This window comes from Lactuca saligna, chromosome 3 (genome assembly GCF_052625555.1).
Source record: "Lactuca saligna cultivar CGN05327 chromosome 3, ASM5262555v1, whole genome shotgun sequence".
NCBI classification, from domain to species: Eukaryota; Viridiplantae; Streptophyta; class Magnoliopsida; order Asterales; family Asteraceae; genus Lactuca; species Lactuca saligna.
In genome coordinates, this window is record NC_136419.1 from 220,866,866 (window position 1) to 220,938,954 (window position 72,089).

The 72,089-nt window shown below is 36.2% G+C and overlaps 2 protein-coding genes across 6 annotated transcripts; one reads left to right on the forward strand and one right to left on the reverse strand.

The window, feature by feature from the left end:
- Nucleotides 1-11,359: 11,359 nt before the first annotated feature.
- On the forward strand, nt 11,360-29,437 carry LOC145034159 (beta-glucosidase 24-like). The gene is made up of 12 exons (XM_078982530.1): nt 11,360-11,487; nt 12,618-12,687; nt 12,774-12,832; nt 17,565-17,640; nt 26,685-26,850; nt 26,926-27,166; nt 27,267-27,388; nt 27,818-28,062; nt 28,588-28,622; nt 28,720-28,828; nt 28,909-29,017; nt 29,101-29,437. The coding sequence occupies exons 1-12, from the start codon at nt 11,389-11,391 to the stop codon at nt 29,390-29,392; spliced, it is 1,623 nt and encodes a 540-aa protein (XP_078838656.1). The 5' UTR covers nt 11,360-11,388; the 3' UTR covers nt 29,393-29,437.
- Nucleotides 29,438-60,859: 31,422 nt separating this feature from the next.
- LOC145037851 (uncharacterized) lies at nt 60,860-65,973 on the reverse strand. Of its 5 annotated transcripts, none has more exons than XM_078986596.1 (4): nt 65,822-65,973; nt 64,358-64,420; nt 62,776-62,840; nt 60,860-62,689 (listed from the first exon to the last, which is right to left on the reverse strand). In XM_078986596.1, exon 4 carries the CDS (start codon nt 62,658-62,660, stop codon nt 60,978-60,980), a length of 1,683 nt encoding a protein of 560 aa, XP_078842722.1. In that variant the 5' UTR covers nt 62,661-62,689; nt 62,776-62,840; nt 64,358-64,420; nt 65,822-65,973; the 3' UTR covers nt 60,860-60,977. The 5 variants fall into 5 exon arrangements, with proteins under 5 accessions (XP_078842722.1, XP_078842725.1, XP_078842724.1 ...); XM_078986599.1 differs by lacking the exon at nt 65,822-65,973 and adding an exon at nt 65,660-65,771; XM_078986598.1 differs by lacking the exon at nt 65,822-65,973 and adding an exon at nt 65,483-65,608.
- Between the last annotated feature and the right edge of the window lie 6,116 nt (nt 65,974-72,089).

Consider the following 72,089-nt stretch of genomic DNA (forward strand, 5'->3'; position numbering starts at 1 on the left):
CTGGATTTTATGATGCAACACCCTTCCTATCCCTTCCTAAGGTCAAAATCTATGATATACTAAGCCGAAAGCACTCGTGCGGACCCAACATTCTACTAAAAGATGCTAAATTCAAGTGAATTATAGATATATGGATCAATTTCACAGTGTAGAAATGTTGGGTTGTCACAGGACTCGACGAGTTGGATCACGAGTCGGTCTAATCATCCCAAGTAGTGACTTAAGGGTTACTCAGCGAGTGGGAAGATGGAGTTGATGAGTTAGTGTTGGGATAGTAGGAGAGGGACTCGGCGAGTCTGTGCCATTACTCCGTGAGTCCAGTCAACTGGAAGTTGACTTGGACCAAGGAGTTGAGCTTGGACCTGGGGTAGGTCAGTCATTTGACCTAAGGGTATTTAGGAGTGACTAATCTATGTTTATGGATTTATAGCCAGAGGATTACCGGTGCAGCAGTCAGTCGTCTAGCAAGCAGATTTTGAACAGCTACTTTTCGAGGTGAGTTACCTTCCAGTAGCGGTGGTTCTACGACCATAATGCCAGCCCACCAGTAGGAGTTGTATGTTAGATGATTGTCTTTGTGATATCATATATGTTTGCTACTACCTGATATGTTATATGTTGGCATGATATGTTATATGTGATAGTAGTAGAGTTCAGTTGTTAGGTCTGAAGGGTAGGTAAGGCACCCCAGATATGTCTGACAGTATGTAATGGTATGTTTGTATGCTGGCATGATATGTTATATGTGATAGGGGTAGTAGGAGGGGAATAGTCCCCAAGTGCGGTTTTTAGAACCGATGGGTAGGTCAACACCCCAGAATAGCGTGACATGGGTAGGTCAGCACCCCATAAGGGCTTGACATGGGTAGGAAGGCACCCCAGAATGGCCGCACGGGTAGGTCGGCACCCCAGAATGGCCGTACCGGGCAGGTCGGACACCCCAGAATGGTCGTACCGGGCATGTCGGACACCCCAGAATTGCCCGGCAGTATGTATGTTATATGATTGTATGGTATATGGTACAATTGGGGAAGTCACTAAGCTTTGTGCTTACAGTTTACAGTTTTGGTTTCAGGTACCTCTTCAGTGAAGGGGAAGGAGCTAGCGCGGTAGTGGCACATCATACACACACTTCCATTTTCCGCATCATGAGATATTCTGGGATTTGTACTCTGACATTATTATGACTTATGTTTTGGGTTCGTAGACACGAAATATGTTTTAAGAAATGATATGGTCGAATGTTGTTTATTTACACATGTTTTACGAAGTGTTTAATTGAAAAATTAAATTTTTCGGACTTGAAAAATTGGGTCGTTACAAGTTGGTATCAGAGCCCTGGTTTGAGGGATTTGGATACACCTTCGGTAGTGTCTGAACTCAAACCGAGGGATTAAAGGATTTTGAAAAAGAAAAAGTTTTCTGAAAAATTAAGTAAAGAGTTTTAAGAAAGAACGAAGTGTGTGATGTGCACGACCAGACGAGCTCAAGTAAGTATTCCCCAAAGTACCCATACAAGTTTATGTTATGTTTATCAGTTTCGGTTGAACATCATGCTAGAATAGGACTAAGGGTCTAGGAGTGATGCCTTATGTGCCTGGTTTATCTGCTCCAGTTTATGTGAATTGCATGCTAGTGTTGAGTAGACAGCAGTAGGATAGCCTATTTAGGTTATGCCTGATAGTATGAGCTTAGCATTGTATACTAGTACAGTTTCTCTCTATAAGAACAGACTTGCTTGAGTAGTTTACATGCATCTGAATGCTGCTTTCTTTGTGCTTCGTGGGACTCTGGGTGATGAGAGTTAGCCATTAGGTGAATACGTCACATAACATGTGGTCAGGGTTGAATAATCTCAGAGTGCTGGTTTGGCCCTATTGCGCAGCTCTTGTCTGAGTCTAACCGTTGTAGGGGACGAGTCTGTTACTCGAAGGATTATTTGAGCCTCATCACATGTGATGGTATTCAGGTAATGGCTAATTGGCATTACAAGGAGGGCTTCAGTATTTGAGGATCGGTTTGGGTAGGGCCATAGATTTTCCCTAGGGTAAGCCTAGGATAAGGATAGCAGTGATCAGCAGTGGTAAAAAGGGATCTGGTGGAGTCAAGGCAGTCCTTGAAGAAGGTATAGATAGATGTGGAAGGTAGTATGGGCCCGTACTACTGAAAGTAGAGGATCCGTACCCAAACTGAGGAAGGCTGAAACAAGACCAAGGAACTTGTAGTAGGTGTGATCCCTCAAGAGATATTAGTATCACTAACAGTTGGTATTATGTATTGCGGAATGGTGGTACTACGTCCGAGACCAGCAGTTGGCAGTTCAGGAGGGGGATCGTGTTCGGGATCAGGTTCTGAGCCAGTAGACAAGAGGCTACGTGAGTTCATCGCGTCAGAAATCACCATAGGCATCCTTGAGTCAACCCCTATCATCTCCGGGTCGATCAAGGAAGGGATAGTTGAGCTGATGGAGGACCGCCTCAGGGCGTTCAGGAGTGACCTGACATCTGGCCAGTCAGGATCTCGCACACTGTCCTTCAAGGAGTTTAGGGGTAGTGGTGCGCTGGATTTTCATGGGGCGAAGGACCCCATAGCTTCCATACGATGGATTGTAGACATCTAGTCTGCACAGTTGACTAGATTCTGCCCCGAGGGGTTGAAGGTGAGATATGCAGTTGGGTGTTTGAGAAACAGAGCTAGAGACTGGTGGGAGTCTGTTGGTGACTCATTGGGAGCCTTGGCTGTTGAGGCTATGGCATGATCGGATTTTGTGACCCGGTTTCGAGCAGAGTTTGCGCCAGCGGTAGAGCTTCAGCAGCTGGCCACCAAGTTTTTGGACATGAGGCAGACTACAAAGACTGTGGCGGAGATCACCGCCAAGTTCTGGGAGAGGGAATTGCTAGTGCCCCAGTATGCGTGAGATGAGGATATGAGGAGGACCCGCTATCATGACATGCTACAAGCTGACATCCGGGAGCATGTTAGTTTTTCAGCTTGCCCTACCCTGGATTCCATGATTGCCAGGGCTAGGAAGAGGGAGATTGATCCGTAGCACATCCGGAAGAGGAAGGCAAAGGAGGGACAAGTTACATGGGATTTTGGGAAGAAGCCCAAGGGATCAGATGCTAGGTCGAAAGGCCAACAGAGCCGAGGCCGCTGCAGGAAATACGGCAGGTCGCATGAGGGGGCATGCAGATTAGGATTGTCGGGCTGCTACAAGTGCGGCAATGCGGGACACTTCAGCAGGGATTGTATTGCCCCTGCACTGGTTATTCAGACATCTGAGTTGCTATGTTTCCACTGCAACCAGAAGGGCCACAAGAAGGCCAACTGCCCCCAGTTGATAGTAGCATTAGCGCCAATGAAGGCGATAGCTCCAGCAACCTTGCGGATCACTGACGGCCAGCAGGATAAGGTAGAGGCTCTGGTGGTGAGGAGTCGGGCATTTCAGCTGACTATCGAGGAGGCACGCGCCGCAGCCGATGTGGTGACAGGTATGATTCTTCCCCTCTGTTTTATTTATTTGTTGTTATGATATTGATATGAGCTCTATGTATATGCGTTTAGGATCGTTCCATGTGAACGGTATCCCAGTTCTGGTGTTGTTTGATTTGAGTGCCACTTGATCGTTTGTTTCTCTTGCTCTTAGCAAGAAGTTTACTGAGTCTTCGGGCATGTTGGATTGCCCTTTAGAGGTAGAGATTGCTGATGATCGATCAATGCGAGCATCCGCAGTGTTCAGGGATTGCGTTCTGAGGTTATTTGAGGAGCGTTACTTGGTAGACTTGGTTCCCATTCCGTTGCATGGTAACAAGGTGATCATAGGCATGGATTGGTTGAGCCCTAATTGGGCGGTGATAGATTGCACACATTAGCTGGTGCGGATCAGGACCCTAATTGGGGGAGAGTTGGTGATCCACGGCGAGAGTCCACAAAGTGGACCCACAGTATGTTCAGCAGTGCTATGGATACCAGGGAGGCGGGTCAGGCGATCGTGAGCGAGGTTCATGTGGTGCAAGACTACGCTGATGTGTTCCCAGAGGAGCTTCCTGGGATACCTCCGGAGCGACAGGCGGAGTTTAGGATCGACATAGTCCCTGGTGCGGCTCCGATAGCCAAGGCACCATATTGGTTGGCTCCTCCTGAGATGCAGGAGTTGTCTACACAGCTGCTGAAGATGTTAGACAAGGGATTCAGTAGACCGAGCAGTTCAACCTGGGGAGCCCCGATTCTGTTTGTGAAAAAGAAGGATAGGTCGCACCGGATGTGTATAGATTACTGGGAGCTGAATAAGGTGATGGTGAAGAACCGTTACCCACTCCCGAGGATTGATGACCTCTTCGACCAACTTCAGGGAGCATCTTGGTTCTCCAAGATTGATCTGCGTTCGGGGTACCATCAGATGAGGGTCAGAGAGAAGGATGTGCAGAAGACCACTTTTTGGATGCGCTATGGCCATTATGAGTTTGTAGTGATGCCGTTTGGGCTCACCAATGCTCCTGCTGCGTTCATGGACCTCATGAGCCTCGTGTGCAGACCGATGCTAGACCAGTCTGTGATAGTTTTCATTGATGACATCTTGGTTTATTCCAAGACATAGGAGGAGCACGAGTGGCATCTGCGAAAGGTTTTGAAGACCCTGAGGAGGGAGACCTTATATGCTAAGTTCTCCAAGTGTGAGTTTTGGTTGCGCGAGGTGCAGTTTCTTGAGCACCTTGTCAACCAGGACGGGATTTCGGTGGATCCAGCCAAGGTAGAGGCCGTGATGAGGTGCGAGGTCCGAAGTCTCCATCTGAGATTCAGAGTTTTCTGGGGTTAGCAGGGTACTATCATAGATTCATCCAAGATTTCTTCAAGATAGTTGTACCCTTGACACGGCTAACGAGGAAGGTCGTAGTCTTCCGATGGGGGCCTAAGCAGCAGGCGGCGTTTGAGACGTTGAGACAAAGATTGTGTGAGGCACCAATCTTAGCCCTGCTAGAGGGCATAGAGGATTTTGTTGTGTACTGCGATGCGTCCATCTCGGGTTTGGGTGCAGTGTTGATGTAGAGAGGGCACGTTATCGCTTACGCGTTGAGGCAGTTGAAGCCTCACAAGGTGAATTACCTAACTCATGATTTGGAGCTGGGGGCTATGGTGCTCGCCCTCAAGATTTGGCATCATTACCTCTATGGGGTTCGTTGTACGATTTACACGGACCACAAGAGCTTGAGGTACCTTATCGATCAGTTGAATCTGAACATTAGACAGCGTCAGTGGCTTGATGTGATGAAGGATTATGATTGTGAGATCCTTTACCATCCGGGGAAAGCCAATGTGGTGGCTGACGCGCTTAGATGTAAGGCAGCGCCGATCTGAGGTATCTGCCTGAGGATGATAGTGGTGACTCCGCTGTTGGAGCGGATTCAGGAGGCTATGAAGGAGGAACATCGGAAGAGTGAGCGGATTGTGGGGCAGGTTTCCTCCTTCGACTATGATAGCCGAGGGTTATTGACTCTTCACTGTAGGGTGTGGGTCCCTTATCATGGAGGCGTGCGTCAGGTTCTGATGGAGGAGGCGCACAAATCCTGGTTCTTCATTCATCCCGGGGCGACGAAGATGTATACGGATCTTCGTCTAGACTATTGGTGACACTACATGAAGCGGGATGTGGCATGGTACGTGGAGCGGTGCTTGACCTGCAGGAAGGTCAAGGCCGAGCATCAGAGACCGCACGACAAGATGCAACCGTTGGATATTCCGATTTGGAAATGGGAAGACACCATGATGGATTTTATTAGCAAGCTTCCCAGGACCGCACGGGGGTGGATTCGATATGGGTCATCGTCGATCGATTGACCAAGAGCGCCCACTTTATCCTAATTCAGGAGAGCATCTCGGCTGAGAAATTGGCCGATATCTATATCCGGGAGGTGGTGGCACGGCATGGATCGATGATTTCGGATAGGGATGTGTGGTTCACATCCAGGTTTTGGAAAAAATTCCACGATGAGTTGGGTACTCGTCTGCATTTCAGCATCGCCTTTCACCTGCAAACAGATGGCCAGAGCGAGCGGACCATCCAGACTCTGGAGGACATGTTGCAGGCATATATTTTAGACTTCGGAGGTAGATGGGATACCTACCTTCCGTTGGTTGAGCTCTCGTATAATAATAGCTATCATGTGAGTATCGACCGTCCTCCCTTCGAGATGTTGTATAGGAGGAGGTGCAGGACCCCGATATGTTGGGGCGAGGTTGGCTAGAGGGTCATGGGGAGCACTGAAGTAGTGCTCAAGACAATAAAGAAGATTCAACAGGTCTGGAGCAGGCTTCAGACTGCTCAGAGTCGGCAGAAACGTTATGCCGATAAGCGCCGATTAGACATGGAGTTCCAGGTCGGGGATATGGTTCTCCTGAAGGTGTCGCCTTGGAAGGGCGTCATCTGATTCAGGAGGCGGGGAAAGTTAGGTCCTAGGTTTATTGGGACATTTAGGCTTGTATCCCGGGTGGGCAAGCTAGCGTACCAGCTGGATCTTCCAGGCGAACTCAGTCAGATCCACAACACTTTGCACGTCTCCCAGCTGAGGAAGTGCCTGGTGGATGAATCAGTGGTGATACCCTTGGAGGACATTCAGGTTGATGACAGGATGAATTACATCAAGCGGCCTGTGGCTATCCTCGACAGGAAGTCGAAGGATCTGAGGAACATGAGAGTGGAGCTGGTGATGGTGCAATGGCAGCACCGGAAGGGCTCGGAATGGATTTGGGAGATGGTGGATGAAATGATGCAGCATTACCCGTAATTGTTCCAGGAATGGGCAGCAGACTTCGAGGACGCAGTGTAAGATAAGTGGGGGAGATTTGTAACACCGGATTCCTGGTACGATTCATGTTGATGTATTTTTCTCATTTTTCCTTGGACTCGTTGAGTTGGAGGCCTGACTCGCCGAGTAGGAGTGATTTTGGCCCGGGATTTAAGTGAGGGACTCGGCGAGTCGGGTCCCAGACTCGGCGAGTCCATGCTGGACGAGTAAAACCCTAACTCAGGTGTTTGCACCCTATTTAAACACTCTAACTCAGCCTCCCTTGTCCCTAGCACTTCCGGAGAGCTGTAAAGTGAAACCCTAGCCCCCCATATTGTTCTTGTGAGTGATTTTTGGTTTGGTGAAGTAAGTTTGGAGCTTAGAAGAAGAAGGAGGAGGTTGAAGAGTGAAAGTAGGGGAAGTAGATCTGAAATCTACACTTTGAGAAGCTTTCATTTAGGTAGAAAAGTTCCTACCTTGATCACTAGTTCATTAGATCCCCCTTTTGTCCCTAATTGATGGTTTTCAAGCCCTAAAACCTCAAACCCCATGTAGTTATGCTCTATGTTCTGAAAGGACTTCAGATTTGTACCTTATGGACACCTTAGAAGTGTAAAGTCTTTGTGGTTGAAGTTATTGAGGTCTCTATTGAGTGTATGACCTCCTAAAGAGCTTGGAATTACCTTTTGGAGCTCTTAGGGCCATGCATGCACGTAAAGTTTGCAACTTTACGTGATAAGCATACCCTAGGAGCTTAGATCTATGGTTTGGAACCATTGCATATCTTAGATTTGGTCTGTATGGGAGGAGGGTTGTAGAGACTCGGTGAGTTCCAAAGTGGACTCGGCGAGTTCTATGAAGATGGTCTTAGACTCGACGAGTTGGATGAACAACTCGGCGAGTCCTTTGAAGATTGCCTAAAACTCGGCGAGTTGTTCTCGGACTCGGCGAGTCGGATCGCGAGTCGGTCTAATCGTCCCAAGTAGTGATTTAAGGGTGACTCAATGAGTGGGAAGAGGGACTTGATGAGTTAGTGTTGGGATAGTATGAGAGGGACTCGTCGAGTCTATGCCATGACTCGGCGAGTCCAGTCAACTGGAAGTTGACTTTGACCAAGGAGTTGACCTTGGACCTGGGGTAGGTAAGTCATTTGACCTAAGGGTATTTAGGAGTGACTAATATATGTTTATGGATTTATAGCCGGAGGATTACCGGTGCAACAGTCAGTCGTGTAGCAAGCAGATTTCCAGCAACTACTTTTCGAGGTGAGTTACCTTCCAGTATCGGTGGGTCTACGGCCATAATGCCGGCCCACCAGTACGAGTTATATGTTAGATGATTGTCTTTGTGATATCATCTAGGTTTTCTACTACCTGATATGTTATATGATGGCATGATATGTTATATGTGATAGTAGTAGAGTTCGGTTGTTAGGACCGAAGGGTAGGTCAGGCACCCCAGATATGTCTGACAGTATGTAATGGTATGTTTGTATGCTGGCATGATATGTTATATGTGATAGGGGTAGTAGGAGGGGTATAGTCCCCAAGTGTGGTTGTTAGGACCGATGGGTAGGTCAAAAACCCATAATAGCCTAAGATGGGTAGGTCAGCACCCTAGAATGGCTTGACACGGGTAGGATGGCACCCCAGAATGGCCGCACAGGTAGGTCGGCACCCCAAAATGACCGTACCGGGCAGGTCGGGCACCCCTGAATTGCCTGGCAGTATGTATGCTATATGATTGTATAGTATGTGGTACTATGTGGGAACTCACTAAGCTTTGTGCTTACAGTTTACAGTTTTGGTTTCGGGTACCTCTTCAGCGAAGGGGAAGGAGCTGGCACAGTAGCGGCATATCATACACACACTTCCGTTTTCCGCATCATGAGATATTCTGGGATTTGTACTCTAACATTATTATGACTTATGTTTTGGGTTTGCAGACACGAAATATGTTTTAAGAAATGATATGGTCGAATGTTGTTTATTTACAAATGTTTTACAAAGTGTTTAATTGAAAAATGAAATTTTTGGACTTGAAAAATTGGGTCGTTACACACATGTGATTCACATATGAATCACATACGGTTCCCATATGAATCACATTCACATATGACATAATATGTAAATGTGATTCATATGTGAATCGCATGTGATTCACATGTGAATCGCATGTGATTCACATGTGAATCGCATGTGATTCACATGTGAATCGCATGTGATTCACATGTGAATCGCATGTGATTCACATGTGAATCGCATGTGATTCACATGTGAATCGCATGTGATTCACATGTGAATCGCATGTGATTCACATGTGAATCGCATGTGATTCACATGTGAATCGCATGTGATTCACATGTGAATCGCATGTGATTTACATGTGAATCGCATGTGATTTACATGTGAATCGCATGTGATTTACATGTGAATCACATATGATTTACATGTGAATCATATGTGATTTACATGTGAATCACATATGATTTACATGTGAATCATATGTGATTTACATGTGAATCACATTTGATTTACATATGAATTATATGTGAATTAAATGTGAATTACATGTGACTCAAATGTGATTTAAATGTGAATCAAATTGATCAATACGTGAATTACATGTGATTAACCTATGAATGTGTGAATATATACGTAATTCATATGTAATTCACATGTGATTTACATGTGAATCATATATCATTCATATATGATTTACATGTGATTAATATGTGAATCACATGAGATTTACATGTGAATCACATATGATCTACATGTGAATCACATGTAATTCACATGTAAATATATGAATCACATCCAAACTAATAACTCTTATCAGTTTTGCCTCTATTATGTAAACCTGAAGAGAAATATTACCTGAAACAGGTGATCTAAGAAGAAGTGGGATAAAGAACCAACTTATATGAGCAAAATAAACATTGGTTCAAGGTTAGGGGGATCTGCATCAAAGCATCAGAATTAGTGAAAATATTGTAGGAGCTCGTTAAATATTAGGGCCCAAAAACATTTGGAACTAGACTACTGTAATATATGATGAAAAACATAATCGATAATGTGAAAACGAGAATGCATGTTAGAGCAAATGTCACTTGATGTATTCCAATTTTCGCAAAGGAATGATCTCCATGTGATGTCACTTCTTCTGAGCTCAAAAGAACCTAAAACCCTCTGAGGCGTTTCATCGAATAGGTGGTGAGCGGAACAAGGAGATCTCCACTCTCGCAAAAATAAGTGGTTTTGATTCAAAATAGTATTCTATGTCAAACAACATTAGAAGAATAGAATTAAACTGAAGTAACTCAGATTAGCAACATTTCAATGTAACAGATCGAAGTCATGAAAACAGATTCAATCATGAAGTGATTGGTGAGACTTACTTGATAATCGATACATAGGTTAGAGCCATATGTGACAGTGTTTGTGTAGTTTGTGGCGGTCAGAGGTGCGATCGAAAAAGAAGGCATTGGCGGTATAAGATCCTCGCCAGATAGAGATGATCCACAAATGCGATTCAACGATTTATTGTTGCAATCGAACATAAAAATGAATGAAGTAGATCTCTTGGATCGTGGATTTGACGTCGTTGATATGCCAGGCGGGGACCATGGATTGGTAGTCGTTGTTGTTTGTCAGAACAGGTAGAGATAGAGGATGGGAGGAAAAGGAAGGCGGTAGATGGAGTGGATCGTCAATCCTTGGTCTGTGTGTTGAATTTGATCCTAAATGTGGCAGTATCCATGGCGGAAATCGGTGGTAGAAAGATCGCATGGAGAGATATTCAACAGAAGGAGGCAGATAATGAAGTCATGAAGAACCTGAGAGACGAGAGAGAGAGAGAGAGAGAGAGAGAGAGAGAGAAACACATGCTTGTGTGTGGGGGGTTTTTTTTTAATTTGTTAAATTGATTATTATGATTGATATTTTTAATTCCTAATTTTCCCTTGTAAATATTTATAAAATGTCTAAGATACCATCGAAACAAGTGATAATTACAATTACGCCGTTATCAATTTAAGCCATTTAAGATTTTTGATCTAACGATCCACCTTTAGTTCTCGAGTTTTTGAGAAACTTTGAGTTCTCAAATGATCCTTCCTATATATATATATATATATATATATATATATATATATATATATATATATATATATATATATATATATATATATATATATATATATATATATATATATATATATATATATATAAACTTACACTTTTCTCAAAATATAACAAAAACATTAAAAAAGTAAACAATCGATGTGAGAGATTTAATATGAAATTAGATATATTTTTACGTTTCTTTATTCATTAAATTATCGATATATCTTATCAATCTTAAAATATAAAAAAAAGTAAACTATCAATCTAAGAGATTTAATATGAAATTAGATATATTTTTACGTTTCTTTATTCATTAAATTATCGATATAGATTATCAATCTTGACCATTAATATGAGACTCGTAGCGGTATAAATATCGGACCACTTGAGCATGAGTATCACATCTCTTCAAATCTATAAATTCAAGTCCTAAAGATTTTCTATTAAGCCAACCTACTACGGTTAGTTGTTTAATTGTGATGACGAGTAAAACGGTGTTAGAGTTTGACCATGACGATATCAAACGCCATGACTTCCCTAAGGATTTCCTCTTTGGAGTAGGATCATCTGCTTACCAGGTGTATATCTGTTCATACACTGACACCCTCATGATCACAAACAAAAAAATCCAATTGATGGTGTTTAGATGTCATATTTTAAGCGTTCATTAAGTCTATAGTTATTATAATTAATATATATATATATATATATATATATATATATATATATATATATATATATATATATATATATATATATATATATAGGTGCACAAAACCCGAATACAATCTGGTTTCGCTTACGTCATCAAAAATCCGATCCGGATCCGGATCCAGTCAAAATCCGATCTGGTTGCAACCAAAATCCAAATCCCACTCCAATTCGATTCGAAACCAGTTTAAACCGATTTTAGTGGGTTTTAATTGGATTTTGGGGCGGATTTGGATCCGACTTTTTGCGAATCCGGTTTACGATCCGGTATAAAATCCGATTTGGAATATAGGATTACGATCCGACTAAAATTCCGGTTTTAAATCCGATCCGATCCGGTTTGGTCAAAGCCGGTTTTGACTAAATCCGGATTCGGATTGGATCCGGTTTTAAATAGTGAACCCGGTTTTTGTGTGCATATATATATATATATATATATATATATATATATATATATATATATATATATATATATATATATATATATATATATATATATATATATATATATATATATATATATATATATATATATAATAAAGAAATGAATATTAGGAATAGTGAACTTGTCATTTTTTTTGATAGAATTGGTCCATGTTCTATTGTTGGGCTTCAAAGTTAGGAATAGTAAATTTGGATGTTTTTTGGCAACTTTGCTTTTCATTCTTTAGCCATTTTAACACTTTTGGTCCTTGGAATCAATACTTTTACACTTTTTAGGAATCTTTTAATATTTAAAGTTTGGCAACAAAACTTTAATGGTTTGACAACTTTGATCCATTTTCTAAAAAGTAGATAACTCTTACCCCTTTTTATTCTTTAGCCATTTTTGACACTTTTGGTCCTTAACTTTTGAATTTTTTCATAAAAACATGAAAAAAACGGTCCGGAACAAAACCCAAACTTTTCATCCTTGCTCTTTCTACATCTCTCATATTTATTGATTCAGAAACAACACTGAAAGCTTCTAGCCCCGCATAACGGGGTAACCTTTCAGATTGAAGGTGGTTGGAGAGCAGACGGCAAAGGGTATAGTATTTGGGATTGCTTCTGTTTGAGACACCCTGGTCCACCCCTCCCTCCCTTCCTTTTTAAAGTTTTGGTGTGTTGTCTTTTTCCCTTGTAATATAAAAATTGAAAATGATTATTGCAGATAAGATTGCAGGAGGTGCAAATGCATGCTATGCTGATGATAATTATTCAAGAATAAAGGTATAGAGTTAAATTAGTATCAATAAGATAATCAAGCATCACCTTTACTATTTTCAATCTTCTTGTTTTTAACTTTTAATAAGATAATTTAGTGTTGTCATTAAGATATCCTGTTTTTGATTTTCGTTCGTCCTTAATATAATATATCTTTATAAGGTATGTTTATAGGAAAAACAAAAATTATGTGAAAAAGAATTAAACTCGTATCTCTTCCGTGTTTTACGATGTACTAGGCGAATGCTCGTACATTGCGCAGAAGCAACTATATAGCTGTCATTTTTACAAATATATATTTTTTTAAATAAAACAATAATGTTGTCAAATTTGATATAATAATTCGTATACTACGTTGATATAATATACTGATTATGTTGAATTATATGATAATATATATATATATATATATATATATATATATATATATATATATATATATATATATATATATATATATATATATATATATTCAAATTGCATAATTTTAATCTTTTGATTGACATCTATCCGCAGGTTACTCATGAATAAAATTAAATATAATATATGGTTTAATGTTATTTATAGTTTTTGTTATTGTTAATTAATTTTTTAAAATTTATTTGTTTAACTTTTTAATTTCTATTATTGTAATTATCTAAAACATCAAACAACTTTTTTTAATTTTAAAGATAACAATATAATCATTTATATACAATTATTTTTAACTGTTGTTATTATAAGTTATTTTAAGCTACTTATTTGAAAATTTTTAACGATTATAAAAATATCCTTATGAAATATTTTAGTTAAATTGATATTACAATTTAATTTTTTCATTTAGCAATATAATTTATCAATTTTAACTATTCACAAAATATTCTTTGAGTTTTTTAATTGGAACTGAAATTTATATCGAAGTTGACCCTGTAATATTATAATTAAATTAAAACTTCAAGTATTTTGTCGAAACTTTTCAAAAGTTGTAGCTTTAAACTGGTAATGGTTTACATACAACAACATATTAAATCTAATAAATTATGTATAATATGTTAAAAGTTAAAGACATAACTTTATAAGTAGAAGTAAAAATATTATTTTAATATTGAAATTTAGTTTATTTATGATTGCACTTTAGGTTTGATACTTATTTAACCTTATTATCCAACTTATAATTATTATCAGAAAGTCACTATAATTTATCAATTTTAACTATTTACAAAACATCTTTTCGGTTGATTAAGTTAAATTAAAATTTATATTTAAGTTGGTCCTATAAGGTTATATTTAAAATAACAATTTTAGTATTTTATACAAATTGTTCAAAAACAATATATTAGACCTAATAAATTAAGTATAATATGTTAAAAGTTAAAGATATAACTTTATAAGTAGAAGAAAATATATATTCTTTTAATATTGAGATTTAGTGTGTGTGTATATATATATATATATATATATATATATATATATATATATATATATATGATTACACTTTAGGTTTTATATTTATTTAACCTTATTAACCAACTTATAATCATTATTAGAAACAAATTGAAAAGTTATAGGAGTTTCAAATGAACGTGGTGAAAGGAAAAATGAATGAGAGTTTCAAATGAATGTGGTGAAAGGAAAAAATGTTTCATTTATAAGTATATAATGATAATGATACTAGGCGAATCCACACGTGTTGCACGAGAGTAGAATAATATAGTTAAAATAATAACTTTTACCAAATTATTATTTAATATTTCTACTTTGAAACAAAATATTAGTACTAAAGAAAACATATAGTTAACATATTAGTTTTGTTAAACATTATAGATTAATTTTTAAGTTATTGTAATCTATACAATTAATTAATAATTTTATAAACCGTTTAAAATTATGTAAATTATATATCAAATGAATGATAATATAACGGGTAAAAAAACATATGAACAAAAATATGAACTGCAACTTTTAGTAACATAAAAATAGAAAAACATCTATTATAACATTTGTATTAAAAAATATATGTACAACGAATAATAAAAAATATGAAAAATAAACATTATAACCTTTAATAACATAAAACCCTAAAACATCTATTATAACATTTATATTAACTCTTCATATTTAAATCACAAATCTCTTCAAATACATTAATGTTTTTATTGAGCAAAACTTTACAACCTTATAAAAGAAACGAAAATAGAAAGTTATTAGTGATTACTAATTAATAATCATAAGTTAAAAACTCAGAGTTGTAAATAATAAATATATATAAATTAAAAAAGTCTTGAGTTGTAGTGTGAGTTGAAAATGAATACGGTACTTGGAAATGTCTTATTATTATTATTATTATTATTATTATTATTATTATTATTATTATTATTATTATTATTATTATTATTATTATTACTACTACTATTAGTATTATTATTATTATTATTATTATTGTTATTATTATTATTATTATTATAGTCTAAATAATTGGTTTTGATGCATCATTTTAATCCCTTCAATTATTAAATATAAAGATATTTAATTATAAATTTATAACATACATATGTGCATATACATGTTAAACAAATCACATAATCTATATATATATATATATATATATATATATATATATATATATATATATATATATATATATATATATATATATATATATATATATATATATTCGTAAATATCATATGTAATTCTTGTTGTAGTAATATGGATAAATTACTTTTATATGAAGAACATATCATGATAAGTCTATCATAGTTACATATCAAATGTTAAAAATTATGTTATCTTTTAAATATTGTATGTTAAATATGTTGTGTAGGATAAGCCAACAAAAAAAATAATAGAAAATAAACATAATCAAAATAGAAAAACTACAATCAAATAAATAAGAGCATTGGATGGTTGAATATATATATATATATATATATATATATATATATATATATATATATATATATATATATATATATATATATATATATATATATATATATATATATATAAGATGTTATATAAACATACATTTAAATCAAAAGAAAAAACTAACATTCGTCAACTTTGCTCAAACGAAAAAACATATATCCATTTTACGAATCTTCTTTCTTCATTTAACACCATTAAACCATAGAAACTTGATGACAATTCTTCACTAACCTGCAATCAAAATATTTTTCTTGAAAAGAAAGAATCAGAAAGATATTCCAAGCAAAACATTGATGTTTGGAGAGTCACATTCAAGATTGAGTAATACACACGAATCATATATAAAGATTAACTGAGAAAGTGAATATAAAGAAAGAATAGAAAAACTTAATTTGTTTTGGTTCAAAGAAAAAATCATATTACAATTACCATCAATGCGACATAACTCATTTCTTCAAATCAATCATATTTGGATCGTGAATGTTTCAACTATATGAAAACTTTTAAATCACGATATCTTCAAATCCTTCTTACATGTAAGGTTTTCTATAACACAAAATATTGGTCTTTTTATAGTAAATTTTTTATTAAATGCTAATTAAACATAATATAAATTATAAAAGTTTTGAGTGCTAAATCATAATTAAGAAAACTTTTGAGTTGCATTAGTTAAAAAATGCGGTTTCAAATTTATGAGATTCAAGAATAAATGCTAGCTTTATAAGTATATATGATATACTCTTTATGCATACTTTAATATCCTTATGTACTATGTAGTTTTCTGTATAAATAGTTTTAAACCCATATATATATATATATATATATATATATATATATATATATATATATATATATATATATATATATATATATATATATATATATAGGGTTAGGTTCATGTGAAACGACCAAATTTTGTAAGACCGTGAGACGTAATCCTAACCACTCATTTATTAGTTAAAACAATAACATTTTTAAAATGCAAAATTATTTGAAAATTTTCGATTTTTTTTCCTATATTATTTTCAGAATATATATTTTCCAAAAATAAATAAATACCAAAAAAATAAAAAATAAATACAAAAAAATAAAATTTTTTTTTACATATTTTAGTAGAATATTTAGAATATTATATATATCTGGCAAATCTAGTAGAATATTCTAAACATTCTAAAAATCATATTAGAATATGTACAGTGTAATATTCTATTAGAATATTTTACATATTTTTCAAAAAAATGGTAATTTTTTTTTATTTATTTTTTATTTTTTTTAGTTAAATAAAGTTCCAGAAATAATAATTAAAAAATGAATTTTTGGATTTTTCCTTTTATTTTGCATTTTAAAATTATTTTTAGATTTGATTTCACGGTCTCACAAAATTAAAATGGTTTCAAATGAACCTATATATATATATATATATATATATATATATATATATATATATATATATATATATATATATATATATATATATATCTGTGTGTGTGGGGGGGGGGGGGGGGGGGGGGGAAAGTGAATATACCCTTAAGGGTATATAAACTTAGGTACTCAAATTCACCAAACTACGTCGTTTTATATCATATATACATTGTAATTGTCAAATATTCTTTTAATTCAACTTTTAACTTGATTTACTTTCACAATTTTTATTAATTTCACATTTATCTTCATGTTGCATAATTTTCATTTTCAGCTATTATATATATATATATATATATATATATATATATATATATATATATATATACACGTTTTATATGAAAATAATATGTGTTTGAATGTAAAAATACGTACTTACATGCAAATTTTTTTTGTACATATTTAATAGGAAGATGTTCAATTGTTGAAGAAAATGGGTGTAAATTCTTATAGGTTTTCTCTTTCATGGTCAAGAATATTACCAGGTTAGTGTTTTTTCGTTTTCAAAAGATCGAATTAAAACTTGATGAGATGTCTAACACTCAATTTTATTGTATTTATCAAACTTAAATTATCGATATGTTTCTAATAGGTTGCATATACAAAAGATTTTATTTCGGTATCTACAAGGGAATGTATATATGAAAATAATTTCTACATGACTTTCTAGATGTTATTTAGAACATCAATATATTTATATTTATCTCTACAATTTCATTGGAATAACTCATAAAAATTTGATATTTGCTTGATTAAGAAAATTGAAATACAAATAAAGTTGGGCAAGATTGAATGACAGATTTTCCAAAAAGAAACAGTGTCTTACTTTTATTTTTAGGATACAAGCTTTGTGAATAATGTTATAAGGTTCAAATTACTATCTTATACCAATTTTTTTTCTAATTTACTAAGTACATGGTTCACATAGATTTTTGTATAATAGCTTTCATTAGCTAAATGCTAGCAAGAGGCTATAGAATTTATAAGTTTGGTCGGATTTTTAAACTAATATGTCTAACTTAGCTTAGACTTTGGGTTCCTATTAGAAATTTAAAAAAAAATGAGAAACATCATAATAAAAAGCTCATTTTCTTTAGTATTGGGATCATTATAGATAGTAATATTTCTGAACATTATGGTTTATTACCCTCTCAAAACATCTTAGTGATGCGCAAAATTGTTTGGACAATCCCATAGGTGGGAGATAGTCAGTAGCCCTATATAACCTCCGCCACTGGATAGTCTCAACTTCGTAGTTGCACAATGGACAAAGGGTACACAAAATTTCATTTCACTTATATCTAATGTTGATCGTGTAGGGAGGTCGTTATACTTCAAGCTCCATCTTAGAATGTTAATTTTGATTGGAGTCCATGAATCCCACTAGGTAATAATAATGGAACCTTCAAGGAAGATATAATCAATGTGAATCCTAGTAGTTTAGACTATGAAAAAATCGATATCCTCTAACAACCACACACTGTTGAGCATCAGCGCTACCTATTGATCTAAACCCAATTGATGTTAGAAAGGGCGCAACTTTACACATATAACGCAATCATCCTTCCAGGATCAGGCATTCAATTGCGACACTCCAGGTAATCGTGTGAAGACTTAGTCGATGCCATTTTTATCCCCAACACACACATATATTATTATTATTATTATTTTGATTCTTCACTCATGCTTCTAGTTATTTCCCTTATCTATTCCCAAGCAAATCCAAAATTTAAGAGGTAATTGGTCACCCGACATTGGTTGATATTATTTAAGACAAACAAGCATGAAAATCTCAACCTAGGAGTTACATCTCTTTCCATCTATCATCCTAAATGTTAGTGTGTAGACCATTCTGTAACATCATTACAATGAAAACTTCTACATAAAATTCATTACATAAGAGCATGGAATAAGATGATTAAATACCTATGCATGAAGTGTGATGTTGCCTTAATTGGTTTGTACTAAATCCATTATTGAAACTATATATACCTTTAATAACCATAACATACTATGAATTTAGGTCTAAAGGGAACCACCATCTCTATTTGCCAAGAAGAACCATATTAGGTTTACACAATCTACCAATATCCAAGCACTCCATTTACTATAAAATGAAAGGTTCCATTTAATACAAGCAATATTCTTATTTTTTTTAATCCCTTATCACTCAAAGAAATTGCCAATTTAGATAAAAAAAAAAAAGGTAAGAAATGCTAGTTATCATTGAATGATCATGTTCGTTTTATTCTTTAAAATAAGATATGTAATTAATAATGATGAGTTGAAGAAAAAAATAAGAACACCAAGAGCAGAAAAATGTTGGAAACCCTTATATGACTAAACCACAAGGAACTAATTGGTGTATTAATGAAATCGAACGTGAGAAAAAGAAGGTACAAGGCTATTAATCATGAATATGGAGAAATAAGAAAAATAATGAAATCATAAAAACAAACTACGAATATAAAGTATTTGTTTATAGCCTTCTATAAAGAATCGTAAAGATCCTAAAACTCCTAAATAAAAGGAAATAATTTCATAAAATTTATAACTTGAAAACCATGTAATCAACTCTATAAGAAATGTCAATTTGACCATGCAATCACAATTCTAGAAACGTTGCCTTAATTGAAAATAGCTCACCTACAAACATTGGCACTTTTTCCAGAGTTCTACATTAGGAGCACACAATATAGGCAACGAAAACCAGTATTATGGATGAGGTGGAACATCATAACACCATCATAACATGATGAACATCATCCCCTTTCTCGTTAAGGGGGTGTTAAGGCACAATTCATTGTAACGAAGACGAGAATTAACGAGAAATGTGATTGGTTTTTGCTTTCATCAACCAATCAAATTCTTTATTTCTTCTCTCTCTCTCTCTCTCTCCACCTCTTAACATGTTACAACATTTTATAACATATGCACACCACCTCCCACTTCTAGTTATTATTTGTTTGGCATATGATGTGACAAATTTGGATGTTATAATATTGACCCATACCCAATGCTCTAATAAACTTTGCATTAACATCACAATGTTGAAATAATGGAATTAAAACCATACTAGAACAAATGTCACAGTAACCGAGTTTTGTCTTCAACAAATTAAAGAACTTTCAAACCTTCTTAAAAAATAAGATAAAATTTTCATAAATGCCAATAACCAATAAGGATTTAACTTGAATGCCCAAATACATTATGATATAAAATGCACCAAAATACCTTAACATATTAAATGTTAAAAAATAACGTATAATATCAAATGCACCATAATATCTTATTGTATCAAATGTTTGAAGAAGTTGAATGATCTTTAAATTGATTTCTTTCATTAAACTAGTGATTGGATCTTGGTTTCCTAGCACCCCCAAAGTGAAAAGCCTCTAAAAAGGTTCTACTTCCTAAAAATTAAGCATCATATAAATAAGTATACCCAATTCATATGACAACTGAAAGTGCAATGATGTGAAACTAGAAAAGAATTCAACCTAAATAAAATCATATAGATTGTGGGTGATCCTAAATATATATCTCCCCCAAAATGATCAGTGTCTCTCTTCCAAAAAAAAATATAGTGCACCATCATAGTTAACATAATAATATAGTTCTCATCTTTTCTTTCCACATGAAAAACATGGTGTTGTGGTCTAAAATCGGACGATCATACTTCATGGAAGAAAATGAATTATAACATCTAACATATTTAGGGGAGAAATCGATTTAGAGTACCATATTTTGGAATGAAATTTCATTTAATATTAAAAGCTTTTGGAAAGATGAATCTAATAGCACTTATTGTATATAAAGGTGATCACAAAAATATAAGAACACAAAGAACATATAATATAGATGGAAACCCTTATGAAGAGTCACAATTTTCTTAGTTGATAATACGGAGAAAGGAGATGGGAATAGAATGATAACAATCTATGAATAAAAAGGCTTGATCTATAGCCTTGTACAAAGAATCAAACATCCTGAAACTCATAAATATAAAGAAATGATGAGTTATATATATATATATATATATATATATATATATATATATATATATATATTTATATATATATATATATATATATATATATATATATATATATATATATATATATATATATATATATGATACAACCCGTATGGGTCGGTTTGGTCAAGTTTACCACACAAGAAAAAGTTTTCCAGATTAGGATACTTTAAATGTTTCCTTATATTTAGTTTTTCTTTTATTGATTTAGTTTTAGATTTTGTTTAGAATTACCTTTTATTTAGGATTTAGTTTTGGTATCATGATAGCAAGACATTATAAATAGGGCTCTATAGGGATTATTTAATTTATGCACCGAATAAAAGTCGTTGACTGCTTTTGGAGAATTCCCGGTTTCTCGAATCACAAGTGCGACAATTAAGGTTCTTACCTTCGAGAAGGATCTTCATCTTATTAATATAGTAAACTTGGAAACCAAATGATTTACTCCCCAAGCAATGAAAATTAGGCCATGAAACCATAACTTTGGAAACGTTACCTTAACGAAAAACATTCACATACATACAACAACACTTATGCCAAAATGATGTAAATAAAATGGTTGAATTAACCGATATAAATTCCTATGATGTAATTTAGATTATACTCTTTCAAAATGATAACCCATCTTGTTGAGAGCCTAAGAGAAGTGATTGTCAATGGACTAAAATCTTTTCATGCTATACCAGGCTTATTATTTAATAAGCACTCAACAAGCTTCAATTTTTATTCTAAAATGACATGCCAACTATTGATGACCCTCATATTCTTAACAAATGTTTATCTTAGGAATTAATTCAATAACAAACTCATTTTCAAAAACTTTTGAAATATATTTTATTTTTTGAACTAATTTTTCTGGAATCAAATATATCTTCTATGTTTTTGTTTGGAATAATGGAAAATGAATTAAAGGAAGCATTTATTATTCTTTTGCCTATCTATCATCTACTAATCTTTGACTACAGGGTTCTATGTACACAAATGTAGAAAATGAGACCATTATTATCTATTATAACTTTGAAAAGATTTAATATAACGTTTTGAAAAATGCACAATAAAAGACTCAATGGTATCAAATTAGGGTATATATTATTTTCTTTGATGATAACACTATTTTTATGGGAGATTGGTCTTTCAAACATTCTAAATATATCATCCACGAACATATACCTCCACGTTGCTTTGATTTTAGAAATAAAACTTTTAAATTGTAAAATGTTTGGTGTTAGGATTAACTTCTTTAAAGTTGGAAGAATGCTAATCCTCCAAGCTCGATAATTGCATATGTTTTCTTATTGGAACGAATATGTCATCTATTATTCGATGGTCCATAATGAAACCTTATGGAAAAGATTTCATACCAAAAGGTGAAATCTTTATTGATTGGATGTACCCTCACCTTATTAAATATTTCCTCCGAATTTTATGTTTTTATAATTTCTTTATTTTTTTAGATTACTTGGGTTGAAACTTGTTTCAATAAAAAGGAAAAAAAAACGTATGGAACAAGTAAAAAGAAAACATGAGAGTGAAAGAATTGAAACAAATATATTACTTGAACAAGAATAAACTGAGAAAAGATTCTGCATAAAAAAAATTACCACACCATCGATCCTATTTATACTAAACAAATAAGTATTCTAATTGAATTCTACAACTATGCACGAGATAAAAAAAACTTAAATATGGATACTTTCCTAAAATGCCATTTATTTAAACTAAACAAAATAAACTCCAAAAATAAAACTGATTAATCCAACAATCACCCCCTTAATTGGATTGGTCATACAAGCCACTCGTTCAAAACAATGTCGGTTCCTCTTCTATTAGAACCACTTCTTCCTTTTCCCATTTAGGACACTCGTTTTTATAGTGCCCAATCTCACCACATTTGTAACATCTAACATGAATTTTATCCTAAATACGTTCATTACCATCTCAACTTCTCCCGGACTCTAGACCTCTTCCTTGGTCATGTCCAAACTCATCCCGATTTGAACGTCCATTGCCACAATGCTTACAAACATGTGAATTTTCCTCACTAGCCAACAACAACCACGTTGAGTGTCCTCCACTTTCTCGGTTCCTCTTATACCAACCACTTAATCGAATAACTTCGAATCCAACTCGAAACATTTCTCTATTGAAGCCACGATTTGAAGAAATGACTTAGGCATCAAATCAAGTAACCTTTTCACCAAACCAACTTCTTGAAGCTCGTAAATAAGACTCATTACTTTTGATGCTAAACCGGATAATTTTGTCAAAAAATTATCAACCGTTTCACCCTCTTTCATGCGTAAACTTTCAAGCTCTCTTTTTAAGGTTGCGAGTGGAGCTGTTCTCACCTGATCCACTCCTAAATACCATGTTTTTAGCCCATCCCACACTTGATTTGGGTCGGTGTAACTCACTATTTACAACATGATATCTGATGGGTTTTGAGCACTACATCAATCATGCGCTGTACATGCAAACCCCAATGCTTTGGATCTAGTTTGTCTAATGAACATGCAATTGAATATCCAAAGCTATAAACCCCAGATCTAACATATTATAAACTGAATTAGGGTTTAGAGAATACCTTTGATTATTATGTAGCAATAACAATCTATTCCTTCCTTTGATTGGCTTCAGAAAGCTTAGTGCCTAAAGTGTTGCACCTCTAATGGAGTCACAAACACCATAAGCAACCAGGATGATGAAAAGAAGAGAGGACGCAGCCAAAAATGTTTAGAAACCCTAAAGGAAGTCTGCGCCACGTTTTTGGGGCCATAGGGGTCCTTTATATATGTAGGCTATTAGGGTTTGCAACTATGAAACCCTAATCTAATTGCTTAAGCCCTAAGCAACCCATGGACTCCTTTAAAATACCTCTTGGATGAATTCCTTATGGGCTTCCCATAGAATTCATCCAACCTATATTCCAACGTGATCCATAACCCAATTGTAATTATCTTATAATTACAAACCCAATACCCTAAGTTTAATTAATCTCTTTTAGCCACTAAATTAATTCTTGACTGATATTAATTAAACAATATCTTTTTTTCTTTAACATATTGTTCTTATAATATATTAATAAATCGTAATCAAACCTTTCTCTTTACATAATTCATCCTATAATTTGCTATGGTGAAGGCAACCCAAAAGGACCATGCTCATAATCGGGTCAAGTACATAACAAAATAGTTATGGACTTAGACACTAATCCAAAAGTCTCCCACCTGGATAAGTCTAATAACTATTTTGCATAACTTCAGAACCTAATCAGCAATCATAGCTTTCAAAAGCCGATGTCAACTCTGATCTTATCAGATACGCGTGTCCTTTAGATAAGGGATTATATAATCCTCCATTCTCAAGATATCGTATAGACATGAGACATGGATTTAAATCATTCTCTATGTCTATGTATTGTTTCCCGACATCTAAGTTATGATGACTGACAACAAACTACAATTGAATATATCAACTTAGTCTCGTCTTGGCAAAGCGCTTAGGGGTGTCATCACTAAATCATCGAAGGGCCCACAGATATCGCTTTTATCCCACTTTGGGTAAAAGGAATGAATAAACTTTGACTTAAATGCTTGCTTGCACATACTAATCGAATCACATACAACAATAAGTTTTATAACACCAAGTTACTAGTGCGTTTACTTATCATCAATGTGCAACCAACCAGCAAATAACAACTCACACATCTCGGTTTCAAGAATATACAATGTTATCATCTCACTTATCACCCGTGATAAATCCATGAAGTGATTCAGGTAAGCATGGGTTTAATCCAATACTTTAATCTTATCAAAGCACTCAACAACTCTGCAGTAGACTTGTGTTATGTCTAAACACTTTAGACAATCTACAGACATATTCATGACAGTTTTTCTTTATACATACTTCCAATGTATGATCGACTGTGGAGGTTCGAATAACCTTGTTATTCTGAATAACCTTGTTATTCTGGAAATCAAACATGCAAAGTGAAACACAACGATAATACTTAATCCTATATGGTCCCAAACTTTTGAGTATAAATAAAGCACCTTTTATTTAATCACCATATTGATTACTCATTATTCATTGTTTAATGTTTCAGATAATCAACTTGACACTTGAATTATACTAATAATTGTCCCATGCTCCAAGCATGCACACTTTGTTTACCTATGGTCCATACTTTGTGAAATAGATCAATTGAAAAACTTTTTCCAACGAAACTCATTTCACAGTCCCCAATCCTTATCATTAGTGTAAGAATACCAAGTTCTTGCCACTTTTAGAATATGTCAGATTCTAACATTTTATGCAATGATCCTTTTGTGAAGTCACATCACAAAAGTTACAAAAAACCCGGCCAATGAAATCACAAGGTACTCTATCAGAAATCGTTACAAAACAATTCTATAGATGTGATGTCTCTCATTCAAAGTACATTCCTTTGAACATCCTTTTTGCATAAAATTTTCTAATCTAGACATAAATTCCTAATTTCCAACTCCCAATTATGGAAACATTTCCATATTTGTCATACTATTAAGTGATTCATGGCCAATGTAGCCTTGTGTTCCTCTTGGCTTCCGCATATGTAAACATGCCATTGGGTTTGGTTAGGTGAGTTCGAAAAGATATCTCTTTTCGACGTGATGCTTATATTCTCTTAGAGCATCTAAAACTTTCAAAACGGAGTTCGAGGGATGTACTCTCAAAGAGATACCATTTTCGATAACAATATGATTCAATCGTTTTCATGAATATCTAATAGATGTAAAACTTATTATTCAGACATGCATATTTGGAGTCCCTATTTGGTTTTCTTTTTATGTAACCTTTTATTACTATCCTATAGGATATGTATTTTAATTGACTTCTCATGATGTTCTAAAAAATAAATATATTTTTTTGAAGTAAGTTTTTTCAAATGTACCTTTGGTTATTATGCTTATGTTTTCTCGAAGTTCAAAATCTTCGATTCTTTTAACAAACAACTTTTTCTTTTGAAATGAAACTGATATAAAGTTTTTCCATCTTCCTTATCACACGTCTGGTCCTCAAATAGAACCCTAATTATATTCATCTATAAGTAATATCATTGAACATTTTACCACTTTGTTCCCTGGTTTTATCTATGTTTAAAAAATTATAATCAATAAAAAGTGTATATATTAAGTTAACCTAATCTACCCGATATATATATATATATATATAATATATATATATATATATATATATATATATATATATATGTATATATATATATATATAGAGAGAGAGAGTAAAGAATTTTTGCCCAACAAAATTATTTTAGGAAAAAAAGCCTCGTAAATATTGTTTCACAACCAGCCATTCATTAATTCATTTTATATTTTTGAAGAATTTTAATCATTATGAAAATGTGATATAATTAAGAAGGTTAAATGTTATGTTGTTATTCGATAATTAAATCCCTAATAACACATATATAATTTCGATGGAATTAAATAGGTGGAAAAGTAAGCATGGGTAAGAGTATGGAAGGTATCAACCATTACAACACGTTAATTAATGAGTTATTAGCTAATGGTATTGAACCATTTGTCACCCTATTTCATTGGGATCTTCCTAATGCATTGGAAGAAGAGTACATGGGATTTTTAAGTTCTAAAATTGTGTAAGTCTTTCTAATATGATTATATATATGCATTTTTTCCTTTTTAAACTCTAAACTGATTATTTCAAGAATTAGGGATGACTTCCTTAACTATGCGGATATTTGTTTTTGGGAATTTGGAGATCGAGTAAAGAATTGGGTAACAATAAATGAACCAAATATATTCACCACCTTGGGTTATGTACAAGGTCAAGGGGCACCGGGTCGAGGTGGAGAAAATGAAGATTGTGACCCTCAAACAGAACCATATATAGTAGCATATAACATACTAAATTGTCATGCAACTGCTTATAGAAGGTATTATGAAGATTATAAGGTATTACTTAAAACAACATGTTCGATTTATTTGAACATCTTTATAAACATTTAACGGTGCAAGAATAACCTAATTTCTTATACCAATGATGGTCTTTTAGGATACCCAGAAAGGTAAAGTGGGAATTACCCTCAACTGCGGTTATTTTCAACCTTATCGCGGTGATAGTTATAAAAATGATGTCCAAGCTGTTACATACGCATATGATTTTACGATTGGATGGTAATTGAAATATAAATGTTAATAATTCTTAGAAGAAAAACATCTACTTAGATCATCCACAATGCATTTTTAATGGAATGGTCAAATGAGATGGAATACCTAGTTACAGATTAAAACCAACTATTGTGGGATGCCAAGTTAGCAATGAATTTGGATTTTAATGATCTTTGAATTGTAACATTGAAATAAATACTTTTTTTATTAAATATGTTCCATTGAATGTCGCATACAAAATGGAATGTTAGTATGTCAACCCATTAACATTTGTAAAGAAAAATTCATTGTGGATGCCCTTGTGATATTTGATTTTCTAAAAATAATATATATATATATATATATATATATATATATATATATATATATATATATATATATATATATATATATATATATATATATATGCGTGTGTTACAATGACACATATTTTAGGTTCCTTGAGCCATTAACAAGAGGTACTTGGCCTAATAACATGGAAAAAATCGTTGCGACTCCTACTATTGATCATCCAAATGGTCGTCTTTTGCCGAAATTTTCTACTAATCAAAGTAAAAAGTTGATTGATTCATATGATTTCTTGGGAGTAAACTACTACACTGCATATTTTACACAATATCAAGATCCTTCTGATGCAATCCCTCTTGGATATTCTACAGATTGTCACTATACGGTTTCAGGTATGGAAAAACTCTTACCTTTGTTTACAACAACTTTTACTAAAGGTGGAAAAATAATTATCATATCATCAGTTTGGAAGTGAATTATAAAAACATAGAACTGAGCATACATAATATTGACATAGTGACATCTACAGTTAATGTCATGTATATGTAATAAAATATTTGTTTATTCACAAAACATATTTACTTTAATAATTTTTATTATTATAAGGTAATGAATTAGAACTTTGTGATTATATAATAAGCTATTTTAATGGTATTTTGTGAATTAGAAAAATAGTTCATTACCTATTTGTGGTATTGTTTGAGAATGATGATTATTAGAAAAAGAACATATAGTTTGTTACCCATTTATGAAAATATATCCTTTATTCTATTAGGCTTCATATTAAATTTCCACACACTTTCTATATGTTTATAAATTAAGTAGATGTAAACAAAGTATCTTATACAACCAAGTTTTCAATATACATTGTCATGGTTCATTACATATGACTCAATGTTGTCTATTTGTGTTTTTAGGACAAGATCCCAGTGGAAACTATATTGGAGAGCCGGTAAGATAACTTTATACATATACAATGATATAATTAAATACATATTTTGAATTTTTATTTTTATGATGGTTAATCGATGGGAAATGTATATTAATAGTCGTATCAGGGTTCGTGGATTTATCTTTGTCCTCAACAACTTACAGAACTTTTAATTTACATTAGAAGAACCTACAATGTTACTAAAGATATGATCATCACAGAGAATGGTAAAACTATACTTGTCATGTTTGTTTATATTTGCGAACAGCTTATGACTCACATTTTCATGTTTTCTGAATTCTGATAGGGTCTTCTGATAAGAATGAGACTGGTAAAACATATGAACAAGTGCGTGATGATGAATATCGGATCAAATACGTTAAGGAACATCTTAAAGCTATTAGATTGGCTCGAGAGTAAGTCAAGTGAATATATTTGTGTAATGTAAAATTAATTACAAAACTTAACCCTAAGAATGTTTGTTATATAATCATTACAGAAATAATATAAACGTGATGGGATACTTTATATGGTCATTCATGGATAGTTTTGAATGGGATTCTGGGTATACTAATAGATTTGGTATGATCTATGTTGATTTCATGAAAGACCTTCAAAGGTACCCAAAAAAGTCAGCAATTTGGTTTAAGAAGTTCCTTGGTGAAGACAAAATAATTCCAGTTAAAAGAAGCATCACCGATCGTGAAGACGGACATAACTTTGAGAAGAATTCAAAGAAGGCGGGAAAACCAATCGAAGCGAGCCAAAAGATGAAGAAAGCCAAAACATGAAAATGATGGAGCTAAATCTTGTATCCTGTTACATGGTAAGTTATATATAGGGAAGTTTCAAATTTGTGGAATTATTGTTATGAGTTTAAATAAACCTAATATGTGTTTAATGATTGTAATGTGATTACTAAACAAATAAAGATCCCATGTAAATACCATGAGATATCTTCATTCTCCTAAAGTTTTAGGTAGTATTTATTTTTAAATGTAAAATGTGTATAATATTTTGTCATGTCTATAAATAGACGTGGAGCCAAAGTCTACATACTATATAAAAAAAAGACTATTTTTAAGTATATGAACTAGTTTTTTTATCTAAGAAACACAAAACGAATGAAAACAAGAAAAAAAAAAGATCAAGATATAACCAACGAAAAAAAGTAAATAAAAAAATTAGGAAATAGCAAGAAAAATAAATTGAAAAAACAAACAAAAAACCATATAAAAAATAAACAAATGTTTTTATGTGTTTTTTCTTGAGACAATTTTTTCACATATAACCACCACTGTAATCATTATTTTTTGAACATACATTCTATTGGTTATCACCAAATAAGCACTCAGTTTAAAAAAATAAGAGTTTGCAATATTATTTTCTAATAATAACTTTAAAAACATAATATTTTGTAAATTATTAGTACGGTAAACGGCACTGATCGTCTTAGTGGTTTGGTTAATATACACATTTTCTCCATATATTTTATTTTTCACTTGAACCATTCCTAGTTAGACTTGAAATTGGAAGTTGCATCACTACCATACATGAAGTGACTGTGCTGCTCTTATATAGTTTTTTGTATTGTAACAACCATAAAATTCAAGACAATTTAAAACTTTTTAAAACATTTAAAAACCAATAGTTATTATAAATTTGTTTTCAAAATAGTTCCAGATCAGAGTATCCCAGAAACAAAGTCATAAAATGTGAGGAGCTATACGATCACACATTCGCCTTTCCGCGATCATCTGAGCTACCTGAAACCAAAACCAAAACTATAGTCCATAACTTAGTGAGTTCCCCCAGTATACCCATACACATAACAATATATATATATATATATATATATATATATATATATATATATATATATATATATATATATATATATATATCATGAACAACATACTATAGGTCCAGTCAACCATCGGGTTGGAATACCCCAGGTCCTCAACCATCTGGTTGGAATGCCAACATATTGTGGGTCCAATCATTCTCAGGATGGAATACCCTAGGCCCACAACCAACTGGTTGGAATGCCCACATACTACGAATCCAATCATCCTCGGGATGGAATACACACAGCCCACAACCATTGGGTTGGAATGCCCATGTCTATTGGATTTTGCACAAAGCAGATAATCCGAAATTACCAATCAAACATGTGCATATATATCATCTAATCACATAACAATCTATAGATAGACAAACCGATCTATTTGATCATAGTAACATATAACATCCTATCTGTCACACCCCCAAACCAGATGGCGGAAATGTCCAGGGGTGGAGGACTTCATTTGTAGTATCACAACACATGCATCATAATAATCAAAGTACAAACAACCATTGTAGTAAAATGTATAAGTATTTACATGTGTTCAATCACTGTGTATTGACACCAAAATAGTTATAGCAAAAGACATAAAATATGAATCAAAACAACCCCATCTTGTCAAAAGCTCGCGGAGTACCCGTTTATTGATTCTCTGAGAATACAAGTAATTTGAAAAGAGAGTATCAACATAAAGTTGAGTGAGTGCATGAGTATTTATGTCTGAAAGTATGTTTTCTGTTCTTTGAATATGTAAACTGTTCCAGAAAATCCTATATTTTCTGTTGTATATGAAAAGTAGTTTTAATCCCATAAAATCGTTCTATTTATAAATCATTGTTCTGTGTTTGTATCATTTTGTAAAACCTATAAAAGTGAATGTGCTTGGCTCCCCCAGCTATTATTGTAAACAGTAATGTAATACTGTATCTGTATCTCTTTAAACTAGTACTTTGAAAATGTACTCATGTTTAGTTAATTATACACTAACGTATTGTTAATATCTTTTTAACGAGTTATTATTGTTGGGTTTTGAGCATTCTAACACTCCTATGGTGTACATGAAGCCCTGAATACCTTAGATCTATGTTTTCTCTAATATACATGCAAATAATAATATTCCAAGGTATTACCCTATCTAGCATACAATCATAGATACTTGGGTAACAATATAGATAGAATACATACCTCTTGTAGTGTTTCTTGACTCCATGGGGCTTGAGTGCCTAGTGCCTCAAATGTGACACCTCAAATGGCTCACACAACATCAAATTCTCTTAGAATAACATAGAGAGAAATCCACACTTCATGAAATCGGCTAGCCCTTCTTTTACGCACACTAGTGCACGATTTCTTGAGCCATGGGATTCTTTTATATGATGGCTATTAGGGTTACACCATGTAACTCATAACTTTACCCATTCCTTATGCTCCATGGATTTGATGGGTTTTATACAAACAATCCTAAGTGTGCATGCAACCGTAGTTTGGATCTATGTTTTCACTATTAGATACACAACATTATGAACACAAGAATAAAACCCTAATGTGCATTACTATTTTTGAAATTAACATACAAAGGTTGGTTTACATACCTCTTGTTGTTATATTGCAATAACAACTTAAATCTTCAAATCCTAAGTCTTGAAAGCAAGCACCACAAGTGTAGTGCCTCTAATGGCTCACAAACACCACAAGCAATTGGAGAGGCTTAAGATAGAGGAGGGAGGAGTTGGAATTCGTCCTTGGGACCTCTTAGGAGCATGTACACGAATTCACAAGGCCTAGGGGTCTTTATATAGAGTTTAGATTAGGGTTTAAGTCCTTATCCTTATCCAGTTACTTGCCCACCAAGCAACCACAAGATAAGCCTTGACAACCCTTATCCTCTTATCCTTGGACGATTTTAAGGATATCCTTATCCTTAAATTCGTTCATCCTTTAACAAGGATAAATATTGCCCTATCTTGCAACTATCTTATAATTACAATTCAGCCCCTCTAGTTTAATTAATTACACTTGATCACAAAATTAATTCCTAATTAATTATTGACCAATATTAATTAAACAAATATGATTTTCCTTTAATATATTATTCTTATAACATATTAATAAATCACAATAACCTCTCTCTCTATTTAATTTCTCCAGTCAAATTGCTTTGGTGAAGGCAACCCAAAAGGACCATGCACAACCGGGTCAAGTACTTACCAAATATGGTTACGGGCTTAGACACTAATCCAACAGTCTCCCACTTGGATAAGTCTAGTAACCACAAATGTAACGTGCAACCCGATTAGCAATCATAGCTCTCAAAGACGCTGTCAAACTTTGATCTTATCAGTAACCTGTCCTATAGATAAGGGATCATACAGTCCTCTATTAGATATCATGCTGACAATTCTATGGAATGATTAGTCAAGCATTTAGGTTTCTCGATCTCCGATTTATTTGACATAGAACTTAATCGAACACATCAATTTAGTTCTGACCGGGCCCGGCACATAAGTCAAATCAAATCATCGAGCTGCCGAGATATCTCTTCTACCCTCTTAGGATAAAATTTACAGATAAACTTCGACTTATATGCATTTACTTATTCAATAATCAACTATACACAACAATGCGTCTTATAACATTGAGGTACCAATGCGTTTTCGCATTATCAATGTACAATCAATTAGCAAAGACTATATGATATTGCCTCCATGGGCTCCTTTATGGCGGGTACAACTCCAAGGTCACCAATGAAGTTTTTCAGCCATATTGCCTCCTTCGACGCTTCACTCGCTGCTATGTACTCTGATTCGCACGTTGAATCAGCTACTATATCTTGTTTGGAACTCTTCCAAGTCACTGCTCCTCCATTTAGGGTAAAGACCCAGCCCGATTGCGAACGGTAGTTGTCCCTATCGGTTTGGAAGCTGGCGTCACTGTACCCTCGCACCTTCAAGTCATCACTCCCTCCGAGGACTAAAAACCATTCCTTCGTCCTCCGAAGGTACTTAAGGATATTCTTCACAGCAATCCAATGTGCTCTGCTAGGGTTCCCTTGATATCTACTAACCATGCTCAAAGCAAAGGCTACATCAGGGCGAGTACAAGTCATAGCGTACATGATTGAGCCAACTACGGAAGCGTAAGGAACTCGGCTCATTTCAGCTATCTCAGCTTCGGTACTCGGACTTTGAGTCTCACTCAATCTGGCATTACTTTGTATCGGTAATTCTCCCTTCTTCGAGTTTTCCATACTAAAACGTTTTAGTACTTTCTCTAAGTAAGTGTTCTGACTAAGTCCAATTAGTCTCTTACTTCTTTCTCTTACTATCCTTATTCCCAAAATGGAAGAAGCTTCTCTGAGGTCCTTCATAGCGAAGCACTTCCCGATCCAGGACTTAACCTCCTGCAAAGTCGGTATGTCGTTTCCTATGAGTAATATGTCATCGACATATAAAACTAGAAATCTTACTATACTCCCACTGGCTTTGACATATACACACGACTCATCTTCGCTTCGTACAAATCCAAACTCTTTGACTTTCTCATCGAAGCAGAGATTCCATCTGCGAGATGCTTGCTAAAGTCCATAAATGGACTTCTCAAGCTTACACACTCTATTTGGATGCTTCGGATCCACAAACCCTTCTGGATGAGCCATGTAAACATCCTCAGCCAACTTTCCATTAAGGAAAGCGGTCTTGACATCCATTTGCCAAATCTCATAATCATGAAATGTGCCAATAGCTAGCATTACCCTAATAGACTTTATCTTCGCAACTGGTGAGAAGGTCTCATCATAGTCAACTCCGGGAGTTTGAGTAAAGCCCTTCGCAACCAATCGCGCTTTATATGTGTGTACCTTTCCATCCACGTCGGTCTTCTTCTTGAAGATCCATTTACAACCAACGGTCTTACGTCCGGGCACATGATCAACCAAATTCCAAAATTGGTTATCATACATGGATTGGATCTCGCTATCCATCGCCTCTTTCCATTTTGCAGACTCCGGGCCTGCCATGGCTTCCTTATAGCTATTAGGTTCATCAAGATTTACTAGTGTACCATCACTAATATACGTGTCCCCTTCGGTAGTAATATGAAAACCATAAAACTGGGGTTGAACTCTAACTCTATCAGAACGTCTAAGAGGTAAGGACTCGTCAATTGGTTCAACCGGAGTTTCCTCCTCGGGTTGAGTGCCAGCGATGGAGGTTCCTTCATCTATCGACTCTTGAATCTCTTCAAGCTCGATTTGCCTCCCACTGTCCTCTTGGCCTATGAGTTCTCGCTCTCGGAAAACTCCTCTCCTCGCAACAAATACAACATTGTCCTTCGGTCTATAGAAGAGATATCCAAAGGATTTCTGCGGGTAGCCGATGAAAATACATCGCTCACTTCGAGGTTCGATTTTGTCGTGAGTATCTCGTCTTACGAAACCCTCGCAACCCCAAACCTTGATATGTGCCAACGAAGGAGCTTTCCCCGTCCACATCTCGTGAGGTGTTTTGGCAACCTTCTTAGTAGGGACTCGGTTAAGGATATGGGCGGCAGTCTCTAAGGCATACCCCCAAAAAGAGATTGATAGTGAAGCACGACTCATCATAGAGCGAACCATATCCAATAAGGTTCGATTACGCCTTTCTGCCACACCATTCAATCGTGGTGTCCTAGGTGGCGTCAATTGTGAAACTATTCCACACTCCTTGAGATATTCGTGGAATTCAAGACTTAGGTACTCTCCTCCTCGATCGGATCGAAGCATCTTGATCTTCCTACCCAATTGATTCTCCACTTCATTCTTAAACTCTTTGAACTTTTCAAAAGTTTCTGACTTTTGCTTGATTAAATAGATATACCCATATCTACTATAGTCATCGGAAAAAGTCACGTAGAAGCGGTTCCCATCCTTCGTGGTTGATCTAAACGGTCCACATACATCGGTATGTATTAGGTCCAATAAACCTTCACTCCTTTCGCACGTACCAGCGAAGGGTGACTTAGTCATTTTTCCATGCAAACAAGATTCGCATGTGTCATCTTCCCTAAGGTCGAATGACTCCAACACTCCATCCTTTTGGAGTTGGGCTATGCGTTTCTTGTTGACATGTCCAAGACGACTATGCCACAAGGATGCTTTATCCAAACTATTGGAAGAATCTATATTCAAAACATCATTTCCTAAATTATCAACAATCATCACAGTTTCATAAATTCCATTACATGGTATAGCTTCAAAGTAAAGACACCAATTAGATAAGCTAAAATAGAACCATTCTCATTATTAAAAGAAAATCTAAAACCTTGTCTAAACAAACCATGAAATGAAATGATGTTTCTAGCCATTTCTGGCGAATAGCAACAATTTTCTAAATCTAAACATAAACTATTCCTAAGCACTAAAGAATATACTCCAATCTTGGTCACAGGCGACGATCTTTTGTTCCCCATGATTAGATTTATCCTTCCTTGCTTCACATCCCTACTTCCTTTTAGTCCCAGCACATTAGAACAAACGTGGTAACCACAACCGGTATCAAGAACCCAAGAAGTAGCATGATTAGAATCATTAGATTTAATTGTGTATATACCTGCGAAAGATGGCTTGATCTTTCCTTCCTTGATGGCTTGCAGGTACTCTGGGCAGCTTCTCTTCCAATGTCCTATCTTGTGGCAGTGGTGACATTCAGCCTCCTTAGGGTTAGAGCAGGGCTTAGCGGGATCAACTTTGGTCCCACTAGAAGAGGCACCATCTCGGGCTTTCACCTTGCGTTGGTTTTTGGACGAAGCCTTCCTCTTCTTTCCCTTCCCTTGACCAATAGCCAAGACAGGAGCAGCGGCTGGATTGGGAGTTGGTGCAATAGACTTGTCTTTGAAGTTGCTCTCAGCGACCCTCAAGAGACCACGGAGTTTGCTTAGGGTGACCTCTTCTTTGTTCATGTGGTAGGTCATCCTAAATTGATTATAGCTTGGAGGCAAAGAGTGAAGCACCATGTCGATTGCCAAGTCTTCCCCAAAGTCAACATTCAACTTGCGAAGACGATCGACATACCTTTGCATCTTTTGCACGGTAAGAGACTCTCCATGACCCATCTTAGCGGAAATCATGTTAGTGAAGATCTCATAACGCTCTTGTCTCGCGTTTTGGTGGTATCGCTCCAATAAGTCTTGATGCATCTCGTACGGGTACATGTCCTCATAGGACTTTTGGAATTCGGAGTTCATTGTGGCTATCATGATGCAGTTAACCTTCGTTGCATCACACTCATGAGTCTCAAAAGCACTCATTTCAACCGGAGTAGCAATTTCAGTGTTGATCTTTTCAAGCTTTTCATCGAGGACATACTCCTTGTCTACGTAGGGAGCAATTGTGCGAATGTATCTTATCCATTCGTTAAAGTTCGTTCCATCGAAAGTAACCTTTTGGCAAAGGCTCATCAATGTGAAGGAACTATCGGCAGCGTTGTTTGATTTCGACATCTACAAAGGACAAAGATAGATTAGAATATGAATCCCTAATAATCACCCAATAAGAAAATTAGGGCTAGGATCCAACAACAATATTTACATCTTAGAAAAGGGATGCCGTAATCTAAATGCAAAAAATTTGAAGGTAAGTGAATGACGATTCACTAATTCTCCATCATGAAAAACCTAACTCTAAGTTCTAAATGTATTGAGAATTCCTAGGTTCGGATGAGACTCATTGAAACTTTTCAATGGCATGTTTAAATCTCGATATGCCCCTCTCGTTTGTGACTGGGATACCGACGATCACAAAGTGGGTGTGAATTACCATGCAAATTCACATGGTGCCTTCGTTGTAACGATCACCTATTCGATGTGCCGGTAAACCACACACGCTCCATCGAACTATGATAAACAATGAATCACCCTTTTCCACCTTCGCTTAGAACCAATTAGTGTGCCGGTAAACCACACACGCTCCACTAACTTCTTAGCAAGGTGCAAAGTGTAATTTCATGGGATTGCATCAATTCACTTTTCCTAAAGTAACTAAGATTGGGAAATTTTAGAAAACATGTAGTTACTTTGTATTTCTTATTATACTTTTAATGAGAGGATGAGGTTGCCCTATCCTACCCGTTTGGCTAACGACCCTCCACCGATCAAGCAAGCGGTGGGTGTGAGTGTACACCCATTAAGCGCCATGTTATAGGCCGCAACTTTATACCCACCTTTTAGACCGGCTTTGTGAATGATGCCTAGTAACGGTAAGACTAGCATTTTAATTATACATATATATATATATATATATATATATATATATATATATATATATATATATATATATATATATATATTAAGCTTGTAATAATATAATAGTATATGGTGTAATTTAAACATTTCAAAAATACTAGGGTTTTAATCTTTAATTAAAATTTTCGAAATTTAATGTCACTTAAATTAAAATTTTAATTATTAAAACTCTTGATTTAATAATTATCTTAAATTAAACTATTAATTTGTATTATCAAATCATAAGGGATTATCTAGATCTAAAAGATAATTATCATTTAAACATTTAAATTATCCTAATCCCTTAAATCCCTCCATAAATTTCGAAAATAGGGATGGGATAATTCATGATCTTTAATTACCATATTTAACTATTAAAGGATAATTACAAGCTATGGGATTATCCAAATCCCTAAAATTTAGGATCTTATCTTGGGGAAGGAGGCAAATCTCAAAATCTAAGGGTTTGCAAACCCTAGATTTCGAAATCTTGGATTGAAAGGAAAGGATTCAAAAACCCTTTCAAGATTTTCGCAAATTAGGGTTAGGAAACCCTAATCTCGAAATCTGTGGCCTCCTAGGGTTTATTGGCTATAAACCCTAATTTTTCAAGTTCATACAATTGAATAAAACTAATTGAAAACATGTTAACCAAAGGCTCTGATACCACTGATGGGTTTTATACAAACAATCCTAAGTGTGCATGCAACCCTAGTTTGGATCTATGTTTTCACTATTAGATACACAACATTATGAACACAAGAATAAAACCCTAATGTGCATTGCTATTTTCGAAATTAACATACAAAGGTTGGTTTACATACCTCTTGTTGTTATATTGCAATAAAAACTTAAATCTTCAAATCCTAAGTCTTGAAAGCAAGCACCACAAGTGTAGTGCCTCTAATGGCTCACAAACACCACAAGCAATTGGAGAGGCTTAAGATAGAGGAGGGAGGAGTTGGAATTCGTCCTTGGGACCTCTTAGGAGCATGTACACGAATTCATAAGGCCTAGGGGTCTTTGTATAGGGTTTAGATTAGGGTTTAAGTCCTTATCCTTATCCAGTTACTTGCCCACCAAGCAACCACAAGATAAGCCTTGAAAAACCCTCCTCTTATCCTTGGATGATTTTAAGGATATCCTTATCCTTAAATTCGTTCATCCTTTAACAATGATAAATATTGCCCTATCTTGCAATTATCTTATAATTACAATTCAGCCCCTCTAGTTTAATTAATTACATTTGATCACAAAATTAATTCCTAATTATTATTGACCAATATTAATTAAACAAATATGATTTTCCTTTAATATATTATTCTTATAACATATTAATAAATCACAATAACCTCTCTCTCTATTTAATTTCTCCAGTCAAGTTGCTTTGGTGAAGGCAACCCAAAAGGACCATGCACAACCGGGTCAAGTACTTACCAAATATGGTTACGGGCTTAGACACTAATCCAACAGTAGGATGCTAAGTGTCAAGTAAAGACTTGTACACACACAAGGATCCTAGTTAACATATAGTAGTACATATATGTATCAAATTAGTCTTTAAACAACTAATTAACAAATTTAAGACATCCTAGGACATGATAAACACTTTATATAAGTGTTATAAGTGCTAAGGAGTGCATCTAAGTGTTGTAGGACAAGGCCATTTGAGTTTAAGGTTCAATTGAATCCCTTTCATGAGTTTACGGCCGTAAGCTAATATTCTTTTGATAATTTGTTGGTTTGAAGCCTCATAAGTCCTTAGAAGTGTTTCCACATGATGTGTGAGCCTAAGGAAGAAGTGAGGGCACCATTTCCCTCCTTTGAGGGGTTTACGGCCCTAAGACCATTTCCCTTTGGGATTACGGCCGTAAACCCTTATGGACCATGGTATTTTTGTGCTTGTAAGTCCTATACACATTATGGTATGAGTCTAGGCTAGTTTCACAAGGGAAAGAAGGGACTAGGTCACACTTTTGGACCCTAAAGAAGGGTTTACGGTCTAAGGTGTTCTTGGGCCGTAAACACCTTTGATCTTGGTGTTTTCTCGTGATTTCTTGATGTATAGACGTATAATAAGCTCTATGATACTCTAAGATAGAAGCAATTACAATTTGGGATGAAAGACTGAAGATCCTTAGCAGAGAATCGGGTTTTTCTCTAGTTGAAAATGGAACAAATGACTAAAAATGGCTAAGGGCCAGATATATACCCCATGGGGTTTACGGCCGCAAACTCCATGTTTGGGTCGTAAACTCCAATTTCTTGGAGTTTTGATACAACTATGATGTATAATATGCCCTGGATTATAGATCCTATGATTACCACTTCAAGGATTAAAGCTCAGAAACGCTCAAACGGACACCAAAGGTGCTAAAAGGTAGCAGAATGAGTTTGCCTCTCTATGAAGTGTTTGATTGTACAGTATAGAAAATTTCGGGTTGGCACATCCTGCGCCCGATCCTGACCCTGATCCTGACCTAGATCCTGCTCCATGTCGTGTATTCGCCATACTGAAAACAAACACAATGATGTCGGGATCATACATACTCTCGAGAGATCTCCCACACTCTCCAAGTTTCCTAGTTATATCTCCGCCTTCCTTGATTCAAGTACGGATCCTCTACTTCCAGTAGTACGAGCCCATACTACATTCCACATCTATGCGTACTTTCCTCAAGAACTGCCTTGACTTCACCAAGTCCATTTCTACTAATACAACTGTTGGATTAATTGTTGGGTTTTAGCCATAAGAACTTTCCTATGTGCGCATGCAAAACCCTATTGCTTGGATCTAGGCTTTCTAATAAACATGCTTTGAATCCAACATTAAAACAGATCTAGAATCATACCTTTGAGTTCCTTGTTGATCTTCTTGTCTTGGAGCTTCTAGAGTCACAATTGTCACTCCTTTAATGGCTTACAAACACCAATAGCAAGCAAGATGATTTAGGAGAGTGGAGAGGGGAGGAATTCGGCCAGAGTATCCTTGCTTAAGGTTGTGTGTCGAATTCCCTCACCCATAGGGTCTATTTATACTTGTAGACTCCTTAAGGGTTTCACCCTAAACCCTAATTGGATAATCTTCTCTTAAGGCTATCCAAATCCATTCCATAGATAACCCTATGGACGATTTTGAGCTATCCTAAAGCTCCTAGAATCCGTCCAAGGTCAACCCTAATGGATTTACAGTCTAAAGCTTAACTATCAAACAATTGACAGTTTATACCCTCTTATTTAATTAATCTCTTTAAGTCACCAAATTAATACCAATTAATTTATGACTTATATTAATCAAATAGCTAAATATTATTTCTTATAATATTTACTCTCTCTTAACAAATCATCCTTCAAGTTGCTATGGTGAAGGCAACCCAAAAGGACCATGCACAACCGAATATAGTTACAGCCTTAGACACTATTCCAACAGTCTCCCACTTGGATAAGTCTAGTAACTATACAAGTATAATACGGTTTGCAATCGTAGCTCTCAAAGACGCTGTCAACTCTGATCTAATCAATCTTGTCCTTTAGATAAGGGATCGTACAGTCCTCTGTTAGATATCATGCTGACAATCCTATGGAATGGTTAGTCCAGCATTTAGATTTCTCGATCTTCGATTTATTTGACATAGAACTTAATCGAACACATCAATTTAGTTCTGACCGGGCCCGGCACATAAGTCAAATCAAATCATCGAGTGGCCAAGATATCTCTTCTATCCTCTTAGGATAAAATTTACAGATAATCTTCGACTTATATGCATTTACTTATTCATTAACCAACTATACACAACAATGCGTTTTATAACATCAAGTTACTGATGCGTTTTCGCATTATCAATGCACAATCAATTAACAAATAATAAACCATATATCTAGGTTTTAAGACCATATGATATTATCGTCTCGCGATCACCTTTTATATCATATTCCATAAGGTGATTCCAGCAAGCGCGGGTTTATTCCAATGCTCAAAACCAGTTCATAAGCACTCATGAACGTTGCAGCAACCCTTGCTATGTCTAACACCATTTAGACATTCTACACACCAATTCATGACAATCTTAATTCATACCTACTCCCAACATATGAACGATTGTGGACCATTTGAATAATTCGATTATTCCTAATAAACTCAATTATTCTGGAAGTCAAAACATGCAAAGTGAAACAATAGTTAAACAACTAACATGTGATAGTAACTTTACTCATAAATAAAACTCCTTTATTTAATCATCAAATGTTAATTACATTTATCTATTATACGTTTCTAATACTATCTAATCTATACTAATATCATCCTTCAGCCCAATACTCCTAGCATGCTGCAAGTGCTTAACCCTACTCAGTCCCTTCGTAAGCGGATCTGCTGGGTTGTCTTCTGATGATATCCTCTTCACTATGAGTTGTCCTTCTTCTACACGATGTCTAATAAAGTGATATTTTCTGTCGATATGTCGAGATCTACCATGATCCCTCGGTTCCTTGGTCAAGGCAACCGCACCTTCGTTATCACAGAAAATCTCCACGGGCTCCTTTATGGCCGGCACAACTCCAAGATCACCGATGAAGTTCTTCAGCCATATTGCCTCCTTCGACGCTTCGCTCGCTGCGATGTACTCTGATTCGCACGTTGAATCAGCTACGGTTTCCTGCTTGGAACTTTTCCATGTCACTGCTCCTCCATTTAGGGTAAAGACCCAGCCCGACTGCGAACGGTAGTTGTCCCTGTCGGTTTGAAAGCTGGCGTCACTATACCCTCGCACCTTCAAGTCATCACTCCCTCCAAGGACTAAGAACCATTCTTTCGTCCTCCGAAGGTACTTAAGGATGTTCTTCACCGCAATCCAATGTTCTTTGCCAGGGTTCCCTTGATATCTGCTAACCATGCTCAAAGCGAAGGCTACATCAGGGCGAGTACAAGTCATAGCGTACATGATTGAGCCAACTGCGGAAGCGTATGGTACTCGGCTCATTTCTGCTATCTCAGCTTCGGTACTCGGACTTTGAGTCTTACTCAACTTGGCATTTCCTTGTATCGGTAGTTCTCCCTTCTTTGAGTTTTCCATACTAAAACGTTTTAGTACCTTCTCTAAGTAAGTATTCTGACTAAGTCCAATTAGTCTCTTACTTCTTTCTCTTACTATCCTTATTCCCAAAATGTAAGAAGCCTCTCCGAGGTCCTTCATAGCGAAGCACTTCCCGAGCCAGGACTTAACCTCCTGCAGAGTCGGGATGTCGTTTCCTATGAGTAATATGTCATCGACATATAGAACGAGGAAGCTTACTACACTCCCACTGGCTTTGACATATACACAAGATTCGTCTTCGCTTCGTACAAATCCAAACTCTTTGACTTTCTCATCGAAGCAAAGATTCCATCTGCGAGACGCTTGCTTAAGTCCATAAATGGACTTCTCAAGCTTACACACTCTATTCGGATGCTTCGGATCCACAAACCCCTCTGGCTGAGCCATGTAAACATCCTCAGCCAACTTTCCGTTAAGGAAAGCGGTCTTGACATCCATTTGCCAAATCTCATAATCATGAAATGCGGCAATCGCTAGCATCACTCTAATAGATTTAATCTTCGCAACTGGTGAGAAGGTCTCATCATAGTCAACTCCGGGAGTTTGAGTAAAGCCCTTCGCAACCAATCGCGCTTTGTATGTGTGTACGTTCCCATCCACGTCAGTCTTCTTCTTGAAGATCCACTTGCACCCTACGGTCTTACGTTCGGGCACGTAATCAACCAAATTCCAAACTTGGTTATCGTACATGGATTGGATCTCGCTATCCATCGCCTCTTTCCATTTCGCAGACTCCGGGCCTGCCATGGCTTCCTTATAGCTATTAGGTTCATCAAGATTTACTAGTGTACCATCACTAATATACGTGTCCCCTTCGGTAGTAATATGAAAACCATAAAACTGGGGTTGAACTCTAACTCTATCGGAACGTCTAAGAGGTAAGGATTCGTCAATCGGTTCAACCGGAGTTTCCTCCTCAGGTTGAATACCAGCGGTAGAGGTTCCTTCATCTATCGGTTCTTGAATCTCTTCAAGTTCGATTTGCCTCCCACTGTCTCCTTGGCTTATGAGTTCTCGCTCTCGAAAAACTCCTCTCCTCGCAACAAAGATAACATTATCTTTCGGTCTATAGAAGAGATATCCAAAGGAAGTTTACGGGTAGCCGATGAAAATACATCGCTCACTTCGAGGTTCAAGCTTGTCGTGAGTATCTCGTCTTACGAAAGCCTCGCAACCCCAAACCTTGATATGTGCCAACGAGGGAGCTTTCCCCGTCCACATCTCGTGAGGTGTTTTGGCAACCTTCTTGGTAGGGACTCGGTTAAGGATATGGGCGGCAGTCTCTAAGGCATACCCCCAAAAGAAGATAGGTAGTGAAGCACGACTCATCATAGAGCGAACCATATCCAATAAGGTTCGATTACGCCTTTCTGCCACACCATTCAACTGCGGTGTCCTAGGAGGCGTTAATTGCGAAACTATTCCACACTCCTTGAGATAATCGTGGAATTCAAGACTTAGGTACTCTCCTCCTCGATCGGATCGAAGCATCTTGATTTTCCTGCCCAATTGATTCTCCACTTCATTCTTGAACTCTTTGAACTTTTCAAAGGTTTCTGACTTTTGCTTGATTAAATAGATATACCCATATCTACTATAATCATCGGTAAAGGTCACATAGAAGCGGTTCCCACCCTTCGTGGTTGATCTAAAAGGTCCACATACATCGGTATGTATTAGGTCTAATAGTCCCTCACCCCTTTCACAAGTGCTCGTGAAGGGTGACTTAGTCATCTTTCCAAGCAAACAAGACTCGCATGTGTCATCTTCCCTAAGGTCGAATGACTCCAACACTCCATCCTTTTGGAGTTGGGCTATGCGTTTCTTGTTGACATGTCCAAGACGACAATGCCACAAGGATGCTTTATCCATACTAGTGGAAGAATCAATATTCAAAACATCATTTCCTAAGTTATCAACAATCATAACAGTTTCATATATTCCATTACATGGTATAGCTTCAAAGTAAAAGACACCATTTAGATAAGCCAAAATAGAACCATTCTCATTATTAAAAGAAAATCTAAAACCTTGTCTATATAAACCATGAAATGAAATGATGTTTCTAGCCATTTCTGGCGAATAGCAACAATTGTTCAAATCTAAAACTAAACTATTCTTAAGCACTAAAGAATACACTCCAATCTTGGTCACAGGCGACAATCTTCTGTTCCCCATGATTAGATTGATCCTTCCTTGCTCCACATCCCTACTTCTTCTTAGTCCCTGCACATTAGAACAAATGTGATAACCACAACCGGTGTCAAGAACCCAAGAAATAGCATGATTAGAATCGTTAGATTTGATTGCATATATACCTGCGAAAGATGGCTTGATCTTTCCTTCCTTGATGGCTTGCATGTAGTCCGGGCAGCTTTGCTTCCAATGTCCTATCTTGTGGCAGTGGTGGCACTCTGCCTCCTTCGGGTTAGAGCAGGGCTTAGAGGGATCAACTTTGGTCCCACTAGAAGAGGAACCATCTCGGGCTTTCACCTTTCGATAGTTATTTGAAGAAGCTTTCCTCTTCTTTCCCTTCCCTTGACCAATAGCTAAGACAGGAGCAGCAGACGGATTGGGAGTTGGTGCAACAGACTTGTCCTTGAAATTGCTCTCAGCAACCCTCAAGAGACCTTGGAGTTTACTTAGAGTGACCTCCTCTTTGTTCATGTGGTAGGTCATCCTAAATTGATTATACATTGGAGGCAAAGAGTGAAGCACCATGTCGATCGCCAAGTCTTCGCCGAAGTCAACATTTAACTTGCGAAGGCGGTCGACATACCTTTGCATCTTTTGCAAGTGCACGGTAAGAGATTCTCCATGACCCATCTTAGCGGAAATCATGTTAGTGAAGATCTCGTAACGCTCTTGTCTCGCGTTTTGGTGGTACCTCTCCAACAAGTCTTGATGCATCTCGTATGGATACATGTCCTCGTAGGATTTTTGGAATTCGGAGTTCATGGTGGCGATCATGATGCAATGTACTTTCGTCGCATCTCGCTCATGAGTTTCAAACGCGGTGATTGCGGCGGGAGTAGCAATTTCGGGGTTGATTTTCTCGAGCTTCTCATCGAGGACATACTCTTTATCCTCATAGCGAGCAATGGTGCGAATGTATCTTATCCATTCGCCAAAGTTCGTTCCATCGAAGGTGACCTTTTGGCAAAGGCTCATCAACGTGAAAGAACTAGCAGCAGCGTTGTTTGCGTTTGACATCTATAGAAAGGACAAAGATAGATTAGAACAAGAATCCCTAATTATCACCCAATAAGAAAAATTAGGGCTAGGATCCAACAATAACATTTACATACTAGAAAAGGGATGCCGTAGTCCAACATGCAAATAAATTGAAGGTAAGTGAATGACGATTCACTAATTCTCCATCACAAAACTTAAACTTTTGGTCCTAAGTGTTTTGAGAATTCCTAGGTTCGGATGAGATTCATTGAACTATTCAATGGCATGTTTAAATCTCGATATGCCCCTCTTGTTTGTGACTGGGATGCCGAGGATCACAAAGCGGGTGTGAATTACCATGCAAATTTACATGGTGCCTTCATTGTTACGATCACCTATTCGATGTGCCGGTAAACCACACACGCTCCATCGAACTATGATAAACAATGAATCACCCTTTGCCACCTTCGCTTAGAACCAATTAGTGTGCCGGTAAACCACACACGCTCCACTAACATCTTAGCAAGGTGCAAAGTGTAATTTCATGGGATTGCATCAATTCACTTTTCCTAAAGTAACTAAGATTGGGAAATTTAAAAAAAAGGTTTAGTTACTTCGTATTTCTTATTATACTTTTAATGAGAGGATGAGGTTGCCCTATCCTACCCATTCGGCTAACGACCCTCCACCAATCAAGCGAGCGGTGGGTGTGAGTGTACACCCATTAAGCGCCATTTTATAGGCCGCAACCTTATACCCACCTTATAGATCGGCTTCGTGAATGAGGCTTACTAACGGTAAGACTAGTATTTAGTTATACATATATATATTATACTATTAATATCATATTAGTATAGGGTTGTATTTTAAACTTTTAAAATCTAGGGATTGAAATTTAAGTTGTCTAAATTAGAACTTTTAATCACAAATGTAAATTTCAAAACTATAGGGTAGGTTTTAAACATTTAAAACATGGAGGATCAAATAACAAATAATTTCAATTAACAATTAATATCTTAATTATCTTTATTTGATTTATCTTTGATTTCTTTGAAGATAATTACCAAAAATAATCAAAATAATTAATTAATTATCATATAAGGAAACTAAATATTTAATTAGTTGATAATTACCTTTAACTAGATCAAGATAACACTTATATTTATCAAGAAAATGGATTCATATTGATCTAATTAGTTTATGGAAAGTTTGGATAAGATAAACACAAAGAAATCCCGAATTTGGCCCTTCCTGACGCTTGGACTCGCCGAGTGCACAAAGGGACTCGCCGAGTCAGGCCTACTCGACGAGTCCACCTTGGAACTCGACGAGTCAGTGACTCAAAACCCAAAAATTCGAATTTTGCAGGTTTGTTTCAGTTATTCAAGCAACAATTTAAAGAAAACCAATCTAGGCTCTGATACCACTGTTGGGATTTAGCCATAAGAACTTTCCTATGTGCGCATGCAAAACCCTATTGCTTGGATCTAGGCTTTCTAATAAACATGCTTTGAATCCAAGACTTTTAATGGCTAATTAGATTAAACAACAACATTAAAACAGATCTAGAATCATACCTTTGAGTTCCTTGTTGATCTTCTTGTCTTGGAGCTTCTAGAGTCACAATTGTCACTCCTCTAATGGCTTACAAACACCAATAGCAAGCAAGATGATTTAGGAGAGTGGAGAGGAGAGGAATTCGGCCAGAGTATCCTTGCTTAAGGTTGTGTGTCGAATTCCCTCACCCATAGGGTCTATTTATACTTGTAGACTCCTTAAGGGTTTCACCCTAAACCCTAATTGGATAATCTTCTCTTAAGGCTATCCAAATCCATTCCATAGATAACCCTATGGACGATTTTGAGCTATCCTAAAGCTCCTAGAATCCGTCCAAGGTCAACCCTAATGGATTTACAGTCTAAAGCTTAACTATCAAACAATTGACAGTTTATACCCTCTTATTTAATTAATCTCTTTAAGTCACCAAATTAATACCAATTAATTTATGACTTATATTAATCAAATAGCTAAATATTATTTCTTATAATATTTACTCTCTCTTAACAAATCATCCTTCAAGTTGCTATGGTGAAGGCAACCCAAAAGGACCATGCACAACCGAATATAGTTACAGCCTTAGACACTATTCCAACATTAATGTCTAAGTCCATAACTATAATTGGTAAAGCTTGACCCGACCCGGCATGGTCCATTTGGGTTGCATGGCATCATGCACTTGGATAGACTAAAATGAGAGAAATAACACTTAAGGTTTAATAATATATTATAAGTTCTAATATATTTATAAGGTTATTGAATTAGTATTGATCAAGAATTAATTTGGAATTAATTAAGTGATCAAAAGGAGACTAATTAAATATATGGGTTGATTGTGTAAATCATTCATTCTTATATATGTGGGCTTGTGATCCAAGATTCCTTATGTTGGACTAAGTCCATGGGGTGACCCATGGATGCTCCATAGAGGTTAAAATCCATGGAGCATAAGGAATGGGTAAAGTCACGAGTTACATGGTGTAACCCTAATAGCCACCATATAAAAGAATCCCATGGCTCAAGAAATCGTACACTATGTGTGAGGGTGAGGGCAAAACGATTTCATGAAGTGTTCTAATTTCTCTCTAAGTTATTCCAAGTGCTTATGGTGTTGTGTGAACCATTTGAGGTGTCACACTTGGGGCACTAGGCACTCAAGCTTCATGAAGACAAGCACCAACAAAAGGTATGTTATTCTAACTTGTGTTATTCAAAGTTTTGTATGCTAGAATAGTACAATACCTTGGAAAGTTGATATTTGCATGTATAATAGAGAAAACATAGATCCAAGGTATTTAGGGTTGCATGTACACTTAGAAGTGTTAGATTGCTCAAAACCCAACAGTGGTATCAGAGCCAAGGCTTGTTTTCTTGTCGTACTTGCTTAAACTGTTTAAAAATCGACTTTTGGTGCTGTCCGCCCAGCAGACTCGACGAGTCCAAGGCAAAATGCATCCAACTCTTCGAGTTTGTTCATGCACTTGACGAGTTGGACCCCCAGACAACATAGTTTCGGGTTTTGGTGCTGGAATTGGTCTCGAATCATTACCTTTGACTGTTTTGAGCTTATAAAACTTATTTTGAATGTGGTAATGATTATGTTAAACCAATTTCAATGCTATAATAAAATTTTCAAGCTTATATGTGTTCATGTTATTCTTGAAAATTGTTGATTATGAATAATCATGCTTATGAGTTTTGCTAGATCATAGGAATTGTGTGCAAATTGTTTGTTAATATAATTCAGGATCTTGTTGAAAATTGTATGGAGTTCATAACTTGTCCTCAAGTTATGAATTTTCAAGAATTTTATGTTTCCTTGATTTATGAGTTAGTTTAGATTGATAATGAAAAATTATGTTTTAGTTGTTTTCAATCCATATTAGTCTAAAAGAAGTTCATAAAATATGTTTTTGTAACTTGTCTTCAAGTTATGTGAAAAGTCATATTTATGAATATTAAAAACTCATAAAAGTTTTGTAGGTTACATAAAATGTAAGAGTTTTTTCCATTAAATACTTTAATGACTCCATAACTTGTCCTTAAGTTATGGATATTGAAGAGACACTTCTTTAAAGTGTTTTTAAAGAATAAGGGGTTACATTAAAATGAAGAGTCTTCATTTTAATGAACCATTAAACTCATAAGTTATGATTTAAAGAGTCTTGAAATAGTTTCAAAACTTGCCCTCAAGTTTTGGAATTTGAAAAGTTACTCCTCATGTATACTTTAATTCCAAATTAAATATTGAATTTTTAAAAAGTTTAAAATTCAACCCTTATACTATTATTATAATTTTAATTATATAGACATGTATAAGAGGATGTCAATCTTACCGTTAGTAGGCCTCATTCACGAAGCCGGTCTATAAGGGGGTATAAGGTTACTGCCTATAAAATGGCAGTTTAATGGGTGTCCACTCTCACCCACCGCTTCCTTGACTGGTGGAGGGTCGTTAGCCGAACGGGTAGGATACGACTTTAAATATTCATTAAAAGTATAATGAAAAATACTAAGTAACTAAACACTTATAAATTCTCAATCTTAGTTACTTAGGAAAATGTGAAAAGGTGCTAGCCCATAAAATTACACTTTGTACCTTACCAAGTCGTTAGTGGAGCGTGTGTGGTTAACCGGCACACTAATATGGACTAGTAAGAGTGGCAAAGGGTAACTTGACTTTATTATAGATCGGTGGAGCGTGTGTGGTTAACCGGCACATCGATTAGGTAATATTGTTAAGGGTACCAAGTCAATTTGTATGGTTATTCACACCTTGTTTGTGATCCTCGGCATCCCAGTCACAAATTTGAAAGGGCACAATCGAGATTAAAACATGCCATTGAAAAGTTCAATGTATCTCAAAAGATCTAGGAGTTTCAAAACCAATAAAACCTAATAATAAAATATTTCGTTTTCATGGTGGAAATTGGTAAATCGTCATTTGCCTACCTTTAACTATTTTATAACTTGGATTACGGCATCCCTCTTCCAGTTATAAATAGGTTATTGGGTCCTAGCCTTAATACTTCATATTGGGTGTTGTATTAAGGACTTTAAATCAACTAACTTGAATTTCTCCCATTATAGATGTCTAGTTTAGACAGCTATGGTCTTCCCAAATCTTTAGGAACAAACTTCCTAATGAAGATGATATCCCAAATGGCAATGAAGGTGAAAGATCAATCCCTTTGTTGGGCATTTGTGGGACCAGAAATCATACTACACTTAATCCACCTCCTCCAATAAATCTCCCTATCCCACAAGTTTTAACACTTGATAAGTTCTAAGTCACTCAATCCCTATGGGCAAGCAAAGTTTATATGTGCTTAGATCTTGGGGATGAAGCCACATATTGACAAGTCGGGAGAGTTGGGTGTCGAAGTCTCGAGGTAGTTGGCTGCTGACTTGGTTCTTCAGTCACTCCCTGATGACAGGTCGCGACAAGACCCTTAATGATCTTACCTATTTGCTCGATGATGCTAAATCAGCAATGATTTGGAGCATTAGTAAAGCAAATTGGATTGGAAGATCCACTTTCCAAACCTATTTGGACATTGAAAATGGTGACATTGGAGGTCCAGGAAAAACTTTATCTTCCCAATGGAAAGGGATCGGCCATAGTCAACTCAGTTGACCAAATGGTAAAGAGAAAGGTTAAGTCTGTGATAGTTCCATGTACGTTTCCAAAGAGTCCATATAATTTTGTTTCCAAAGGAAAGATTTTGGTTGCGAAGCTGCTAAATTTACCTGAAACATCTTAAGGATGGTAAAGTCAATAGGTTTGACTCTACTTCAGGTAAAGTCCATTGTCTAACTGTATTAAGTTTCTATTCTGAGATTCTTATTGCATAATGTGACGAGTTCACATGTTGATGTTTTAAGAATCAAAGAAAAAGTGAAGAAACTTAAAGGAAGTATATGCTGATTCTGATCGTGAAGATGAATTTCGATCGCATGGTTCAGTGATCAGAATTTTGAGTTGTTAGTTAAGAGTTATGATATATTGCTTAGGAATAGATAACAACAAGTTTTCCATATGGATTGTAAGGATTAATTTTTCCGCAAAGTTTTAAAATAAAAGAAAATGGTTTTGATTTTATTTATTTTAAGTATCCTTACAATGGCATTTGTGAAAAATTGTTGATTATATGTTTCCATTGATAAGCAATATAGGAAATGGATTTGATTCTTTCATTTGTGGTAGTGTCATAGTTTACCAAATAAGGAAAGATTCTCATCACCCAAGTTTCAGTTGGATAGAAACTTGGAATCATGCAAGTTGTATTGTGTGATGAATGAGAATTTTCATCTTTGGTAAATTAAGACTAATTCCTTGTTCACATTCGCATGTGAGTCAAGTGAAGGACTAAAGGATTGGGTACACTTGGTTGTGTGTTGGTCAGGTCCACCACAAAGGTTGATAAAATTTACTAAAGTTTAGTAAATATGATTATGCTTACAAGTTTAAGTGTAATTCTGAAACATTGGAAAAGTTTCAATGTATGGCAGAATGAAAAGGAAGAATCAAATAAGGCAGAAAGATAAAAGTTTCTCCAATCTGAAGAGATGGGAGAGTACTTGTGTATTTTGTGTTATGATTATCTTAGTGATTATGAAACCATGTCACAATTGATCCTCTGAGGACACCTTTGTTCATTTTGTTTGACTAAGGAGATGAATCGTGAATTGTTGAAATGGTTAGATCAAAAGATAAATTATACTTCGTTCCAAAATTAAATCTTAGAGTCATACTCCAAGATTAAGCCTTGAGTGACATAATCTTAAGAAAGGTTTATAACACTTGTTAAATGTAGAGTAAAATGTGTTCTTACTCTTGTACATTTGAAATTGGTAAGTTGTGATGTTTTGGATAAAACAAAGACCAACTAAGACCAATTGTGAGAAGTGTTTAACTTGATAAGAATATGCACTAACTCTTGAATATTCTTTTTTGTCAAGGAATGGTTCTTGACAAAGAGAATCTGTGCCCATTCCAGTTAAAGTTGGTTTTGCATTGGAGTTCTAAGAGTTCTCAACTGGTTGCATAACAACTTGGAAGCAATGGCAGGCCCTTGAGTTGCCAGGTAGCAAGAAATTAGATTGAGTTCAGTCCATATGAGTTTGGATTTGTCATTATCCTTGTCTTGTGACTATGGTTTTGACAATTCACATGGATAAGAACACATATACCATTAAATCTAAGTGTCATAAGGTTTCTCTCCGATTCATGAAAATGATAGTGAGGAAACTCTTTCACTAAGTAGATTTAAGTGGATAGCAAGTGTAAAGTTTGCATTCTCATGTCGTTAGTGGAGTGTGCGTGGTTAACCGGCACACTAACTAATGAGAATGACAAAGGTTTAGACTCACATGTGAGCTATCTAAGGAAAGGTTTAGACTCTAGGTGTATGATTTGATAAAGTCTTATCAAGGCAATCTAGTATCAGAAATCTGACTGATTTCTAGGTACATGTCAAAGCTAGTGGGAGCATAAAAGTGTTATGCTAGTTAGATAATAATCATTATACTAGTGGGAGCATGATGATTATGTTGAAAGTTAGCAATGTTAATTATAGAAAACAAAAAGTTTCAACTTGCTTTGAAAAAGTTGTTTTACTATAATTAAGGGAGAGAAATTTATACTTCATTTCAATTCTACAAGCTTAGATTGAGATTTTAATCAACTTTAGTCAAGAATATATATGAATGTTATGTTGAAATGGTTCAACATAAGGAATTTCTATATATGTTGCTTTTTCAAAATTCGATTATGATTACGGCATCCCTCTTCATAGTTCGAATTATGAGAACATGGCAAATAAAAATATTATAGCATAAATCGTATCCCATATGCTTCGGATATAGGATCGATTGCATTTGTTATAATATTCATCCATTCTAAATTTTCCTAATGCTTAGGGCGTTAAGAAGAGAAAAGGGATTAGAACTGGATATGACTAAGATGATTAAAGCAATTGTCGAGAACAATTTGGGGTTTTCCAAAGTTTGGTTACTCATGGACAATTGGAAGTATAGAGTAAGGATCTTATTGACATATTTTGGAAAGAGGCAACTCTTGTTCAAAAGTGATGGTCAAGATGGGAATATGGAATTGTTTCCATAGGTGGAAGTTATTCTTTGAATCTATGCAAAGAAGGATGTTCAAAGTAATGTACTTTGAATTTGAGACTTCATCTCCATGGAATTGCTTTCCATTGGAATACTTTGTAATGTTTGTTGCCAAGTCTTTGTGACTTGTGTGAATATCATTACAAGAGGATCATTGCATAGATTACGGTAAATGACAAGAACTTGGTATTCTTACATTTACAATAAGGATTGGGATTGTGAAATGAGAATCATAGAAGTCATGTTCAATGGATATACATTTCACAAAGAGATGACCATATGTAAACATAGTGTGCATACTTGGAGTATGGCATAGCTATTGTTTAGAGAAACATAGTATGCATGCTTGGAGCATGGCATCACTACTGTTTCAATTCAAGTATTAAGTTGATTAATCGAAACATGAATAATGAGTTATCAATATGGTGCTTAGATAAAAGGTGTTTTATTTACGCTCAAAGTGTTGAGGCCATATAGGACTAGTATTATTTTGTGTTTCACTTTGCATGTTTTGACTTCCAGAATAACTAGGTCATTCTCCCGAATGACCAAGTTATTCAAACCATCCACAGTCGGTCATATGTTGGAAGTAGATATGAATCAAGACTGTCGTGAATTTGGCTTGTATGATTTGTCTAAAGTGCTTTAGACAATGCAATAGTTGCTACAACATTCATGAGTACTCATAAGGGCTGAGTATTGGATTCAACCCACGCTCATTTGGATTCACTTCATGGATTTTATCACGAGTGAATCATGACACGATAATATCTTATATTCTTCAAACCTAGAGATATGAGTTGTTGACTATGAGTTGGCTATACATTGATTGCACGTAAACGCATTGGTAACTCGATGTTATAAAACGTGCCTTTGTGTATGATTCAACAAATAGTTAGTACAAGCATATGAGTCGAAGTTTATCCATTCCTTTTACCTTCGGAATAAAAGCGATATCTGTGGGCCCCTCGATGATTTGATGATGACAAATGGAAGTGCTCGGCCGGGCCAGGACTGATTTGATTTGTTCAATTAGTCAGTCGTCATAAATCAAAAATCGGGAAACAACAAATGGACAGAGAGAATGATTATAATCCACGTCTCAGTCCATATGATATCTAGAATGGAGGAATATATGATCCCTTATCTAATGGACAAGTCATTGACAAAGGTCAGAGTTCATCTACAAGGTCAGAGTTCGACAGAAGCTTTTGAGAGCTACGATTGCTAATCGGGTTTTGAAGTCATACTTGCAATAATAGTTTTAGACTTATCCAAGTGGGAGACTGTTGGATTAATGTCTAAGTCCATAACTATAATTGGTAAAGCTTGACCCGACCTGGCATGGTCCATTTGGGTTGCATGGCATCATGCACTTGGATAGACTAAAATGAGAGAAATAACACTTAAGGTTTAATAATATATTATAAGTTCTAATATATTTATAAGGTTATTTAATTAGTATTGATCAAGAATTAATTTGGAATTAATTAAGTGATCAAAAGGAGACTAATTAAATATATGGGTTGATTGTGTAAATCATTCATTCTTATATATGTGGGCTTGTGATCCAAGATTCCTTATGTTGGACTAAGTCCATGGGGTGACCCATGGATGCTCCATAGAGGTTAAAATCCATGGAGCATAAGGAATGGGTAAAGTCACGAGTTACATGGTGTAACCCTAATAGCCACCATATAAAAGAATCCCATGGCTCAAGAAATCGTACACTATGTGTGAGGGTGAGGGCAAAACAATTTCATGAAGTGTTCTAATTTCTCTCTAAGTTATTCCAAGTGCTTATGGTGTTGTGTGAACCATTTGAGGTGTCACACTTAGGGCACTAGGCACTCAAGCTTCATGAAGACAAGCACCAACAAAAGGTATGTTATTCTAACTTGTGTTATTCAAAGTTTTGTATGCTAGAATAGTACAATACCTTGGAAAGTTGATATTTGCATGTATAATAGAGAAAACATAGATCCAACGTATTTAGGGTTGCATGTACACTTAGGAGTGTTAGATTGCTCAAAACCCAACAACAACTTCCCAACTAATCTCATCCTAGGATTTGCTAGGACACCCTCCGACCTACTCTCCCCCATCAGCTGCACTAGGAGTCCCAACCACCTTTCCTTAACTAGCTTGCGAATACTATTACATATTTGCATACTAGTTAGTTAAAGCTAGCTAGAACCCTTTTAGCACAAAGAAAGCAGCATTCGGGCATCGAGTGGCCAAATCAAGAATAACCTACTTAGGCTTTCATACTGTTGACTAACAGCCCTAGCATACAGCTCAAATAACACATACAACAGGCATATAAGGCATCCTTCCTAAATCCTTAGTTCTATTCTAGCATGCAGTTCTAAGAATCATATAACAGGCATACAAGGCATCTTCCTATATCCTTAGCCCTATTCTAGCATGCAGTTCTCATAATCATATCATATAACATAACGTAACAAGCATGTGTATCTTAGGGAAAACTTACTTGAGCTCGACCGGTCGCATGCATCCACACCTCGTTCTTTCTCAAAATTCTTTAACTTAAATTTTTAGAAAACTATTTTCTTGTAAAAATCCTTTAAGCCCTCGATTTGAGTCCAGACACCCCCGGAGATGTGTCTGAATCCCTCAAACCTAGGCTCTGATACCAACTTGTAACATCCCAAAATTTCAAGTCTAAAATTTTCATTTGTAGTTAAGTAATTTATAAAACCATTTACTAAAAACATTGTCAATATCATATCAATCCATAAGCCATTATGAATATGTCTAAAAATCACAACATGAAACAATAGTATAAATCATAGTACAATCCCAGAAAACTCATTGCAGAAATCATGTGTGTGTCATGCGCTGCTACGCCACCGGCTCCTTCCCTTGGATGAAGAGGTACCTGAAACCAAAACTAAAAATCGTAAGAATAAAGCTTAGTGAGTTCCCCCGTCATACCCATACCAAATAATGCATAATCCATGGTATCTTTCAACCGGTAACTGTCAGGCATAGCCGGGAGCTGGACTCCCCCTCGGTATCTTCCAACCGGTAACTGGGAACTAACCTCCTCTTCAGTATCTTTGAACTGGTAAGTGGGAACTAACCTCCCCTTCGGTATCTTTCAACCGGTATCTGGGGACTATTTCACCCTTACTACTGCTAACACATATTAAGCATAATAATCATATTAAGCACATTAATCATATCAAGCACGGTAAGCATGTCACATATCAATCCTATATAATTATCACAAAGACAATCATCTATCCAACACTCTCACTTGTGAGTCGGCATTGTGGCCGAAAGACGGTCCCCTACTAGAAGGAAACTCACCTCGAAGTCGTGTAGTGTCTGCACTGATCTCGGTGTGGAAATCGACTCTCCTTTGACTCCTCAATCCCTACACAACAACTCTTCTAAGTTATCAACTGATACTCGTAACCCTTACAAGGGTCACTCAATCCAAGTCAAAGTCAAAGTCAAATCCATGGTCAAAGTCAACTTTTGGTCAAAGTCAACATCTGGTTGACTCGACTCGCTGAGTTGGCCCGATAACTCGTCGAGTCCCCATATCCACAAAATGTCATAATCCCGTCCCTACTTGTCGAGTCTAGCAAGAGCTCGACAAGTTCGCCTTCAACAACACATCGTCAATCTTCAACCGACTGGTGGAGTTCGTCCTTGAACTCGCCGAGTTCATCTTCATCCATAAGAAGATGTTCAGTCTATGACTCGCCGAGTTCCCTTTGAACTCGCCGAGTCCATCTTCATGTGGCTGGGACATTGCCTTGAACTCGCCAAGTTTGTTCATCCACTCGCCGAGTCTTATGATTTTGAGGTCTCTAGTGACCCTAAACAACTGGGGGAACCTTTGATCTTAACAACTGGTCCAAAACAGAAAGGATTTGGTGAAAAATGCACCCCGACTCGCCGAGTCCCAAGAACGACTCGTCGAGTGCCTCTATGTCCAAAACTATACAGTCGATTATAATCAATATTAATGTGTCAAAACCACAGATCTGGCCTCCTAGGGTCCATTTTATACGTAAAGCTTCAAACTTGATGTACAAGCATGGGGTCTTTGGCTCAAAAAGCCATAAAAAGAGGCCTAATGGACGCATAGGTCTCCCATGGGCATAAAGTTGGCACCTTTATGTCATGGGAACCCTGAATGGTCCAGATCTGAAGCACAAACCCACTTCTACACCCAATCCCGAATATAACCCCACTAATACTTAGAAAAATATAGAAAATAGCCCCAAATCAAGATCTAAGCAATGAGTACCCAAGGTTTCAACTTTATACCTCAAATAAGCTGGAAATGTGTCCAAAACTCTGGATCTTCTTACTTCTTCTTGATCTCACAAGCTTCCTTCTCCTTCTTAAACTTCAATCACACAAAAATGGCACCACAAAGCTCAAGAACACTTAAATAAGGCTTAGGGTTTCATGAACAGGGTATGGAGGTGATGAAGGTTGGGATGGAGTCCTCATAAAGTGTTTAAATATGGTGCAAACCCTCAAATTTAGGGTTTCACTCAAACAGCTCCTACTCGCCGAGTCGGTCTCCCGATTCGTCGAGTAGGTCACTTAAACCCTCGATAAATGACGAGTCTACTCGACGAGTCTGGCCTCCAACTTGTCGAGTCTCAGAGTAAATTGCAACATTTCTTAAATTTAAATACGTACCAGGAATCGGGTGTTACAACGTGGCTCGCATGCGAGGGAGGTGCAGATGGCAAGTGCGACGCGAGGCACGTGGCAGCGAGGCGAGGGTCCAGGCGTCAGAAGGAGAGGCTGCGCTTCGTGACTCAGCAGTTTCGGACATGGGGGCAGCATATGAGGCCAAGACGACGTGGCCGGTTCCTGTTCATGCGAAATCTCTCGGTTCTTGAAATTTTTCTCGGTATTTATGCCTCGAACTTAAAAAATCCATAATTTTCGCATACAAGCTCCGTTTTTGATGCTCTTTATATGCACACGTAGGTGAAATTATGCTCTACAACTTTTGTTTAGACTTCGTTGGTTAATTTTGATATATTTATAATATTATTATTTTTAACAGACCAGGACAGGAAATTCCGTTAAAAATTCATAATTTCTTCATAATTTTCGCATCCGATACCGTTGTACTACTATTAACGAGACCTTCGATTCACGTTTAGGTTGTGTCGGCTAAAAATCACTCGACCTTTATTTCGAGTATTTAGTTGTCTACTGCTATTCTGAAACTTAGAAAAATCATAACTTCCTCATACGAATTCAGATTTGGACGTTCTTTTTATGAAAATTTTCGGTTTAACGAGTACTACGACTTTCATTTAGATCATATAGGCTAAAAAGTAGTTTATCAAAAACTCACTTTTTACGTCATTCGGTGTCGTGCCGGTTTTGTCATGGATCTTCGATTGGTCATAACTTTTTCGTTATAACTTGGATTTCGATTAGGTTTTCGCCTAAATTCGTCTAATCAAATTATCTACAACTTTGAATAATAAAATTTTACTTATTTCAAATTTTATATTTTCGTTAAATTTCGATATTTGACTTTTAATCAGAATCTCATAAAACTTCTAATATTTTCCGATTGATTCTAAACATAGTTTTACTTCATTTCTAGTAAAACTATCCGTTAGAACTCAATTACTCAAATTCATATAATGTTTCATAATATTATTCACTTTTAAAATTAATTAACACGATAACTGAACATGTATGTTACACAATGTGTTTACATATATGAATATTTGTGTAAACAAAATGTATACTTATTTCAAACCTTATAGAAACATCCCATATTGTAATTAATAAGCACGGACAAAAAATATATACATTTAGCCGTGCTTTTTATAACCTTATAGAAACATGCCAAGTTGATTCATACATTTGACTTACAATGTTTCATACAACAATGAATCAGCATTTCACATCACAAAAAAATTAACAGGTATAATTGAATAAACCCCATATCTTTTACTCTATTCATGGCGAATGCATCAAAGTTGAGTTTGATTCTGTGATGATACTATGAAAAAGAGCACGACATAGCAAATCTGCAATGGAGGAACGAAGGTTTATTGGTTGCGATGAGAGGAAGGCGATTTAGGTGGTGGTTGTCATTGTAGTAATAGGCAGAAGGAGGAGTAATGTCTGTCGACAGTCAGGGTTTGCAAAGAGATAAGGATGGAGATCATGGGTTGTAGAGAAATGGATAAGATGACGACATTTATAGTTCTTCCTATTGGTGCGGTAAATTAACCATCAACTCCTCTATTCAGGGTATGCAACCGAGATATAGGCAACATACCGAGTCAAACTCGAGATAAGGATCGAATTTTGTTTTAATAATTCTTTCTATTTTCACCCAAAAAAATAAGAAATTTAAAATCCACTAGGCATCATTTGTTAAAGTTTAATGGTTTTTAGGTCTTAAATCTATTTTTAGAAATAGTAAGGTTTATATATATATATATATATATATATATATATATATATATATATATATATATATATATATATATATATATATAGAGAGAGAGAGAGAGAGAAATAAAAAAAAGATATGACGATGAAAAAAATAATACGGTAAAACATATCCATTTCTAATTTTTCTTCCATCCATGTGTATATTACAATAACTTCATATTTACAACTCATTAAAACAGAATAGATTTATATTAATACACATAATTTATACATACAAAGATAAAGAAAACTTAATACGATCATATGAGTACATGCAGTGGAGGAGGGTAGAAATTTTTATATGCAGATACAGAAATTATCAACAAATATTTTATATAGTTATCATATTCGGAATATTAAAAAAACATAATATAATCTCTTTATCTGAAGATACAATAAAATAACATAAAATATGTTTACAAATAATTTTTTTTATATACATAAAACAATTTTTTTTGGATGCTATAGTACCCCAACGTTCCATCTGGCTCCGCCACTGAGTGCATGTTCAAATATCAACATATGTTGATCTATAGTAAACTATTCTTTGTCTTTTTACTCATACAAGGTTAATCGTAGGGTTATGCAATAGTAAAAAGTACTCATACAAGGTTAATCGTAGGGTTATGCAATAGTAAAAAGAAACCAGGTTGGACGGGATTAAGATGGGTACCGGTTTTATAATAATAATGATATTTTGATTGTAGTATTGTATAATAATTTGATATACTATATACATTTAACCTTCTTTTTTATAACCTTATAGAAACACCCCAAGTTGATTCATACATTTAACTTACAATGTTTCATGGAAGACGTGAATTATGAAACAACATTTCACATCTCAAAACCCTAATCTTTCCCAAAAAAGTTTCCAAATTTCCTTCTTTGCAATCTTCCCAACAACATTTTTGATCCTATTATATCCATTTCCGTAAGTTTTTTCAAATATCCGATTGCACCATACGATATCATAAGCCTTCGACACTTCTTGCTGGTCGATAACACCCCAAGGCAACAAACCGCATACTTTTTAGCCGTGTTTTGCGGGCTCGGATCAAGCAATTGAACCAAACCCGGTACACTTCGCGGATCCCGTTTCACTTCGCGAACATTCCGAGGAACTGTCATTAGGGTTGCGATCGCCTGCGCCGCCACTTCACGAACCTCGTTCAGTTTCGCCTCAAGTAATTTGATTAGCAAAGGGATGCATCCGCTCTCGCCCACGACTTTTTTCACTTCCGGCGAATCGGAAACCCTAATTAGGGTTCCAGCCGCCGCTTTCTGTGCTCCGGTCGAATTAGAATCAAGTACGTTGACAAGTCTCGAAAGCAGTCCAAGGGAAATTAGGGTTTCAGCCGAAACGGACCCCACAAGGTTACGGATTGCACCAATTGCCGCTTCTTGCGGTAGGCCTGAGTCAAGGTACGCCAAGAGACTGCGAACTCCACCTTCAGTGATAACCGCTCTTTTGAGATCTTCATTACTCGAGGTTAGATTCTGTAAACATTCCGCCGCGTATTCCGATACCGATAATACCCCGGAATCGAGTAATCCGATCATGATGGTCACGACACCTTCTTCGGCTAGGGTTTGTCGGAGATCGGGAATCACAGATAAGTTCTTTAAAGTACAAGTCGCCGAAGATCGGGAAACGGAATCACTCGAGCTACATACTTCCGTTAACGGTTGCACCCCGCCGTGGCCCGCTATTGCCCGCCCGATCTCCGGTGATACCGACAATCTTCGAAGGGCAATTGAGGATTTTTCCCTTCCGACTGAGCTTCCGGACTCAAGTAGCCTTATTAAAGGCGGCAAAACACCTTCTGATACGAGCAAATCGTCACAAATACCCGATTCTGTTAACGTGCAAATCAAAGTAACAGTCGTTTCCCGAATTCTTGGAGACGTAGCTGTAAGGAGTTGTACCAAGGCCGAAATACTACTTCGTCCCAAGAAGGGCAAAACTGTCTTTTCGTCTTCTTTCATCAGGTCAACAAGACTATCGAGAGCTTTATGCTTAGCTTCCAGATGCCCGATTTGCAACCGAGCTAATAACTCTGTAACACTATAGCTTCCATGACTTGTACCTTCAGGGGCAGACAAGGTACAACTCGACAATGCAACCTCGCTCAAAACCCCAGTTTTTATCAAAAGCCCGCAGTCTCGTAGGTTCAAATCGATTTTACCAGATAACGCATCGAGATCGCTTTGCATTTGGAGTTTTCCTTCGTGTTTCTCTTTTGAACACTTTTCTGCCATTTTGATCGATTCGTTTAAAGTTTTTGAAACCGATTGAAGTTGTTCTTTGCATAATGTGTTCTTCAAGAAACACGGATGACTCGATAAATCTGATAATCGAGTCGGGATTTGTTCTAATTTTGATATGATCATTTTCCACCTTCCTGGAAATCCGTTAACTTTTCTGGCCTTTTCGAGAGCTACAGGTACAAGATCTTTGGCATATGATAGCCACTCTTCGGTTGACCGAAAGTCAATCACAGCTTTATCAACTTTATCGTGATCTTCTACCATGATTTCAATCGATTTTGCAGAAATTAAATCTGTAGGAAAAACGAATGGGTTATTAAACATATTTTTTCATGATTTTGGGATTAAATGATCTGGTGTCAATTTACAGAAGTCAAACCTGATGAAAAATTCAAGATACTGGGGATAAAATGAACCAAGAACCAATCTTTTAAAAAGTCAAACCTGCAGAAATCATGAATAGCTAATTAACAGACATGGATTTTTTTGGAGATTTTTGAGAGTTAAATGGTCTAGGACACAAACTGAAGTCAAACTTGAATATACAATAGTCAACTTTCAAAAAAATATGAACAGATAATTAAGAAACATGAAATCTAAGAACAAACTGAAGAAGTCAAACAAATAACTAACTAAGCATGAAAATTTTGAGTTATCGAAACTAAAATGATGTAGAAATCACTTTTAAAAGTCAAGCCAAATAAGAAACAATAACATTTTAAGGTTTTGAGACTAAAATCATCTAAGAACCAATTTTAATAAGTCAAACATAAACATCAAAAAGTCAAACACGCAGACATTTAGAATAGGATAACAAGATTCTGAATGCTAAAATGATCTAAGAAGCAATTTAGAGAAGACAAACCTGAAGAACATAGAGAAGTCAAACCCGAAGAACTCATCAAATTTTCAAGATTTTGAGACACAATTATAGTAAAAATAAAAACCAATTTAATTAGCCATCTATTGATCAAATATGTCAATTATGAGATCATAGAGTTGGATCCAGATCAAGAATAGGATTCTTGGAGCTATGAGAAACCATCATGATCAAAAGGGACCCAAAAAAGTTGAAGATCATGAGTTTTTTATGAAAAAGAAAATTGGGTAGCAGTTAGATGTGACTTGGATCATCAAACTTTACTTTATTAATTCATATTTTAAGAAGCAAAAAGGAATAAAGATTAAAGCTTTTAAGAATCTTGCATGATCATAAATAATGTAAGTATAATTTTTAGTATTATAATTGCATCAATTTACAAAGTTGTAGTAGTAAAGATGATGAAAGTTAAAGGAAGAAATTTTCGTTCACAACATTAAAGCTTAGTTACTCAAAAATACGTACATAAAGATTTTAGACATGTCAAATGTTTTTTTTTTTTTAAAGTACGGGTATGGTTGGGTTAGGTTGAGCTGCAAACATTTTTTTGTCCTATTCTTTGATTTTTTTATAACAAAGTAATGTGTTGCAACAATAATTAAAAGCCTTTAAATAAAGCGATTTACGAGGTTGTATGATAAATTTTTTATTTGACTATTTCAAAATAAAACATAACACGAAACAACATGTTCATAAGTAAACTGGCCCAAAACAACATTTTTTGAAAAATAAAAACAAAAACTTTATCTGCGTTTCTTAACGCACAAATAAATAAGACCTGTAAATGAATATGATAAACGTTCAAAACGAATAGTGAATAGTCATAATTTAATTTACAGAAAAGTGCTTAAAACCGTGTACCAAAAGAAATTGTTGCAAGTTTCTTGTGGGCAAGTAGTACAAAACGTGAAGAGATGTCAAATTTTGCTTTAAAGAAAAGACAAAAAAAGGTCACTTTTACATTGATAAACATTTAAATTGTGTATTAAACTTTTAGCATGGGATAAAATAAACCATCAAATTTCAAAAAACTATAAATCAAAAATTAAAAATGGACAATAATACAAAATTAAGATCATACCTCAAAGTGATTGGTAGTGCAATCCTCCAATAGCCCCTCCACAAATTTTGTAGCAAACGACTTCTGAAATCAATAAAACAAGAAGCAAATCTATCAAAACAATGGATTATGAGGGTTTGGAGAAGTTTTTGTATTTGTGATTTAACTTTTTGAATCATGAAAAAAAAACACTATGCAACAATATGCAACTTTGGGAAAAGTATGAATTATGACGCTTTTTTTGCACGTTATTTTGTGTTAAGAATCAGTCATTCATGTAAAGTATGTATAGTGATCAATCGCATTTGTATAACAATGAAGGTTAGTTTGCGATACAATTTTTGAAAAGAAAAGATGCAAAAAGATGGAGCCTTTTGTGCATAATTTTACCAATTATCAAGTTTCGGACTAAATAATTAAATTTAAGGAATTTCTGACCCCACCAAAGATTAAGCTTCTAAACAGAGTTTTTCCCAATTACAAAAGTATGACAAGGATTAAAGACTTCATTTGTTGGTTATAAGACGCATATCCACCAATGATTTGATCTTGAAACCCTAATTTCTGATTTCAAAAGCACAAACTTGGACAAAACAATAAATTTAAAAGAAATTTGAGAAATCCACCAAAGATTAAAACTTCAAAACTCAATTTTCCCAATTCCCAAACTATGGCCAATGAATAAAAACTTCATTTCTTGGAGATTTGACTCATAACAACCCAATATTTGATCTTTAAAGCGTAATTTCTGAGTTTTAAAAGAAGAAGCTAGAATTAAAGAATTAAATTAAGGGAAATTTGAGAATATCCACCAAGGAATAAGCTTCAAACTCAGTTTCGAAATTTAAAAACTATAACCAATGATGAAAGAATTCATTTCTTGGAGATTTAACTTATGCCCACAAAAAGATTTGATCTTTAAGCCCTAATTTCTCAATTTAACCTTTAAACAGCTGAATTTGCGGAAATTTGAGACATACCTATCAAAATTAAGCTTCAATAAACTGATCTGTATGCCCTAATTTTCAAATCAAGGATATTACATCCACCCACCAAAGATTTGATCTTTTAAACCCAAAATTCCGAATTTAAAACCAGAAGCAAGAAATGAAGAATCAAACATGAAGAAACTTGAGAAATACCCACCAAAGTATTAACCTTCAAAGCTTTGTTTCCCCAAATTTAAAAAGTGCAACAGGAATGAAAACATTTAGTTTCTTAAATATTTGACAAAGCCCCACAAAAATTCGGTTTTTAAAGAACATTGGTTTCAATATTCAGTGACTCAATAATCAAATTTAATGAAATCCGACAAACACCCACCAAAAATGGATCGATAACCATAAAATTGCACCATAAATTGCTTGACTTTCTTCTTCCATTATTGAGCGACACATGAATGCATTATTAACAAGAAAATGGAAAAGAAACAAAATCAAAATCATGAGATGCTAAACTTAATTTGAAAATTTTTTAAAGGTTTACCCGTGAGGAATGCGATTGAGCTTAATCGGATGCCGACAGAAGAGAATGAGAGTATTCAAAAATAAAATTAAATATAATTTTTATTCAAATCGATCTCTGGAAGAAAGTATTATGTCAGACTGGCTGAGCTGTGGTGTTTCCAAGATTCACTTTATAGAGCTGGTGACTATATATAAGTATCCTGCCATCAAAACTGTAAAAAGTAAACTAAAATCGAAGGGCGCTTTTTATAGAGTAAATTACAGAAGTGGTCCCTGTGGATTACCCCATTCAGCAGATATAGTCCAAATATTGAAAAATTAATGTAAATCATCTATATGGTTTCAAAATCGAACTTATTTGGTTTATGCCCGAGTTACAGTCACTTGAACTCCATTAGAAAGCCCTCATGTAACATGCACGTGAGGGAAAATCCAATTTTCCACCTATCTCCTAATATCTCTACTTAAAACATAAAATTAAGAACTTGTCTACCTTACTCGTACCGCATTCTTCATATTTCACTTATCTGCACAAATTAACAAAACTCCATCAACCCATGTTTGAGGGAACGAAAAACACAGACAAACCTCAACCAATGCAATCTATTCTAGAGGTGCCAAAGGTTTGGATCAGGATGTTGAGTGCCAAGATCAATCTTGAAGGAGAAATGAGTTATCTTTATCTTTTACTTGTTCATTGATGTTTCGTGTTTAGGGATTATTTAGTTGTATTTTGGGTTTCTTTTGGGGTTTATTCTATGGTTATGATTAGTTGTATTTATTTATAAATGTTTAAGGTTATGATCAGTTGTATTCAATGGTGTATATGGATTTTGTAGTCGTCTTCAGCTGTTAGGGTGCCTCCTGATGCTCGAGCGCCTTCTGGCACATGATGGAACGCATTATGATATCTCTAGCCCATTCTCCAAATGTTATAATGGATTCATAACTTAGCATCTTTCCATCAATGGATCATCTTCTTTGACTAAGAGCACCTTTGCTCTCCAATAGCACATTTGATTAAGACTTCACACCCCAACATCTATTAACACTAATTTATTTGCAATCGATAATTTCCACAATAATTCTCGCCTTTAATATTTTCAATGGTACTTTTAACTATCTACTAAAATTGAGAGAAATATATGAACTGGTGGCTTCTAAATAAAAAAGAAAAGTGATGATTAGCATTGAATTGACAAAAAAATATACTTGATACAACATCAACATTCTCATGAACTTCATCGGTTGTCATTTACTAAGCGCTTCCTTTTGCATGCAGATGATAGTTCTTTTTAACTCTTCCTTCACCATCACATTCACCTTTCTTCTTATTTGGACAATTATAGGTGATATGTCCTTCACGACAAAAAGTAGCATTTTAGTGCTGCATTATTTGGTGCGTTGGTACAAAAACTGGAAAAGTTCCCTTTGTCTCCACACTTAAAACTTGTAACTTCCTCTTGGGATTTAGAATTTCCATCTTAAATCTTACTTCTTTCATTTAACTTCATATTCTTACTGTCAAAGCTACACTTTCCTCAAGCTTCACTCTTACTTTTTGCGTTTGTTGCCTTGAACCATATTTCTTTACTTATCTCTTTCTTCCAATGTCTTCTTGCTTTTTCTTGCCTTCTTTACTGTTGAATCAAGTGTGACAGGTTCTCCAAAATTCAGCTTACGGTTACAAGGCAAGCTGCCTGTAACATACTGATTTTTAACACCAAATTTTTCATTTTTAATCAAGGGAAATCATTGATATTATAAAAATGAGTCGTAAAAATCCCAGGTGAATCAAATACAATCATCCTAAATCAGAGTATCAAAATGCAGAAAAATCATAAAATCTGCAAGCCGGAGTGTACAGTCAAGCATTCGCTTTCCTGCAATTATCTGAAGTACCTGAAACATATTTAATCCACAATTGTAAGCACGAAGCTTAGTGAGTTCCCAAAATATCACATACAAATAAGCAAATAAATAAGTATAGGTTATCAGCAACCCTGTGGATTAACAACACATTTCAGGGATTATCAACAACCTTAAGGACTATCAGTAGTCCCATGGACTCACAGTTGTCAAAGAGATATTATCAACACATTTTCACAAATCACATCAATCAACAAGTAAGACTCAGCAAGTCAGCATGCATACAATATTACATAAGTAATATAGTGAGAAGACTCACCTCGCGAATAACAGCTAAAACTACAGTTTCTCTTACACATGGTAGATAGGAGCAACAAGACACCTAACAGCAGCAAGCACATACCTTTTCAGCCTACATCTTTAAAACCTAGCTTGACCCAAAAGTCAACCATGGTCAACTTCAGCCAACGGTTACATTGTGACCGTCGTGACCAAATACATACAAAACAATCGGGACTATTCCATTCTCACGACATGACATCTTAATCCCTTAAGTAACTCTTTGAGACTTTCCAAGGATCTTCCTCAACCCTAAGGATCATAAAACATAAAAATCATGGCTTCTCAGTCATGCATGTCCAATGCATGACTTGGACACTAATTTCAGATCTGAACTGTAACACCCCCTCTGGCACGTATCACAATATTGTCCGCTTTGGGCCACTCGGCACGAGGACTTCCCAGGGGGTCACCCATCCCGGTACTACTCCCGCCCGAGCACGCTTAACTGCAGAGTTCTTATGGGATCTGCTGCCCTCACGGCTTTAAAACGCGTTGTGACAAGGAAGGTATCCACACCCCTTATAAGTAGATGTTTCGTTCTCCTTCCAAGCCGATGTGGGATCAGATCTAACCCACTTTCACCCCCCATTATAGGGTTCGACGTCCCCGTCGAACACATCGACCCGTGCCCTAGCTCTGATACCATTTGTAACACCCCCTCTGGCACGTATCACAATATTGTCCGCTTTGGGCCACTCGGCACGAGGACTTCCCAAGGGGTCACCCATCCCGGTACTACTCCCGCCCGAGCACGCTTAACTGCAGAGTTCTTATGGGATCTGCTGCCCTCACGGCTTTAAAACGCGTTGTGACAAGGAAGGTATCCACACCCCTTATAAGTAGATGTTTCGTTCTCCTTCCAAGCCGATGTGGGATCAGATCTAACCCACTTATAAGTAGTTGTAACACCCAAAGTTTCGAAGACCAAGAAAGGAAAGAAAACCCTAAGTTTAGGGGTCGACTCGGCGAGTCTAAGGAGGGACTCGGCGAGTCCGAGCGGGATCCGGGTCGGGGAGTAAGTGACCGACTCGGCGAGTCGACCAGGGTGACTCGGCGAGTCTGGTCTGTGCGTGGAAAACCCTAAATTCGGGACTTGGGGCCTATATAAATGTCTTAATCTTCTTCCTAGGGTTCCTTACTGCCTCTTTAGCCCTGGATATCAAACCCTAGCCGTCATATCTCCTAGTTGAGCCTTGGAAGGTGCTTTAAAGCTTGGAAAAGGAAGAAGGAACTTGAAGGAGCAAGAAGGAGCTATAGATCTGGGATTGTGAGTTCATTTTGAGCACTTGGAGGTAATAAACTAGTTCCTGGACCCTTTTTGCACCTAGATCTATGTGTGGTTGTTGGGGCTTTTTGCCATAATGTTATTATTTTGGGTTAGAAGCCGGATCTGGAGTTGCTACTTCAGATTCAAGTGTTTTAGGGCCTGGAGAAGCATAAAGTATCAGTCATTGTGTTGATTTTGAAGTCCCTTGGCCTTACACCCTAGTTAATGGCGTATCTTGCCTAGATCTCCTTCTCTACACGTAAAGTTTGCAACTTTACGTAAGGAATAGACCTTAAAAGAGTGGATCTACAGTTTGGAGTCCATGCATGACTCAAAGGTCCTCTGCATGTATGTAGAACCGAATGGACTCGGCGAGTCCTTCGAGTGGACTCGGCGAGTAGCTTGAAGATGAGGAGGAACTCGACGAGTAGGATGAACAACTCGTCGAGTCGGATGAAGTTAGGCATGGACTCGGCGAGTTGGATGAGAAACTCGGCGAGTGGTTGAAGATTGTCTAGGACTCGGCGAGTCATGGACTGACTTGGCGAGTCGGGTCGCGAATAAGAAAGACCCTGAGTTTATGAACTCGGCGAGTCTTTAGGAAGACTCGGCGAGTAGGGTTGACCTGGAAGGTTGACTTTGACCAGAGTTGACTTAGTTGACTGTCAGACTAAGTGTTATATTGATATTGGTAGCTTGAGGAGCTAGTGGAGCAGCAGTTCGGAGTCAGAGGTCAAGTAGCAGTCAAGAGGATTAGCAGCATCAGTTCAGCAGTCTCAGGTGAGTTTCCTTCTAGTAGGGACGGGTCTAAGGCCACAATGCCGGCCCGTCCAGTTAGCAGTAGTTTCCGGACTTCAGCCTGATGCAGTAGTTAGTATGTTTGATGCCTTCGTGGCTCAGACGGGATTTATGTGCTATGTTTTATGTGTTATGTGTTATGTGTTCCGGGCTACGGCCCGATGTAGTATGCAGTATATGTGTTCATGCTAGTTGATATGTTATGCTATGTTATGTTCAGCCAGTTAGCCCGGACTTCGGTCCGATGCAGGGGGCAAGGCCCCAGTTAGCCCGGACTTCGGTCCGATGCAGGGGACAAGGTCCCAGTCAGTCTCCGGACTTCGGTCCGATGCAGGGGGCAAGGCCCTAGTTAGTCCGGACTTCGGTCCGATGCAGGGGACAAGGTCCCAGTCAGTTTCCGGATTTCGGTCCGATGTAGGGGGCAAGGCCCCAGTTAGTCCGGACATTGGTCCGATGCAGTGGGCAAGGCCCAGTATGTGCTTTATATGTTTTTGTATGGTATGTGTTAGATTGGGGGAGCTCACTAAGCTTCGTGCTTACGGTTTTCAGTTTTGGTTTCAGGTACCCAGTTTTCAAAAGAGGAGCTCGGGGAGATTGCAGTGCACACACCGTAGTCAGTTAGCCTAGGAATGTTCGACTCTGATAATGATATTATGTTTTGAATTAATACTCGAGAATTTATGTTATGACTTATGATACAGTTTTATAAATATGATTCTAGTAATGCTTTTAAAGAAATTTTTGGTCGTGATTTTTGGGTCGTTTCAAGTTGGTATCAGAGCCTTGGTTTGAGGGATTCAGATATGCATTCGAGTGTATTTGAACTCAAACTAAGGACACGATAAAGGATTTTCAAAAGAAAAACATTTTTGAAAAAGGGTTTTGGAAAAAGAACATAGAAAGAAAAGATTTTTTTTTGAAAACGAGGAAAGGGTGTGGTGCATGCAATCAGCCGAGCTCAAGTAAGTACTCCCAATTTACCCATACAAGTTATGTGATTATTTTCAATATCAGTTTCAGTATCAGTTTCAGTTCAGTTTCAGTTCCAGCTTCAGTAAAACAGCATGCTAGAATAGGACTAAGAATCTAGGATGATGCCTTATGTGCCTGCTTTATGTGTTCCAGCTTGATGAGAATTGCATGCTAGTAATGAGTAGACAATAGTAGGATAGCCTGTGTAGGCTATGCCTGAAAGTATAAGCTTAGCATTGTATGCTAGTGCAGTTTCTTGTTATGAGAATTGTTTTGCCTAAGTATGTTTCCTTTATCCGAATGCTGCTTGCTTTGTGCTTTGTGGGACTCTAAGTGATGGGAGTTAGCCATTAGGTGAATACGTTTCATCACATGTGATCAGGGTTGAATAATCTCAGAGTGCTGGATTTGGCCCTACTGCGCAGCTCTCGTTTGAGTCCAACCGTTGTAGGGACGAGTCCTTTACTTGAAGGATTATCTGAGCCTCGTCACATGTGATGGTATTCAGGTGGTGACTAATTGGCATTACAAGGAGGCCTTCAGCAGCTGAGGACTGTTTGAGTAGAGTTAGAGGTTCCCTAGGGCAAGCCTAGGATGAGAGTAGCAGAGATCAGTAGAAGAGTAAAGGGGACTTGGTGGAGTTGAGGTAACTCTTGAGGAAAGTACGGATAGATGTGGAAGGTAGTAGGGGCCCATACTACTGAAAGTAGAGGATCCGTACTCGATTCAAGAGGGGCCGAGGCGAAACCAAGGAACTAGTAGAGTATGTGAGAGATCCCTCAACAGTAGTATGTAATTGATCAGGGATTGTTATATTTTCAGCATGGTGACGTTGCGCGAGATATCAGTTGGCAGTTCAGGTGCAGGGGAGGGGTCTGGCTCGGGTTTTGGAGCCGGGCAGCTTGATGATCAGATGAGGGATTTCATTTCTGCAGAGATTATGCGCAACATCATTGATCAGACTCCAGTGATTTTCGGTTCAGTTAGAGAGGCCATTGTGGAGCTCATGGACAGTCACCTTAAGGCCTTAGGGGTCGGG

Bases quoted from the DNA above. Each gene is read 5' to 3' on its own strand.
- LOC145034159 (XM_078982530.1), top strand. From the start codon at position 11,389: ATGACGAGTAAAACGGTGTTAGAGTTTGACCATGACGATATCAAACGC. The intron at 11,488-12,617 runs GTGTATATCTGT...GTAACCTTTCAG, and splicing joins TAGGATCATCTGCTTACCAG to ATTGAAGGTGGTTGGAGAGC. The intron at 28,063-28,587 runs GTATGGAAAAAC...TTGTGTTTTTAG, and splicing joins TTGTCACTATACGGTTTCAG to GACAAGATCCCAGTGGAAAC.
- LOC145037851 (XM_078986595.1), bottom strand. The intron at 62,690-62,775 runs GTTTGACTTCTG...TTTTTCCTACAG, and splicing joins TATCTTGAATTTTTCATCAG to ATTTAATTTCTGCAAAATCG.